At 41.6% G+C, this 71,190-nt stretch overlaps 4 protein-coding genes across 6 annotated transcripts; 2 read left to right on the top strand and 2 right to left on the bottom strand.

Moving 5' to 3' along the window:
* Positions 1–10,135: 10,135 nt before the first annotated feature.
* wdr43 (WD repeat domain 43) lies at positions 10,136–26,143 on the bottom strand. Its single transcript, XM_079370426.1, has 18 exons — positions 25,848–26,143; positions 24,860–24,994; positions 24,100–24,221; positions 22,031–22,151; positions 21,084–21,202; positions 20,877–20,979; positions 20,676–20,740; positions 20,417–20,576; positions 19,883–19,969; positions 19,604–19,729; positions 17,213–17,362; positions 16,877–16,963; positions 16,654–16,685; positions 16,438–16,501; positions 15,290–15,403; positions 13,613–13,682; positions 11,397–11,458; positions 10,136–11,225 (listed from the first exon to the last, which is right to left on the bottom strand). Exons 1-18 carry the CDS (start codon positions 26,052–26,054, stop codon positions 11,091–11,093), a joined length of 1,959 nt encoding a protein of 652 aa, XP_079226552.1. The 5' UTR covers positions 26,055–26,143; the 3' UTR covers positions 10,136–11,090.
* A 16,537-nt stretch (positions 26,144–42,680) lies between these two features.
* Positions 42,681–46,302, top strand: trmt61b (tRNA methyltransferase 61B). Of its 2 annotated transcripts, none has more exons than XM_079370211.1 (7): positions 42,681–43,731; positions 43,839–43,941; positions 44,382–44,572; positions 44,677–44,768; positions 45,601–45,806; positions 45,886–45,969; positions 46,095–46,302. In XM_079370211.1, the coding sequence occupies exons 1-7, from the start codon at positions 42,949–42,951 to the stop codon at positions 46,127–46,129; spliced, it is 1,494 nt and encodes a 497-aa protein (XP_079226337.1). In that variant the 5' UTR covers positions 42,681–42,948; the 3' UTR covers positions 46,130–46,302. The 2 variants fall into 2 exon arrangements, with proteins under 2 accessions (XP_079226337.1, XP_079226338.1); XM_079370212.1 differs by having other exon boundaries at positions 42,683–43,731; positions 45,604–45,806.
* Positions 46,303–46,326: 24 nt separating this feature from the next.
* Positions 46,327–50,417, bottom strand: spdya (speedy/RINGO cell cycle regulator family member A). Of its 2 annotated transcripts, none has more exons than XM_079370214.1 (7): positions 50,225–50,417; positions 48,882–49,151; positions 48,719–48,777; positions 48,556–48,641; positions 48,288–48,459; positions 47,808–48,145; positions 46,327–46,850 (listed from the first exon to the last, which is right to left on the bottom strand). In XM_079370214.1, exons 2-7 carry the CDS (start codon positions 49,132–49,134, stop codon positions 46,796–46,798), a joined length of 963 nt encoding a protein of 320 aa, XP_079226340.1. In that variant the 5' UTR covers positions 49,135–49,151; positions 50,225–50,417; the 3' UTR covers positions 46,327–46,795. The 2 variants fall into 2 exon arrangements, with proteins under 2 accessions (XP_079226340.1, XP_079226339.1); XM_079370213.1 differs by having other exon boundaries at positions 47,812–48,145; positions 50,225–50,414.
* Positions 50,418–62,134: 11,717 nt separating this feature from the next.
* pcare1 (photoreceptor cilium actin regulator 1) lies at positions 62,135–66,773 on the top strand. The gene is made up of 2 exons (XM_079369660.1): positions 62,135–66,047; positions 66,486–66,773. Exons 1-2 carry the CDS (start codon positions 62,710–62,712, stop codon positions 66,607–66,609), a joined length of 3,462 nt encoding a protein of 1,153 aa, XP_079225786.1. The 5' UTR covers positions 62,135–62,709; the 3' UTR covers positions 66,610–66,773.
* The last annotated feature ends 4,417 nt before the right edge of the window (positions 66,774–71,190 follow it).

Here is a 71,190-nt window from a genome sequence, read left to right as displayed (position 1 = left end):
ACAGGAGAGAGTGTGCAAAGAGGGGGCTGGAATGTAAAATCAGTGTTATTTTTGTGTCACCAAGTGCAAGTTAAAATGTCGAGGTAAAGAAACCTGCTGCGTGTGTGTGTGTGTGTGTGTGTTTCCATAAACTCTTTTCTTTTGAATGCTTCTAGGGAAGTTTCTAAAAATGCAAGAAATGGCTTTATGCATTTAAGCATAAAATAGCGAAATATTGTATTCACCGAACTGTGAAAGTTTATGTTGGGATTTCAGACTATAATGTAAAATGTTGAATTAAATCATATATATATATATATATATATAAAGCTCTGCTGATGCACTGTGCCATAAATACTCAGCTGGTGTGCAGCACGGAGACGGAAAGTAAATATTGTCAAACCTTCCCGATTTATGACTCTGGATGTTGGTAGTGCGTGCATTACCTGAGAAATGTGATGAAAAATGTAAGATACTCTTGTCAACGTGTCTCCAAGTGCCAGATGAGATAAATTTCCACAGAGCAGGGGGCTGATCTTTCTCATGTCATGCATAATTCTTGGGGGACAGGAGACTGAAGTAAGTTTGCCGCAGCCACCACCGCTTGTCAAGACCCTCAAGAGGCTATTTGTAATTCTGCGTCTGTGAGAGCGGCTGACATTTTCCATTGGCACTTGAAGCACATCTAGCCGTGCCCTCTGCCCCCTTCATCTCCTGTGGTTTGCTCAGCTGAAATGGGACAAAGCTCACGGGGGCTTACAGAAATTCAAGGGGGAGTTCCAGCAGAGGCACATCCAGGGGTTTTTCTGACAGATGTGCCATGGTATTGTGGGATCTGTTATCCCCTCTGGGGACTGCTGGAACACCTTATTGCATACATTTACACAGGAAATGGAAGCATGAAAATATCACCTGAAGCCAGAAGGCAAGCTAAAACTGTCCCGTATACGTCTTTTCCAAAGAGGACAAAAGCTTAAGAAATCATAGCCAGAACTGCTTGGAGAGGAGTGTATGGGTGTATTATGTACGCTTTATTATTTAAAGGATGAATGTTTTCTGACAACATGCTCTAGTTCCGATAATTCCCAAAGCGTTTATTGTTTTAATAAACAACATCCATTTACACACTCATGCTGAAATGTAGAAAACACTCCTCTCCTCTGTTTTACATGCACTCCTTAAGATCTGGAACATTTAGAGACAGCCTGCTTCAGGAGCAGGAACATGATGTAAAGAGGAAGCTGCGCTCGTAAGTAAGATCAAAGACAGTGTTTACCTTTAAATCAATGCTGTGTGTATTGTACTTCATTATAGAACAAAGGAGGGGAAAAGACAAGAGTTGAGTTTCAAGCACCTTTATTATATACACCACGATCTCAGCAGTTGATTCTTGGTTTCGTGGCATAAATATCATCACACCCTGGGGTACATTTGTTAGACGTTAGGACGCAGAGGATAAAGCCTAATTAAGAGAGTTACCACTGATTTACAGTAAACTCCTAATAAGTCATTTAATAAAATAAAAATAAAGTCCAGTCATTTGGTTTGACTCCAATACGGGAACATTAAATTAACCATCATTTACTGTTGTAATGTCCTGTCACAACCATGGTGCACTGGTAACAATTGTTATGACCCAGCTCAGACCACAACCTAAAGGGGAGAGAATCCCAAGTAAAAGTTTCAATAATTATTTGTTAAACCAGATAAGGCCACACAAAATATAAAACATAAAATATTTATTGACCCATAGACCAAATCAGTGAAACTCTTTATAGACCGAATTAGACCAAATTACACATTTACAATAGGAGGTGTGGAAATCAGTCAAGTCAGTAGTGTGTAATGTGCATGAGGGGAATGAATGTGTAGATGTTATCTCCATCGTTTCAAAAGGCATGACATGTTAAAATGCTCTCCCCAATTCTCTGCAATGAACATTTGATTTTACAAAGCTGTCCATTCAGGCGCTTCTTCCTGTCACCATAGTGGGAGCACTAGTTTGGTTACGTCTGCAGTCGCACAATGACGTCAAATGGAGGAGAAAGCGACACACAGTGCAACATTTTAAAACCAAAACTCTGTTACCCCGTCTTACACAGAAACACCTGAAACAGAGTTTCTGAAAATCTTCACCCTGGAAGGAGTTTTCCCAAATGTGCATTTTCAGTGAAGTGACCGAAAAACAGTGTCTGTGTGTGTAAGAAAGGTACCCACCTATTTGTGAACTAGGCATGAGTCTGTCATTCTCAAACTAAAATGCAGTATACAGTACCTGTGGAGAAGGTCAGAGCAGAGAGATAGAGAGTGTGTCTGTGTGTGTGTTTGTGGGACTGCTGAAGCTTCAGTAACCAGGTGTGCTGAGTTACTGAATGAGACCACAGGTTAAAGACACACAAAGTGTTGCTATAAATCACATCAGTGTAGGAAATATGCCTAAAGGTATTCTACTTTAGGCTGATTCCTCCTGTATATATTCTTACAAGTCAGAATGAGTATCTTGTTTAGACCCACACATTAAAGAGAAATGTTGCAGGATAGCATGTCCTTCAGTAACAGAAGGAGGACACTTCAGGGGACACTTCACTTTCACAATAAGTTACCCAGTAAAAGCAACACTCTTATGATGCAATCACTTCACTGTCAAGACCACACTCAAAGTAATACACTGATAGTGAGCAGACAATCATTCCTCTGCTTTTCTTACAGGTTTTGCATCAGCTAATAGGATCCAGTTTGATATCTTTTCAACTTGGATAACAATATTCCGTCTTTGTAAGGCAATGGACGCTTATTTATGGCAGACACAACGTTTGTCCACTCATTGTGTTCACTTTTCTTCTGAGTGTTTTTATTTTTGTTGGTTTTATCAATTTTCTTTGAATTTCAAACCCCTGTTAAAAGTGACTGTAGTCAAGAGATTAAACTCTCAGTGGTTGCTTTAGTGACTGAGAGAGGAGTGTTTGTTTACTCAACATGAATCAAACTGTTTTCATTTATATGGCGCCGAATTACAACAAAGAAATCAAGGCATTTGACATCAGAGTACTGTCTATTAATCTCTTTTTACTGAGAGCCGACTTTAAACTAACAATGAGCATTTGGAAACACGAAGGGAAAAACGTCCTTTTAATGGTTAGACACCTTGAGAAAAAGTGAACTCAAGGTTAACCATCATCTGTTGTGACCGATGAGTCGAGAAAGAAGGAAAGTGGAAGAGACCGAAAGAGTAAATGATACAACTACCTGTAAATATGGGATCATTAAAAACACTTAAATATATCCTTGTTCATAACATCCTCTGCATATGCCATTTTTGCTCTTGGTTACCTATTACAGTGGTTCCCAACATTTTTCATTGAAGACCCCTAATGTCCTCCAAGACCATCTCAAATCAGCGATACACTGCTGTCAAATACTAACAGAAGGTTTTATTGTTTGCATTGATAAAATCCCAACATAATAAGCCAACTCTATCTAGAAAGTGTTTTATCATGATTTTAGGAAACATTTTCTTGCTATCTTTGGCGCTAATATCCACAATTGTCAGTATAATTGCAAAACAATCAGGGAATTTACTAGATATCTAAGCTGCAATAGCTTGCAATGTTTAATTGGCCACCCACAGCGTCACATTGTGGATAGAGACAGAAAACCGGTTCAATGGCTGCAGAAGGTTTACGTACTTAATATTTACTCAGACACATAGACATACGCTTGAAAATGATTTAAGTTTTAATGTCCCATTCGGTAATCACAAGTCATATATCAACACTTGTAAAGGCCGAGACTATCAATCAAAAATGAAGAATGACTGTTTTCACCTGGACAGCCGGGAAAGAAAGCGTTGGTAAAAGCAGTTTCATTTTTAAACTAAGTAAGATTTTATTACATTTCAGTCCAGAGAGACTTCATTAAGACTGAACCGTTATTGGAAAAATGGAATATGCAAAGTCTTCATGATGCCTTTTTGATGTAGTCAAAGTTGAGTGAGAACAAAAGGAGAATCCCCCTGATGGAGTCCTGACACTGGAGGTGGTGCGTAATGAAGGATGTAATAAGTGCTGGACTTCTTAGAAGCTGAACCTGAACACTGATGAGGATTTGAGGTGTCTGGGGTGGAGGAGGGACACAACAGTCCACGCTGCAATGACAAACTGACAGCAGCAGTTAGGAGAACAGATTTAAAGTCTGACAGCAGCTGGTTGATTAAGGTCGAGGCTAAAATCTGGATGCTTCCTGGGGAAGTAGGAAGAGAGAGAGAGAGAGAGAGAGGGAAACAGACAGGTTGATGAATGATGTCTATTCTGATCATACTGGTATCTTCTGTGCAACACCTCCTCTGAACCATGGCAAAAATATTTAGCTGGCTAGCTGCAGAATAGCTCATAGAACCTTCCTCCTCCATGCTAATAGACGGTACCTGGGTCAAAGCTAGTTATTGTTGCATTGTTCAAGAGGTCTTTTTCGTTATTGAATGCTTTGATTGACAGCTTTGTTGACTATTTTTGCAAGTCAGCTAGAGATGCGCCACTTACATCTTTATTTTCAAAAAAATATTTCAGTTTTCTTTGTTGTGAATCGAGCAGTTGCAACACACAACACAGAGTTTTCAAATGTGCTGTACCAAATTTACTATTCACTATTACAAAGACTGGCTGTAAATGCACAATATGCCAGCCAAGTTACAGAAGTATTTTTGGCCTCGTCTTTTCACAGTGGGAGGCAGTTGAGCATTGTTGTCCATATGAATATACAGTTTATGGCCTCAATTTTTAAAAGGTTGAACAATTTCCCTTTAATATTCTCAAAATGTACATCCTTCTTTTGAGAGTTGTTATTTATATTAAAGTTTCCCTGTAATATAGTCAAATGGTCCATTTATATCTGCATGCAGTGTACCACTTGGAGTGTTTGACTGACCTCTCTGCCTTGTTAAAGCGTTGGCAGATGGAACTCATCCAGGTGCACTGCGGTAGGTGGATCTCTATGATTACATGGACTTTCTGCATAACGTCAACATCAGCTTAAGAGGCCTGACTCCAGGTCAGCTCACACAGTGTTACTAAAAGTGTCCGGAGATATTTTACAGGCAAATCCAAAATGTGACACTAAAACAAACTGTGATGACAAAATACAGAATGCTGTTTTTCTTTTTCTTTTTTTTAAAAATGTTTCACTGATAAAAAGTTTGAAACATTGTAGTTGTGCTCTGAATAATGTATGCCTTTTGTCATTCGTGCATTATTCAGTATACAAAAGTCTGGAGTTCATTTTTACAATTATGACTTCACTGGAACACTAACATTTAACAGTTCATGATTGGTTAGCCACCAACTGTGGTGGCTTTGGGTAACCAGTCATCACCAATCATTTGGAAAGCAACATGGTTTTCGGTTCCCTCGGTTGAACCCGTCTCTATTCAGTTCACCCATGAGCTTCAATAATGAGATAACATATCTTCTCTCTGTTATTTACAGTCTAACAGGCCGGGAAGTGGTGACACTAGCGTGAAAGGAGGACACCTCCCTGGGGGAGCTTAATCAATAAGCTCTGACAGCTCTCCCTCATCTGAGACATCCTCGGGGGCAGATCCAAGGTCAAAGGGAATGTCACTACTAGCCTGTAAATGTGACAACACATGTTTCCCAGGGTGATGTGCAGCAACATGAACCTAATTATTATCCTATACAACACTGTGTCATTGCAGGCTTGGCCAAAGTCAGTGAAGTATTTACAAACACAGAAAAGGGGATCAGGCTGAAAATGCCCAGTGGGTGTTTCATAAAGGAAGCTTAGGAAAGTCAGGTTTATGGCGTTTTCACACTGCTTGAGTGAACGCAAAGAGCCATATTTAACCCAGAATTCACTCTGATTTTTTTTTCTTGACAGACCCCTAGTTATATTTCCTCGTCGAGAAGCGGAGAGACCCATATGTGAAACAGGAAATATTCACGAAATGTTCGTATATCATGCAAAAGGTGTGATCGTCATGCACATTATGAAGATGATCCATACTCTTTTCTGCCCGTCATTTAGTTCTTTTTTAATCATTCCTTGATACTGTGAATACATCCAAATACTTGTCACATTGATATAAAGACAATAAACTGTCATTAGAGTCTCTGGATTTTTACAGCATCTTTTTGACTCTGAAGGGCCGCTCACATCACACCAAACAGAACATAAACTTCAAACTGTGAGGGACATGTATCGGTAAACACCTTGGGAAGATTTCAGGAGCAAACTGTCCTAATTGTTTTCCGAGATTGCAAAGAGATGCTTGGTTAAAAACAGCTTTGAAAGAGCCTAAAAAAAAGAACAAGGATTGATCTTTACCTTACAAAGTCATGAGATGCCATTACTGCAATGACAAAAGCAGAGGCTTGTTTTCAGCACTCACACTGGTTGCTTGGTTTGTTGCAATAATCTTCTTAAAATCATCCTAAGGCTCCATCTCCTCACATAAATAATGTGATGTCTGAAATTGTAAATCAGTAAACAAATAAGTGCTGAAATTGAATATACAAGATGCAGCCCACACTTTAAACTGCTAATATCAGAGGGGATCCCAGCCAGGTAATTTGTTGTCTTTTTCGCCTCCAGGAATGCGACAATCATCTGCTGCTTTATTGGAGAATCCCAGCATACGACAAAAAGAAAAGTGAGGACTCAGCGTTGGTCAATAACAGCCCGAAGCTGTTAAACACATCTCCTGTAGATATCAGGGCAGCCAGCTTGCTAAATACTTTTTTTTTTAAAAAGACGCCTAAAACTCTGCGATTGAACCTTTATTAAGCTAGGACTATTCTGATTTGTGGACTTTTACACTCATAGGTTTCTTAATTTTCTTCTAAAAGAACGTGTTGTTTTTATTAGATTTTATGAATTCTCTGTGCTCTCATCTTTACCTTTACTACTCTTTAATATCCAGTCAGGGTAGTTTTGAGTCTTATGTCATACGTTCTATTTGACATTGATTTTTGTGTCTTATTGAGCTTTCATGATCCCTTTGTGTCCGTATTGTATAGCACTTTAAGTTGTGTTTCCTGTATAACAGGTGTGAAACAAAAAGGCCAAAGGAGACACACATACTTGTGTTTTTACTTGTTATTGGTTTGTATGAGGTAACAAACAACCTACATTATGTTAAAAAAGGTAGAAATATGACTCATTTGTTGTCCTTTTGAGTAGCATTTACAGAAAGAAAACACATTGTGAATATGACTGCAGGAAAACAGCGTTGTGTGTCAAAACAGATGATGCATTTTTAAAATGACAGGTCTTCGATTTTGAGCCCACCATAGGTACATTACAGCGTAATGGCTCATCGTCACAGCTGAGTGGTAAAGACGAACTGTGAGGGAGGAAGTCAGGACAAAGCATCAGACTGACTGTAACACTGACAGGAGGAACAGGTCAGAATGGAGGGATAGGTTTCTATGGTAACTGAGGTTGCACTTAAACCTACTTTACAGCCTCTGGAAGTTTGACTTGAAATAGAAATATGCATCTAGGATACAGAAGTAAAAATAAGAATACTTGACACATTTAAGAGGAAGAACTTCTGCACACGCACACACACACACTATATGAATACAACATTTAATAATAGTTCAAATGATATTGTGGGAATACACAGGTTTAAAAAAAATAAAATAATCTGTCGTTCTGAGACACACCTATGTAATGAGTAATATGGCTTTTTGAAACACTTCTTTGGACCAGGCTTGACTGGAGGAAGGAGTTGTCATGGTAAATTCAGTGTATAGGCCTTCTTTATGACACAGAATTTTGCAGAAAACAAGTCTGATGTAACTGCAGTAACCTCGGCTTTGACTGCTGATCCAGCTCTGTGCTCTGCGGTAACTGATGCCGTTTGTCAGAAGTGAGGAGCTCATCATTAACTGGAAAACTTCTTCATCTTCTTTCTCGCAGCTGCCGAGCCCCACCAGGGAGCGAGAACTCATGCTCCATCAGCTCCATCATGGCCGACTCTCACTCAGCTGCTGCAGTGTGCAAAGAGGGTGCAGCAGGCTGAGATGCGGGCTGTGGAGGAAATTGTGGTTATCTTTGCTGATAATTTTCAAAGGAGCTGTTTGTTTTCTTTGCAGGTGCACTTGTGATGTGGGATGTTTGGTATGCAGCCGAGGGCTCTTCTGAGGCGAACAAAGATCACCAGGTGAATGCAAGATGGATGGTGGCCTTCAGAGTGTAAAATGACCCAGACAAGAGAGGCACTTTGCAGGACATTCAGAGCCTCCCACCTGTCCCGTCTGCCTAAATCACTAAGTGGTGCTACGGCTCGGGAGAGCCTCCTCTTCCCCTCTGTCATAAAATACACCCCATTTTCCAAATTAGATCCTGATATTTTATATGATCACTGTCAGGCAGGTACACTTACAAGAAATAATGAGGAACAATTCTGGAGCAAAACTGCAAAAACAATGCCAACAAAAACAACAACCACTGAAAGATGATTCCTGGGTGCACCTTGTGTTATTTCTCTGCGTCTTTAAATTCACCTTCAAACACTTCCGCCTCACTTTTTTAGCTCATTTTTTGACAAAAAAAACATAAGCAAAACAATCAAGAACATATATTTTTTTAGTCAGTCACAGTCACACAACTTTATATCCTGTGAAACCTTTGGATGTCACTGTGGATGCTCATGTGGACACCTCAGCTAATAGACTTTTCCCCACTTTCACTCTGTGCTAATAGCGCTAATGATGCCTCTGCAGAGTACCCGATACAATGCAGAACAGCAATTAGTGGCTTCCCTGGCTCTTGCATGTTAAAATGTGACCTGTGCAGAAAGTCTCTACCTTCCACAGAAGATATGAGCAACAGCTCATTCTCTCCTTTAGAAATGAGAACAAGTATTGTATTGTAGTAATCCTCAGATAATGTGACACATACGCAAGGGATTCAAAAGAACATTTGGTTCCTTACCAAACTCCAGAAACTTTAGGAACTCATTATACAACTGTTGCAAGTGATAGTTTAAAATCAGGCCATCATGTGTTTTCATCCGCTTTGCTTCAGAGTAATAACATCCTCGTCTGTAAAATCAGAGAGTTGTGTACCTCTGTTTGCTCTGACTCGCTGAGTCGTCTTTTTCGAAGGGGGACCCGGAGTGAATTTTCTCAGCAGGAAACAAATCTTTGTAAGTATTTGAGCGCCACATGAATTGGAGTCATCGATTGCATGGAAGACAGTCCCAAAGAGTTGACAAGATAAAAGGCACAAAGGATGACAACACTTTGCCTCAAGCAAGGAATAAGTCCACTTGTTGCATTTTTACAGCGAGACTCGTTTGCTCAGAGTTCTTTATCTTGATGGAGTGACGTGTGAACATTGTAGTGTATTCAAGCTCAAGAAATATGTTCTGCAGTCAACGCATGTCCCATTAGTGGATTCTCTATTATGTGCTTATTTACAGCAGGCCTTAGTGCTCGGTGCTGCTGGATGGTGACCGTATATCTAATGACTTCTACACTCATGTAGTTCACTTTATTTAGACTTTAGACAAAGCAGATATTCCTCTCTGATTTTTTTTCTACAGTGAATCTTGAATCTATTCAGCTGGGGCAGCTGTGGTTCAGCGGTATAGTTGGTCATCTCTTAACTGGAAGATTGGGGGTTCAAACCCCAGCTGCTGCAGCTACGTCAGTGTGCTTGACTGAGACCATTGAATTTTAACCGCGATAGTTGGCACACTCAGTCCTCCCTGTTGCTAACAGAAATATAAGACCCATCAGTTTATCAATCGCTGTTACTGCTTGCCTGGTACTACACATCCTTTTACCATTATTACTGACATTGTACTACAAATATATCTTGTTTCGGTTTCTATCCTTCATTCTGCCTATTTTTTCTTGCCACTTTACCTTTGTTAAAGGTTGCTTCACACTGCTTCCGAGTTAACATTTAGGACTCTGCACGATACAAATTAAAGAGATAACTAAAGAATTTGAGATAAATCATTACTCATGAACACCCAGATGTTTCTCCACAATTTGAACAGCAGGATCAACAGGTTTCTTGTCATTTACTGCTGAATCATGCTGAATGAAGCGGCTCCATCCTGTTCAGCTTCACTGTATTGGACACAAAGTGTCATAAGGACTTTACTTCCCCCAGCAGACACAAACCATTTTGAAAACCCATTTATTTACCTATTTGAGCAAAATTCACATTTCCTTTTTTTTTTTTTAAACTCAGTTGTCCCTGTGACCATGGGTTCAAGCAGCGGACATCAGGCCATGCCCAGAAACAAAACAGAAAAGATCAAGTTAAAACAAGAGATCTGCAACAAATCAGTAAAGAATAAAAAAAAAAAAAGAAAAACAGCATTCAGGAGACTTTACAGGAGTTCATTTAATCCAGAGGATTTCTGTAGAGGGAAGAGCTCATACAAACACTTCACTGTACACAGAGATTTACACAGTGAGGGGGCATGATGTCAGCCTGGTACGCTGACCTCTGGGTTGAGCAGTATCCTGTACAGCTAACGGCTGATGGAGGACTGGGTGGGCGGGGTTAATCCCAGCTCCATACCTGCTCTGTGTTTGCATCAGAGGGTTCCAGATTACCGAAGAGTAAGGTTAGAATAAAACTCAAAGACAGAGTGCTGCCTCATCTACTGTTAAACTGGTCGTATAATACTTAATACTATTTCTATTTATATAACAATGTGAAACTGGAATGCAGACTGCAGTGGAAGTAAACTGGAACCCCGTCACATGACCTTCTCTGTCACGTTTTGATGCCAACTCGTCAGATGATGGAGCTGGGATGCTCACACTCAAGTTTCTTTGATTTCAGTTTGCAGAATGTTTTGCATGACTCCCCAAAATGTTGCATCAGTTCCTCAGACGGGGGAAAGACGGGGCGTGACATGACCGACCATGTGGCTTGAAATGTGGCGAGGCGAGACAGGGGGTCTCAGCTGCCCGCGTTTCAACACGTGTCCCTTGATTTTTTTTTTTTTTGTAAAACCATACTTTGTTCTGGTAATAAAATCAAAAGCAGGAAAATAAAATGAAAGTATATATAACTCTCTCAAGTCCATCATATGTATGGTTTCAATTTCTCCTTGATCACTCTCATTCTTCTTCACTTTCATTTTCGTGATCCATGTCTTCCTCTCCGTTAGCTTTGGAATCTGTTCGGCTGTCTGGGTCTTCCTCGTCCTCTTCATCCATTTTCTCCTCCCTCGCTTCCTCCTCCTCTTCCCAGTTCTAAAAGGGCCAAAAATAATGTAAGTCTGTAAACATCAGCTCGAAAAAAAAGGACATGCCCGCAAGCCAAAACAGTTAGAGCTCCCCCTACTGGCTCGATGCAGCCACTTTGTCCAACTGTTGTGTTCCTACAGTCGCTAACTTTTCACAGTTCAGTTTGTCCTGACTTACATCTGAATCCTCTTCATCTGGAAGACCTTCGTCACCAGAGGCTTCATCTTCATCAGATGATTCTGTAAAGCGAGAGCAAAGAAACAATTCCATGAGCGAGATCACGTCGTCTCATATTTAACAGGAGGGATGACAGATGGGACTTTTTGAGGCCATTTGCCCCATCAGGTCAGACATTGGTATCAGGTATTACACGGCTGGATCTAAATATGATTATATCAGGAACAACAACAAAATGTTTCAGAGGTTATCATCAAGCACAGCAAACTAACAGACACGTTTTAAAACCAGAAGAGTGTGCGCTGTTCGGTCGCTGGGTACCCTTCACGGTCAGAGGGTTTAAAAAGGCCATTTGACAGCAATGCATGCTGGTCAACACGGTTTAGTGAACGCAAAGAAAAAGGTGAAAAAATGAACCGTGACGTCTTTATTGTCCCATCAATTCAATGAGTGAGACTCTCTGGGGTCAGAGGTAAGTAGGTGAAGTTGAATACAGCAGCTTTTAAAGAACAGGATGTTTTCTAAGCTGCAGCAGAATCGGTTTTTAATTAGAGTTTGGAGCTGACCGTCCTTCACAGTACAGATTTTTGAAGTTTCACAGATAAGAAAAGAAAAGGTTCAAGCTGAAGTGTCATGTGGGCTGATGGAGGACTGTCAAAGGGACAGGACGAGCTGCTCTATGAGAGTGCAAACTTAAGTCCATGTTTCTCACAAGCTTGTGTGCAGCAGAAACCAGGCGAGCTTCAGCGCTAACTGAGGCTGCATACTGAAGGCTGAATCCTCACCTTCAACACATTACTGGAGAAACTCAAAAGATACTGATGAACGTTTCAAAAACACAGATTGTGGGAAATAACTTGTTCTCATTAAAATAGTGCGATCAAAGTCCTGCACACTGAAAAATAGCACAAAGGTTTTTTTTTACAAAGCTTTAGTATTTTTTCTCTCTTCTTTCTTTCTATCTTTTTGATAATGAAAAACAAAAAAGGTTATTTTTGATGTGTTTCGAAATGATACAAAGTGTTGAACATTTCACTGACCAAACGCTCAACTTAAAAACAGAATCCGGAGCAAAAAAAAAAAAAAAAAGCAGGCAAAAAGCTGCAAGCTTACTGAAAGAAGAAAAAACACTGATCTCTTTTACTAAGGTTATTCTTTTAAAGAATGTCCAATAAATAAGCACAAATTATCTTTTGAAGGGGAATGAAAGAAGTGAACAGTCTGACAGACTGTCGTGTCCAGAGTGTTTTAACCTTTTAATTCATTAGCGTGAGCCTTATTGTTGATGCAACATCAAGCTTCAACCCTGCTCTACATTGTGACAGACATTTACACTGCAGCTGTAATTAAAGCAGCACGTGGTGCTAAAGTTTAATTAAAGCAGAATTTATGCTTCTCATACGAGCAATCAGGAACACCATAAAGAGCGCAATGATTATTAGTAACTCTAAGTTAAAAAAAATCACCCTGACAAAACAATGAAAGGCACAATGTCTAACATCTCTGACACTAACTGAGGCTTCTCGTCTCTGTCCGTCATCAAAGCCTGATGTGAAGCAGCCTCACTGGACTGGAACACCCTCCCGAGCATCAGCTGCTTTTATCAACGTTTCTTTTAATGAACCTTCACGTGACAGCTGCCGGAACGCAAAGTGCGGCATAATTATTTCATGAAAGCCAATTTTCTACGTGACTCGGTAAAGCGTTTTATACAGTACGGTGATGAGAAACGAGAGTGAACAGAGCGGGGCCTTGTGCCGCTCATACGGCAGGATCTGAACGCTGTGGGTCTGGTTGCCGGGCAACAGGAGTCATGTTTGCGTGCGGTGCATCGGCAAGAGCGGCTGAGTGATGGGCAACAATACCTCGAGAAATCTAAAGCCGGTTCAATGCGGTCGTGGTGAAGACTTGCTAATGACTTCAGGTGAATTGGCGAGAGAATAAGCATCAGTCAAAGTGACGAGACAAACTGACAAGCTGATCGGTGGTCGTAACAGGACACGAGCACGACCTGTTGCACTGCAGAAGGTCGCCAGCCAATTTCGAAGCAGCTATTGAGAGACTTAAATAAGATCATAATGTATTTGTATGTATCATTCCTCTCTTGATGCAGCTGGGTTATGGATGCACAGAGATGAGAGTCCTGCAGAAGAGAAACTAAAAGAGCTGGGGAATAAAGAAAGAGACACTGACTGTAAAAGAGGACAAACACTTACCCTCCTCATACACCAGCTTAGCTGTGTGGTCAACATCTGTGACTGTGTTGCTGCTGTCACCTGTCGCCACCTGGTGGTGAAAGGAAAGAAGTGCGTTAAAGCTCCGTTGAATTATGACTGTTATGTCATGAACATACGGCTTTAGTTTTTACAAAGTACTGCAGCTATGATATAAAAGCCTGGGTTTATTGAAGGTCTTACAGTTTTGTTTCAGTTTTTTTATCTGGACTTTTAATGCATTGGTGTCATTTATATCTGTTGTAACATCAGAATAAAATCAAAAAGACTTGTAGTAAAGAAACGCAGCTCATTCATCACTTCTGAGCCTCCGTACACGCGTCTGCAAAGAGACCGTCCTCTGCCTGGATTTACATGTTTTAGTCGACTCTGGAGGTTTCTCAGTGTCTATTGAATCTACGTACCAATGACAGGTGGGTTTGAAAGAGACACAGTTCAGCAAATTGGAATCGGCAAAGAGAGAATACAATCACAGTGAGGCGAAACACCAAACAGAGTAAAAAACATGGGGGAACCTTGAGTTGACTCTGCAACGAATACATCGACTGACTCTGAATAAAGAATATTCAATCCCCACTGCCTCCATGTTTGCATATTAAGCCACAGACTCTTTGGTTATGTTATCGCTCACGTAATCCATTTTTGAGGTTATGAATTTTCACAAAACGTTAATTTGACCTTGTTGAGAGAAGTGTAGCAGCTTCATTGTTGCACAGACCGGCCTGTTGTAATCACATCACAGTTTCCACCATACTGTCGCCTCATGAAGCATCTGAATGATTCTGAAATTGAGGTTGAATGTGACTGTTCACTTTGATAAACAAATCACAATCCACTCAAGAAATGTGACGTGCTTTTTTTTTTCCCTCGACAAGGTCACAAATATGAAGGGTACAATAAGCGTCCTTGTGGGACAGCTGTGCCCGAGGCTGAGGTGGAAAAGAAACGTCAAAACTCAAGGTGAGAAACAAAGCAAGCAGAAGACTGCTAATGTTTTGTTTTTGTTACACATTTCACTGAAAGGCAGACTTTGCATCTGTAGTTTGTTGAAACAGACTTTGATGGCTGGTCCTTTTAATTCTTTAGTAGAAAAGTCTCAGTATCTTTTCATTTCCTCTGTTGTAGATCTGCTTTTAACTTTCGGTCTTTCTGGTTTTAAAGCAAAGAGAAAGCAGCACGGGATGCTGTAAACCAGATAGGATAGCAATGCTTCACTGACAGGCCTCCAACCAGAGCTCACGGGAAGGCAAAGCTCTTAAAAAAGAGAAACTTGACACTGATGTAGGCTGATTTTAAAAAAAAAAAAAAAAAAAAAAAAAATTGATGAGGCGATGAACCAGAATAAGAAAATTATAAAGCCAAATGTGATCCAACCGAGTCAGTAAAGCCCTGCCTGAAGTTTTTGATCGGCCTCATACACATTAAGTTTTCTACAGCACAAGCTGTACAGGGGAAATACATGAACCTGTAATCTGCTACATGAGCCCCCAGTCGACGGTTTGAGAGACATGCTCTTTGCAAACAGCTCAGAGTTTAGCTTCAAACATTTTGCTCTTCCATGGGACCTTTGGACACACGTCATCATCAGGGAGGGGAATCATACCTCCACCCACAGTGAAAAGTAAATATAAGGATCGTTTTGAACAGGACGACACCGACCTGTGTCGTCAGGAGATGCAGCTTCCCGTGCAGCTTCGTCAGCTTGTGGAACATTTTCACTCGGCTCTCGATCATGTGATAGAGAACTCCCAGCTGGGTGACCAGGTCTGGCAGCTGTGGGATGAAAAGACGGATCAGTTAAAAAGGTTCAGCAGAAAACACACAAGGGTGCACTGGATGAGATCTCTCCTCCTCCATAAATAATACCCTCCTAATGTATGCTGTGAGGGCGGTCGGTTGTCTCATTTCAACAGTTCATGGAGAGGTTGAAGAGGCCCGCAGCAGTAAATGACTACAGCTGCAAGACGGGCTGCAAAGATCTTAATGCCATGTGTGTAAGAGGGATTTCTATGTCTGCGTATTTCAAACTGATCCTTGTTTTTAATAAACACAAAGCTTCTCACCTCCATTCATAAAACCAGTCGTTGAACCTGAGAGCACGGGACATACTGTTCTACCACCGACTGAACTCATCTGCAAATTTGTGCAATTTTGTCAAACCGTGGCGAGCTAATCCTTTATAATAGTATAAAGGAAACTCGGATCAGGGTACATTCCTGTTTTATAAAAGGGGCACTCTTTCGATGCAGTCTGGTGGATGTGATGAAAAGTCGGTTTGTGGTTATAGAAAAACAACTCATTTGCTACTTTATTTTAAATACTGTCAAACTTTTGAATTTTGAACTGTAGTTTGTGCATTAACTCAAATATTACAGACCATCTCATAGCTCCACTATAGAAATCCATAAACTAGCTACAAGGGTTAGGCCGAAGTCTGAATTCATCAAGTCTGACATCAAAGGATGCATCTATGGGCTTTCACATGGTAGCTAGTGAAGGTGAAAGGTGTAGCCAACAGAAAAACAGGTCTCCTCATATACAAGCGTCCACGTGTTAAAGAAATGGAAATGAAGTTGGCAGTGGAGTTGGTGACCGTGTAAATGTTGACAGAAGGTGGAAGCATGCGAGGTGTGTGTATGTCAGCTTCTGTTTGCACGGCCGCGTCTCCATGCTTTGGGGATCACTATCACATTATTGAGATCTTAAGAGTACATCTGTGCAGAAGGGATTACAGCAGAGGCCAACAAACATCAAAACGAGTCGAGTCTGGAGGCTTTCCATCAGCACAGGCAGAATCTGAGTCTCACCGATGCCAGGTATGATGTGTGGTGCATGAGCACAGCCTTGAGCCATCGAACCATTAACACGGCCCTGCAGGAACAAAGAAATAAGACTGTCTCAAACACATAAAGACAAAGTTGCACATACGTCAGTGTCCTGTAAAAGTAATATTGAATGTGCATGAACAAGTTTAACTCAAGAAAACGGAATCCTTCAAGAGAAGCGGCTGAGCTTCGACTTACGTGAAAGGGTGCCCTTGGAGCCTCTTTGTGATCTACACAAAAGGAAATGAAATGATAGTCAGAGGTTGTGAGGAGAGCACAGAACGCTAAACTGTCAGACAATATTTTTGCAGAGGTCAATGAAGCTCAAAGAAGACCGGCTGTCAAACAATAAGACACACAAACTTGACATTTATGGAGGAGTATGCGGTTTTTTTGTTCCTCTCACAGAAACTTGACTCACCTCTTCTACTAAAGGTAAGACAGCAGGGAGCGGTAACCGAGCAACCGTTTTCTTTATCACCATCTCCTTGCGAGTCTGAAAAACTTTCTGTAAGAGGGAATAAAAGCTGTTGTTAACATCTGCTGGTTTTTTAGGAAGACTTTCCCAGGGCGAGTTTAAAATTCACGACATCGTGATGGAAATATTCAGACTCAGTTTGAATGATGCTTTGGGAATTCAGTGCAAATGTGCATGCACAAGTCATTGAAAGTTTTGCCTGCTGGAACGTGTGCCGTTTCAACTTTGGGCGATGACACGAGAGTGAAGGTTTGATTCCAGCCGGGGAAAAACACTCACATTTAGGATGCTGGCGTCGCTGCTCTCCAGGCCCTGCACCAGCAGAACTGCAAAGTTGTCCGTCTGTAAAGAGGCCGTCCCTTTTGGAGCTCCCTTCACACCAGACACGGTGGACAGGTCGATCTCACCGAGACGCTCTGCTATCGACAACTGCAGAACACAGGGGGTTAGATTGGGAAGATGTCAGATCAGACTGTTCATTCCAGTTAGACCGATTTAAAAACGGTAAAACAAAAAGGGTTTAAGAAATCAACGCCAACATTAACCAAAGCTTATCTTAAACTAAAACATACTTCTAAATCTCAACTTTGACTCAAATTATCCAGTGAAAACTGTACCACATCGTTGTTGGAAAGTGAAGTCTGACCTTTTGTGCCATCAGATTGTCATGCTTTTATTTTGAAGTGTCAAAGGAACACTTAAAAAGCCTTTTACCCATGTCAGAGCTTGTTCATGTGAGACTATGCTGAAAACTTGATGACTGCTTCAGTTGCTGTAGGTTTGTAAAATAGATGTATATTACATAATTGGTTCTTGGGCAATTAATGTAAAGTCGGGACTAAAAGCAACATCTGTACGTAAGATGAGAAGACGCTGTCTGATATATTGTGTTCATGGAAGTCCACGACGAGCAGCTTGTGTCGCTCCTTTAGCACCTTCCGTTTTCACTTTGTGGAGTTTGCACTCTTATTAGCTACAGTACGGTAGTTGAGCTCTCTGACCGCGGGTCGTACTGTCTCATAGGGGTGTTTTAATCGAATTAATCGTTTCCAAGATGCATCGAGATGCGGACGTGGACGATTCTGCATTGATGCACTGACAGAGCATAATCGATTATAGCGTCCCCGCATTGTCCTTGATTTTCTGGTCGCGACTGGACAATAAAGTTCTAAAGTTCAAAAAACGTCTGAGTAGCAACATCGCATTGAACTGTGGGAGAACAGCGCTAGCCTAGTGCAATATGGCGGAAGCAGGACAACATCATCGAGAGCCAGTAATAAAAAACGCACCTTGTATTTTGAAAGCGGACATCTGGGATTTTACGAAATTACCAGGAAGCACGAACTGGACAAGACGCACGCTGTGTGTAAAGTCTGTCACACAAAAATCAAGTGCCTTGGAAATACGACTAAGTTGAGGAATCATGCTAGCCGTTTTCACTCCGAGAAGCTAACGCCTGCCACCATAAAGTAAACACTGGATCCAGCTCAGCCAAGAATCGATGAAAAACTGTCAATTTTGCTACTGAGTCCTATTTAACAGTAACGGTGCATTACGTTAACGAAGACTGTGTGGTTTAGTGAGGATGACCATTTTCACAAATAATATAGGTAGCCAGGCTAGGCCATGGCTATTTATTTTGGTTTACAACATTGATGTCCATACATTAACATTTAAATATATTGTATGATGAAGGAGTACACTGTGCTGCATTGATGCCATTTTAGTATTCACTGTTAGAAATACTCTGTTACTGTTGTCTGCTGTGTTCAGAGTCATATTTCTGATGCTTGCTTCATTCAGGGTCCTTTCTATGAGTAGAGGACAGTTGCTGGAAGCTGCAGCTAGACTGCAGAAGTATTTGTTTTAGTTATTTTAATTCATTTATTTTGGTTTACATTTTATTAACACATTGATGTTAATGAATTCTGAAGCACTTTCTAATTTATAAAGAAGGGAGTTCATATTTATCTGACCGCTTGTATTAATTAATTTTAAAAAGTAACCATGCGCAGTAATATAGAAAATTACGGATGCAATGCATCGTAGAATCGAAAAACAGGATAATCGTAATCAAATCGAAAGACCAGTAAAGATGCACAGCCCTACTGTCTCATCTCTGCCACTTTAATGTAGCGCTGGCTGTACAAGGTTGTCGCTGTTTTTCCCCAGTAATACCCAATGAATGCGGAGGAATTTTTAATTGTGTCAGGTGGTGTGTAACGCAATGACAGCGCCTGTTATATACTGTTATATTGATCGCACTAAGTATTAAAAGTGTGTCTCAGACACGGGATTCTACATCACCTACTTTTATTATGGATTAGGTTGACCCTTCTCTGGCAGCAGACTTCAGAGGTTGTAACCCGTAAATACTTTCTGTGCTGGCTGCAAGCTCCAAAACCATCAATAAGTCTCTGCTTGTGAGATCTACTAAGTTACTGCCCTCACTGTTCTCATTTTTCTACTGAAGGAAAAAAGGACCGGAGTGTAAGTCTTGTGTTTTGTATTTATCAAGAGCTGAAAACTACAACAGTCAAGTGTAATACTTCTGTATACTGAAATCATCTGCTGCCTTAAGCCCGAAGAGGCCATCTGAAGTCGGAGCCAAAGAAAACATCAGAGTGAGAAAGAGAACCGTAGTAAACAGCAGTGGAGAACTTTCTGTACCTCTTTGGTGTCCGTGTCTTTTTTCCTCTTCTCCGAGCCCTGTGAGCTTGCTTTGACTGGGGCTTGATGACCCGGGAGTCCGGGGACCAACACTTTGCTCTTGACGTTGACAATTGGAGTTTTCACCTGGAATGGGAAACAATCTCAGGTTGTCATCTTCAGGCCCGGAATTAATTATCTTAAGGGGAACATGACTGGAAACTTAAGGTTGAGAAGAACATGCCCAGAATACAGCGGCCCACTTGAATGATTAAAAAGAAGTCAAGACTTGATCGTTACCTTGGAAACAGTGGTTTCCATGGAAAGAGACAAGGTGGTCTGAATATCTCTGGTCAGACAGATGTGTCTCTCTGCGGTGTTGATCTCCTGGAGAGATGGGAGGAAAGACGGGTGAATCAAACGAGTCACCGCCCAGAACACAAAATGTTGACAGAACAACGAGGAGAGCTTTTTGTAAAGTGACAGTTACAGAAAATCTAAACTACACATATTCTGATTTAAATAAATCAGATGCTCTCAAGTGAATTATATTAAATACGGTTTCATTTACTAAACAGTATCACCATGAAGCTTAAATATAAAAAACATGAGAGAAAATCTGGGTGTGACCTTTGAACTCTTAAAATGTCAGATTTAGGTTTCCGATATTCTATTAAAAAAATTATATATATATAAAAAGACCTTTCATCTGATATGATAAAATAATAGTTACAAAAAGTCAATTAAAGTACCCAAATACACATTCTCAGAGAAAAGAAGAGTACATCCTCTGAACACTAAGCACGGTTTTTACAGCTTGATTGAAGCACTCACCACTCGCTCCACGACCGGCTGCAGGTGATTTCCGTACGTGAGCAACACGCTCCGTGTATCAGCTCCGAGAGCGGCAGCCAGAAGAGGGATCGGCATCGGGGAGTCTTTTGTGTCTGACATCTGCACCGTACAGGAGGGTGAAAGCGGCTTCTTACAGGGCCTGTGGGGACAGACACGTCATGAGCACGCTACGTGGTCATAAAGAAGAAAGTGTGTTCGATGAGACGGAACATTCAACTCGAGCGTTTCAAAGACTCACCCATTTAAAAAGTGCTCGAAGAAATGCAACTGTCCGTCCTTACACACCACGGCCATCCTCACAGCCTGAGTCAAGCAGGGCACACAAATTCAGAGAAGGAGATGTTCGTAAGCAAAATGATACGGAGAATAGAGACGACGCCCTGTAAATGTTTCACATCACTACAGTCTAAATTCACTCCAAGACATTTCCCCTTCTCACCTCCTCTTTGCTGTTGGACGCGACGAGGTCGACGTGTTGAGGCTCGTCCGTCAAGGTGAAGGAAACAACAGAGTTCTTGTCCTTCCCATCTTCTCGTACTTGCCTACAAAGAGATAACTTCCTGTGAATTCTATGGACTAAAGCACGCCATTCTCACCCTGCCAGGGGAGCCGTTCACTAACTGTGACTGACCAGCATAAAACCTACCAAACGCTAAGGAGTCGATCATGTGCAGCGCCCGACAGGAAATAGAGGCCGTTGCCGTCAGGAGGTCGCGTGGTGGCAAAGCAGAGGGTCGTCACAGCTGTGGAGTGGCCTGTGAACTTCTGCAGGAAGAACAAGCGGGAGTCGAGGTCAGTCATCGTTTCTCTTCATTGGACTTGAAAATTGGCACCGAGTCCAAACTTCAGACTACTTCACAGGGACTTTAAAGTTCCATACATCATGTTGTTCTTTACATACACAATGTTTTGAAGCCCCAAAGTTTAGTCTAAGAAGTCTACTGACCCAGGTAACAGTGACAGCTTTTGAATTTTATGTTAACACATAACAGTGATGCCGCAGAAAGCACTGAACTATCTTGGTCGGCGGCCATTTTAAACCGTTTTGAAGACCTGGACTTCGTCCTGCTTTCGTATTTAACTCACTGGAAGTACCCGAGGACAAAGAAACCCAAACACACTGGTTCTGGCTTCAGAGTGGAAAATAAATGATGCTGAGTAATCAAATCAAAGAAATGAAGTGTAGTCGTTTATTTGAAGGGCTGTATCAACGCATTTGATTAACATTGATCATTAAGGCATTGGCTTTTCATTTAACAATTATTTTGTTGTGTCATGTGATCATTACATCACATGCAGACTGTTGTCATTTAGATTTGATCTTCTGTTCTTTTCAATCTGATTCATCAAAACAAAAAGAAATAAAAAGCTCTGACTGCTGCCCCAGAGAACTTTTGAATGTGAAAGTCTTCTGAACTTCATTCAGGGACTCTTTTAGAGGATTTCAGTAAATCACCACCTCACTGCTCCAGAAAGGTCAAATGAGGACAAAGAGCAGAAATAAGTGTTGCCTGGAGCACACTGACGTGAAGACCCAGAACAGTTTGCTGAGGCTGAATAAATCAACAAACATGAATATAAGACGACACTCACCCTGTACACCTCCTTGGTGTCCAAGTCCCACATCTTGATAACCTGGCCAGCTGAAAGCAGCAGTTTGCCATCAGGGCTCACACACAGACTGCTCACTGCTGCACGGTCAGCCTTCCACTTACTGTGGAACAAATCAAACAGTTAGATCATAAGTGCAGACAGTTAGGTGAAGGTTTATCATACAGCAGAATTATAATCTCTCTTCCTTTTGACATCTTGGGAGTGTGTGATCGATATCAGATATCATGAAGGAGTGACGAGAGCTCCGAGTCGTCAGGAGAAAAATGTCATTGAAGTTCATCGATTTCATTTGTAGCCTGGATCTCCACAACGTATACTTGACGTTAACGACTGACGCAGCCAGTTTTAACAAGTTGATTTTTGATAATTAAAGTTTGATAATCATGGATATGAAAAAGTAGACAAAGCTTTACACCTTTGGGTGACTATGACTTTGTTTCAACCAGAAAGTCTGCGGATCAACGCCCCTCCTGCTGTATGTAGCTTTTGTCCTAGAGCAAAACTACGACCTGCTGCTTCACCAGTGATGTCTAGGAATGTGATAAGTTAATACTGAAGGGCATTTTACATATTCTCCTTTTTCTTCAGTGTGTGAGTGTTCTGTGAGTGTGACATTTGGTGTAAAAGCAGTTTTGATTAGCTGGCAGACATAGAAAGGGTCTCTTTGAGTCCACGTTTATTTCCTCTTAATAGCGTCTGCAAAGAGCTGACAACAGATGAAGGTTTTATCACTGCAGCACACATGAAGATGGTTTCTAATTTATTACTGGCTCTGACCAGAGTTTTCACCAAACACTCATCAAGAAAGCTGTCGCTAATTGAATCTGAAACAGCAGGAGGTGAACGGCTGATACAACGACACTGAAGTTAGCGTCAGTCCAGTAAAGTGCAGTTTTAATAACTTGTATGTGTGGGATAAGTCAAAGAAAAGTATTTGTCTAGAGCTGCAGCTATCAAATATTTTAGTAATCGAGTATTCGATCGAATAAATCATACTTTTGCTTAATTAAGGTTTAACTCATCTTGGATCGTCCCTACAAACCTGCTTCTTTTCAGCTACCATGGTAACGCCTGCTTGTTTCAACCAACCACCTCTGCTCTACAGCTGCTGACACTCACCATATTACTGACAGGGTCCCAAATAAACTTTTGGATTCACTGGTCAAGGCGGCAGGTAGATGAAAAATACAGGCCAAACATGTTTTAATGGCTGAAACAACAAATGGTGTTTTTGTGTAGCCTACACATCTGTTGTTGTACATTTAATTGAGAAAGCATTATGTTCTGTTGAATCAATCACAGATTCAATCATATCAGATCAGGAAATTGAGAAACTTTAAATATTTATTTGCTTTGTCTATGCTGCAAACACGGCGATAGTGAAAGGAGAAAATCCGACCATTTGACCGGATCAAGTGTTTCCGACTCAGTCGTATGGATCACGGATCATCTGTGTGCTGACTAAAAGTTAAAAGGGGCGCGCCGCACTCGTGCGTTAGCGCTGAAGTGTCCGTGTGTAAGAGTCAGAGTGCAGCGGAGAGAGGAGCAGGTAGCTGCAGCTACATTAAACGGTTTTATACTCATAGCATAGCTTTGATGGCACAAAAAAAAACTAAACGAGTCATCGTTTCAGCTCTACATTTGTCAGATAAAAACCAAAACATCCCAGCTGCTTCAGAAAAGGGTTCATTCAGCACGAGGACAATAACCAATCATCACTAGACCTTCACTTCTTCAATAGGGATCAAAAATCTACTTTCACTACAACGGGTTTTTTATCCAAGCTTTTGAACAACATAAGAGTTAGTCATGCCCTCTGCAGGAAACGGATCACAGATTATCTTTGACAGAACCAAAAGAGGGGAGACCTGCCATGAGGAAATAGTCAGTACAGTTTTCAAAGTTGATGATGGATTTGTGAACAAGGATGTCACTATAGGACATCTTCTGTCTTAGGGACACACTGGCCTCATTCGCAAACCACAAAGCGCATCTACGTCTGTATTTGTATATTCCCATTTTGTATTTCTGTGAAACGGATCACTGACCTTCTCGGTTTGCCTGTCTGCAGGTCCCACTCTATAATGTGTGTGTCATCTGAGCCGCTGTATAATAAACTGTCATCAGGGTGCCACTGGACACAATTCACTCCTCCACTGTGGCCTCCATCCTGACAGGGACAGAAGATGTCAGAGAGTGAGCAGCAGTTACAAAGGCAGCCTGGCACATTAAAATCAAACACCAATGCAACTGTTATACCCAACCATTTAAACATAAAGAGGTTCTCCACATGCAAAGAAATCACTTGAGTCCTTCACAGTGAGGGTCCTGGCCCCCCGGGTTTAACACGGTGGAGCCTGCATGATTGCGGAAAGTTGGTGGGACATTGTAATGTTATGTCCATTATGATGTCATTAATCACTGTATATCAAAATGTGTTCATTTATCTACACCATCCTTTTCATTTGGAAAAAAGAGAAAGAAGTATGTTCACTGTTACTAAGTGTTGATAATTGGGAAAGAAACTGTAGTCATGTTTTCCAACATTACATGAATGATAAGATTATTTGTTATTATAAATAAGCAAACATTAACAAGTTGTGTGTTTAATTTGTCATATTAGCTATCGCAATGTTTAAGGATTAAAGAAACGTTGCAAGAGCAGGAGTCGTGCTAAAGGCTAATATATGGGTTCCCATGGCATGACAAAGATTGGGGAACCCCTGATTACTAAAGCATTTCTCAGTGGGTGAAGTCATTATTGTTATGTAGGATACAGTGAATGAGCAAGGATGTGTTCAGACTCACCAGGGTACAGTGCAGTGCTCCCTTTGCTGTACTGTAAATGAGAACAGTACCCGCCGCTGTGCCCATCGCCAACAGGTCTGCCTTCTCCTCCACCTGTCCTGCCTCCGATTTCCTCTTCTTCCTCTGCGGTCCCTCCTGTAAGAACATCTTTAAAGTTCACTTCCTTTGACACCAGATACAATAACCAGATTAAGAGGTGTGTTTGTTACACTAACATAACTTTAGTCTTCGCTGATTAATTTCACTTCCTAAAGCTGCACTGTGACAGCAAATAAAGCCAAATGGTGTCTTTTAATGGTCTGTTACTAAATGTTACTTTATAAGCCAGAAAGTTTAAGGAACAGGCCAAAGGTGAACAGTATGGCAGTAAAATAAATCCTTAACACAACAGCCACATACTGACGGGTTAAAAAAGCAAACCTGTGGTTGTGGTTCAATTTTAAACTCTTTATTTGTCCTGTTACAGTTCCTTTTACCAAAGAAATGCCACAATGTGCACAGAGAAAAAACTTGGAACCTCTCTTTTTCAAAGTGTCATGGAGGCACGCGCTTCAGCAGCTTAGGTGGGCTCGTGCCAATTAATATAACCGCTTTACAAGCAGCGTTTCAAGTCTAAGCACAATAAAAAACATTTGGGATCATATAAATTTGCAAATGTTAACATTTTATCGAGCTTGTTAAAACTTCAGTACCTCATTAAGACATTTCCAATGTTTTCGGACTACCATGTGGGACCAACATGTGCGTCCTGCGCAGCTGTTGAAGCTAAAAGCTAACATGCTAAACAAGTATGTGTCATACACGAGAAAGCGTCTGCGTTGGCATATAGCAGTAGAATATGCGCTTCATTAGTAATATACTATATGAATAGTAATGTAATTTTATTGCAATATGTGCACCTCTATAGTCAAACTATCTCAGACAGTTTGCTAAGGCCTCGCTAGCCACTATGGCTAACAGCAGGGATACCCAAAGCATAGGTACGTACCTTGACTGTCCGGCATGGTCCCCAAGCTATGCAGATACAAGTGGCACTCAAATGGGCTGAAGGCACATATTCTTGATGAAGTGTTTTACTGTCTGTGTTCCATATGCGAAGTCTGCCATCCTGGGCACACAGCGCTAAGTACTGTCGTGATTTAGGTGAAAAGGCGCAGGGTAGCTGCAGTGAAGAGCTGCCTCCATCGGCCGCCATTTCTGAAGCACTGCTTGAGTCTGCGTGCGTGGTTTACACAAACCACGTGTGGACAACCGTGAACATGCGCATTAGAGACGTGAGCAGCTCCGCCCTCCCATTGGCTGCTGCTGCTGCTGCTGCTGCGAGACAACAAAGTAAGTTTGATGGCGATGCCTTCATGTCTCCTCGTAGTGAAGACTTGCTTTTTTTCTCGGTAATGAGGGAGCGATTGGGGATTGCTTTGCGTTGCACAAATGGCTTTTTTTCTGTACATTGTTGTATTCAGTGTGTGTTTTGCTGTTATTTGCGAACATTAAACAAAACAATAAAGTTCTGTCTCTCAAAGAGCTCCACACTGAAATAAACATGCCCTCCCTTTTCAATGATGATTTCAATGATAGCATGATCATCATCAGTGCCCCCCTAAAATGTTCTTAAGCCCCCCTGTTTTCATGAAGAAAAAAAAAATAAAATATATATATATATATATATACACTCAACAAAAATATAAACGCAACACTTTTGTTTTTGCTCCCATTTGTCATGAGATGGACTCAAAGATCTAAAATTCATTCCAGATACACAATATTACCATTTCTCTCAAACATTGTTCATAAATCTGTCTAAATGTGTGATAGTGAGCACTTTTGCTTTGCTGAGACAATCCATCCCACCTCACAGGTGTGCCACATCAAGATGCTCATCAGACACCATGATTAGTGCATAGGTGTACCTTAGACTGTCCACAATAAAAGGCCACTCTGAAATGTGCAGTTTTGTCTCACAGCAAAATGCCACAGATGGCGCAAGCATTGAGGGAGCGTGCAATTGGCATGCTGACAGCAGGAATGTCAACCAGATCTGTTGCTCGGGCATTGAATGTTCATTTCTCCACCATAAGCCGTCTCCAAAGGCGTTTCAGAGAATATGGCAGTACATCCAACCGGCCTCACAACCGCAGACCACGTGTAACCACACCAGCCCAGGACCTCCACATCCAGCAGGTTCACCTCCAAGATCGTCTGAGACCAGCTACTCAGACAGCTGCTGAAACAATTGGTTTGCATAACCAAAGAATTTCTGCACAAACTGTCAGAAACCGTCTCAGGGAAGCTCAACTGCATGCTCGTCGTCCTCATCGGGGTCTTAACCTGACTCCAGATCGTCGCCGTAACAGACTTGAGTGGGCAAATGCTCACATTCGATGGCGTCTGGCACGTTGGAGAGGTGTTCTCTTCACGGATGAATCTCGGTTTACATTGTTCAGGGCAGATGGCAGACAGCGTGTGTGGCGTCGTGTGGGTGAGCGCTTTGCTGATGTCAATGTTGTGGATCGAGTGGCCCATGGTGGTGGTGGGGTTATGGTATGGGCAGGCATCTGTTATGGACGAAGAACACAGGTGCATTTTATTGATGGCATTTTGAATGCACAGAGATACCGTGATGAGATCCTGAGGCCCATTGTTGTGCCATACATCCATGAACATCACCTCATGTTTCAGCAAGATAATGCACGGCCCCATGTTGCAAGGATCTGTACACAATTCTTGGAAGCTGAAAATGTCCCAGTTCTTGCATGGCCAGCATACTCACCGGACATGTCACCCATTGAGCATGTTTGGGATGTGCTTGACCGGCGTATACGACAGCGCGTACCAGTTCCCACTAATATCCAGCAACTTCGCACAGCCATTGAAGAGGAGTGGACCAACATTCCACAGGCCACAATTGACAATCTGATAAACTCTATGCGAAGAAGATGTGTTGCACTGCATGAGGCAAATGGTGGTCACACCAGATACTGACTGGTTCTGAGTCCCCAGACCCTCAATAAAGCAAAAACTGCACATTTCAGGGTGGCCTTTTATTGTGGACAGTCTAAGGTACACCTATGCACTAATCATGGTGTCTGATGAGCATCTTGATGTGGCACACCTGTGAGGTGGGATGGATTGTCTCAGCAAAGCAAAAGTGCTCACTATCACACATTTAGACAGATTTATGAACAATGTTTGAGAGAAATGGTAATATTGTGTATCTGGAATGAATTTTAGATCTTTGAGTCCATCTCATGACAAATGGGAGCAAAAACAAAAGTGTTGCGTTTATATTTTTGTTGAGTATATATATATATATATATATATATATATATATTATAAAACGTGCTGACAAATTCAATATAAAGTGGCCAGAATATGAGCTTAAATGAATTATCATATAACCTGTCATTATTTACTTAAATATGATCATGAATCTTTCAGTTTCCCTTCACTTCATCGCGTCATTCTCTTCAGTGCGTCCTTATCCAATCCATTCCACTTGTTCATATAGAGACCGCCCACGTGACTGAGAGTCCAGTCCGCGTTTTCCCTGCGACCTGGCTCACACTCCTGCAGCGTGTGTGTAAGATGAAGTACACACGACTACAACACAGACTCTAATAGAACAGCGCTAGGAGAAGGACGTGAATGCAGAATGGATATAAGATATACATATCTATAACATACTGTTACTGTGCACTGTCTTGTCCTGTATAAAAAAACAGACTGAAATGATGATTAATAATAATTAATTTCTCAGTCTTTGTTAGCTGTTTGTGAAATGTGTTGTGTACGTTTGCTCACATCCTGTGCATCTCTTGGGGGCTAAGCCTCCCCCGTGACAAAAAGGTTTAATTTTAGCATCATGTAACCCACCTAAAAATAGATTCATAAATATATTGGGGATTTCATATGTTTACAGATAAACACATATGCAGATAAAAACTAATATTTGATATGTGACAAAATAATATGAGTTCCTGTTTCAATGTGAAATCAGACACTAATGGTCAGCTTAAGTCATTTACTTATTTTTAATATGCAGTTGAAGCATTATTTTCGACACTTTGCAGCAGTTGACAAACGCTTAGTGGTAATGTTCCTTAGGATCACGTGATCGCCAAAGCCGCGGTTTTTGGCAGTGCTTCTCCGACTGACCCAGGAGCTGTTGTGTCAATTTACACATACGCCGTCTATTCTGCCGCTGCGTGTGGGTGATTCTCATAAAATCTTGATTTCATAAAGTTACAACATGACATTTTTAAAAGGCAAGAATAAACATGTTTCTTTTTTAGGCATTATAAACAAGGTTTTAAGTGTTCGTGGGCATTCATTTTAAAATATTTACTGACAGTTTACCAACTTTTAGAACACATTTTCCAAAACAAGTCCATAAAAATCTCATTACCGCAATGGTCTCAAAACATCAAGATCAAACAATGAAAAAGTGAATCTCAATAACACGGTCAGCGCCATCAGCTGCAGAGATTTAGAAGCTGAGGACGGATCGTCGTCTTTTAAATCGCAGGTGTGGAAGCGCTTTATTGTCTCCGAAAGCCTGGTTCACACGGCAGGATAATTACGCCGATTTTGGCCCCGATTCTCCCCTTCCGATAATCTTAAGGACGCCCCGATCATCATAAAATAATCTTATAAGATCATCCTGCCGTGTGTGGTGTGTTCAGACCGTTCTCGTGTGGTCGGAAGAATGTCGGGACCGCTGCAATCTCAAATCGGGGATATTCAACATGTTGGATTGTTTTGGCCCGATCTCTCATCATATGTGGTGGCTGACAATTTTAAAATCCTGCCGTGTGAACCAGCCTTAAGTGATTTCTGGCTTATCAAACAACATCAAACTCTGCTTCGTCACACAGAGTCAGAGCTTCCCTGGTTTAGTTTGAACAAAGTAGCGTGAAAAACTAACATGGAGAGTTACGGTTGCGGTTTGTGCAAGTTCATCTTGGTCTTAAACGGCTATTTGTTAAACTTGCTCTTTGGCCCCTACGTTTGCATCCCAGAGCTCAAACTGGACTCTCTCAGGTCGTCATGGAAACCTCACACAGTTGCTTTAACACACCCTGACCAATCACATCAGAGGGAAAATGGTTTGTTTGTTTGTTTTTAAAAACGAACAAAGAGTTTGGAGTCTTTTCTAGAACAGAATCCTCGATTGAGACATAAAAGGAACGCTGAAGTCACAAAGTGCTCAGAGTTCACTCCAAGCTTCATAACCACTTTGAGCAGCCTCTCGATCAGTCGTTATTTTCACAGCAAGTCGGAAATTTAACAAACCTTTAAAAAACTTTAACTTACTTGGTTCTCTACAAGCACAGTCAGTAGTTTTGACCTCTTTACGAACTTTAACTGCAGCGATGGATAAACGCTTTCACAACCAAGCTCAAAATCCAAGGAGGAGCAGAAATCTGGAGGATACCTGCAGCAGCATGCAAGACTTCCAATACCAGTTTGACTCAGAATTCGAGGAGGACAAAATGTCCCGGCTGATGGCAGAAAATACTCATTTAAAAGCACAACTCAAAGACGCTGAGTACCACCATAAAAACGTTTATTATAAATATGTAGCTGCAGACAAGAAAGTTACACAGCTCAAGACCAAGCTGAACAAGGCTCGCTCCGATCTGCTCCAAGCAGAGAATCAAGCTGCAGCTTTGGAGAGCCAACTTGAGATGGCCAAACAGAAAAAGGAGCAGGCAAGCGCCAACACCACTGCTGAGGTTTCTGCAGCCAATCAGTGCACCAAGACTGAGGACAAAGACACCTCAGAGCTGATCCTGCAGCTGCAGACAGCTCATGAAGATCTGGACAAATTCACCCTCAAACGTCAGTCCGGTGAAGACTTGCAGGAAGGGGATGAGCAAGAGCACCAGCAGAAGGTCCGTGCTGTGAAGACGGGCATCCTGAGCCTCAGTGAGAAGCTGCAGCAGGAACAGGCTGCTCTCATGAAGAAGGCCGCAAAAATGGATCCCTGCACCGGCCAGTCTGCTCAGGATGAGTCTTCTCAGGCAGAGAAGATTAACTTCCACATGCAGAAGCTCCAAACTTCTCTCCTGAACCAGGCCCTGAGTCTGAATACAGTCTGCAAGGAGAAGAAAGCTTCAAACAAATTCAAGTGGGTCAGAACCCACCGAGAGCAGGAGCAGCAGACTGACGAGCTGGACGAGACAGCAGCGAGTCAGACAGCTGCCGATGTCGAGAAAGACCTGCAGAGGATCAAAGAAGAGTCTCAGGCGGAGCTGGAAAGGTCCCGCTCCTCCTTCACGGCCGATCTGGAGAGCCTCAAACTGGTCAACGCTGAGCTCGCTGCGGCCCAAAAAAATGCCCAAGAGGAGCTGCAGCAGCGGCAGAAGGAGTGGCAGGAGGAGAGGAGCTCCCTCTTAGACGCCATTCAGCTCCTCCACAAAACTCTGAAGAAGAAGGAGGAGAAGTGGACGGAGAGGGAGAGCTGCATGGCTTACAGGATGGAAGAGCTGGAGAGCAAGATGGAGGAGATGTTGGAGAAAAAAGCAAAGAAGAAGAGAGGCTGGCTCAGACGAATGTTCACCTGCTCCAGCTCCAACTAACAGCGCTGGTCTCCTGCTGGCTGCACTGAAACATGTGCATGTGAAGAAATCAATAAAAAATAGAACTTAAGTAATTAATGAATTCATGTTTCATGTCTGTAGAGAATTGTAGGCAACATTTACAGTCAATGTTTAAGTGTGATGAAGGCTCTCATCCTGCAGCACTGTCACTGCTTCACATGCTTTACAGTTATTCCAAATCAGTAGGAAATATTTCTAATGGTCAAACTCGTAGAGCGCTGACTTTGAGGTGGAAATATAATGTTTGATGAGCTAAAAAGTTAGGATGTAAAGATGAATCCTGACAAAACGATTCAAAGGTGTCGAGGTTCACATCGATGCTCTGAAAAATGAATCTCAATAACGCGGTGAGCGCCAGCAGCTGCAGAGACAGATTTAGAAATTGAGGACACACCGTTGTCTTTTAAATCGGAGGTGTGGAAGCGTTTTGGCTTCAAGACAGAAAACGAAAGAGGTGAGAAGATAACAGACCAGACAAAAACTGTGTGCAAATGTTACAAGAACACACAAGACAAGACAACCGTCACTTTCCCTTGTTGAGATATTACAAATCTTAAAAGACCAAACCACACTGACGAGCAGGTTAGCAGCTGCTAAAGTAATCTGTTTCACTCATCATTTATCCCTTGTCTCATTTTGTCAAATAAATTGTCAAGAAAAACTTTAAAAAGGGGCATTTGTGTAATGGAGTTGTGGTTATAGCAATATCTCAGGGAGCAGGGCTGTGGTGGAGGGGCCTAATGTGATATATATTTAAATTTACACTTATGTGATTTCAACTGATTTCTATCATTACCGCAACACCTTCCACAATCTGCAACCTAAAATATTTGTTATTTTAATAAAACCTATATGTATTTTCAAAATGATTTGATATACCAGAAAGGCATAAAGTATATATTATGCACACATATTTTAAAGCTCCTACTAGATTTCTATTCATTAAATAAACACCTGTTGCAGTAATGATACATGGGTTTCGGAAATGAGGTTGAAAATTTCGGTGATGATAATTAAGTATAATATTTATATAGTAAATACTAAGACTGATGTATGGTTAAAAATATTTTATAGTTCAACAGATTGCATACAGGTATATAATCTATTACATGACATACATGGACAAAATACGTTACACACAAAAAACAGCATTAAAAGACATACTAAAAAAATAAATCTACGTCACCGAAAAATGACTGTCCATTGAACCTAAAGATTCTAAACAACATATTATTGACTAAAACTAATTTCTTTACTTCTTGTTACATGCTATACAACTTTTCATCCATTTTACATGTGATTTTTTTGCATACTTGGCCCAGACCAAAGACAACAAACCGAAGTGGCGAGCTGAGGAGGTGGCAGGTTGTGGCTCTGGGATGACAGCTTTAATGTCCTTAAAGTAATACCAGACCTTTTCCCCCTCAAATCTGATAGATGGAAAATGTGTTTGCTCCAGCACAGCTTATTGTGTAATTAGTTAGGCAGATAATAACAATTGTGCACTTTATGATAAAAGCATGAAATTTGGTACACTTTGTTAGTTAACAATTAGGACAGTTAGGAGAGGTGGCCATTTTGAAAAATGGCCACCATGTTGAAAATTAAAGATGGCTCATTATCCAATTATTTTCAGAATGCCTTTGGCTATAAGTGTACCAAATAGATAGATAGATAGATAGATAGATAGATAGATAGATAGATAGATAGATAGATAGATAGATAGATAGATAGATAGATAGATAGATAGATAGATAGATAGATAGATAGATAGATAGATAGATAGATAGATAGATAGATAGATAGATAGATAGATAGATAGATACTTTATTGATCCCGAAGGAAATGTCATGCTTTTATCACAAAGTACATATTTTTTAGCGAAGCCACACCACTACAACCTCATATTGATCGTCAACCATCTGGAAAGACACTAAAACAAAAAGTACTTTGGAATAGGATAATTTCATAAGTAAATGAAACATTGTCTTTCCGTTCTAAAACTAGATCTAGTCTATAGTCTATTAGTTAGGCGCAGAACTTTTTAATAGTCATGAATGAAAATGGCACGCCATTGTGTGTGTCTGTGTGTGCGCGCGCACTATAAGTTAATTACTTTTGCTGTGACCCCTACAACCCCTAACCTCTCCTTCTCTTTCCTTCTGTACTCTTCTTAGGTTGTTGTAAATCTTCTCTCTGAAGTTTTTCAGCGTAGTCTTCGCTAAAGCTGTCTTTCTGTCACTTGATGACTGTCTGCAATGAAACAGACCATTAGGGAAAATACCAAGTTAGTTTACAATAATAAAGATAATAGTTAGGCTAGTTAAAAATATAATTTGTATGGTTAAGTTCTCATTACCGAAACAAGTTCTCTCTACCGCAACTGGACTTAAATTGTAGCGGTAAGTGAGAATGATGTTTCGGAGGATGAGGAGCCATAGCATGTTTTGCTAACAACAGTAAAGCCATAATGACTAAGAAAACAACAATATCGGTAATGATAATCAATACTGTCGTGTTTGCAGTCTAATAACAGAATGTTTAACATTAACTTGAGAAATACATAAAGATCTCCTTACCTTGTAGCCATTTTGAACATACTGAAAATGTGTTGCTTCGCTCAAAATCAAACTGTATCAAAATTCTTTGTGTGTGTAAATGGTCCTTAAAAAATGTTGCGGAGGATGGTCAGGGACACTTCAATTTTCCATAATATTTAAGTTATTAGTATACATGAATATTCAGTTTATACTTTTTCTGCCATTTTATTTATTTTTTCCTGAATATTTTTTATTTTACTCCGTTTAAATTACATCATAACATACATTCAGTCAGAACTGGACTAGTTGCGGTAATGAGAATTTCAGCAGAAAATGCAATGAAATACTTAAACAATTCATTCTTATGTTGAAATTAATCTGTGTGCAAGGTAGAGAAGATTATTGTCTTCATTATAATACTTAATTATATAACTAAATGTCACAATTTACATTTAGAATCACTATGTACATGGTATTGTAATGGTTTCATGAGAATGACCCGTGTGTGTGCGCGACTTTAGCCTGATACACAGCTCGACAGATAGCTAACAGTTTTCCTCCAATAAAGAAGCTGAAGTTTCTTTGTCAGATCTTTAATAAAGGAAGCCCTGTAAAACTAAACGCATCAAAACATAAGTTATTAATCTCATAATATGCTAAACAACCGAAAAATCTGCTAGCTTGATGCTAACGTCTATGAGAATTTGAATGGGAATGCTAGCGGTTAGCATCGCGAATGTATCAATTGTTGTTATCTCACGTTGTAACCTTATTAAACATACTCAAACTCAAGAGAATCAGTGCAAGATCTGAACATGAAATGACGCTCACAGGCAAATGTTTCGGCCGTATGGCCTAGAAGAAAATATGGAGACATTGTTGGCTGCATAGATAGAACACTAGATGACTCTCTCGCGCTGTTCGGGAGCGACGTAGCAACGTGGCGGCCATCTTGGGACAGGCAGCTGGCTCCGCTCAGTACATTGATGTTAATGGTGCATGTACTAAAAATAACCATAACTGGATCAATTTTCAACCAATTTTCAAATGGATTGATTTGTTATAAACATTAGACAAATAGCTGTTAAATATGGCTGGGAAACGCCCTTTCCTTAATATACAAAACTTGACCGGTATGGTCAGAGACGTGTATTTCTGCATACTCAACGGATCATTTTAACCATGATCTTTAATAAATAATAAACAGATAGCTAAAGCAATGGCTACACATAAGGCATTTTTATTAAATCATTATTTCTAACATTTAATTATCCCAGGTATGTTACATTAGTAACCTCTAGTATAATTATAACTAAATACATAACAGTGAAAAGTAGCCTCTGTATTTATTTTAGATGTACACATTGGTATTATGTTACCGCTGGGTGGAGCAGAAAAGGAACAGTATTTGTTTCTATTAACTTTAATGAAATAAAAACTATTCACAGAGATATTGAATAATGTACAATCCATTGGCTGATTTTTTTTTTCAGTATCCAACCACGCCATGTCCATGTTCTCCTTTTGACTCCCTAAAGTAAACAAACAAACAAACAAATTATAATTCCAATAATAATAATGTAAATAACAGCTAACAATGCACACATACACCTGGAACTAATTATTTAGCCTGACACTAACTGCATTGTATTTTCTTCAGGACCAGCTGAAACATGTAGACAACAGATTAAAGATCTTAAATCAAAGTTAACTCAGCTGACCTCAGACTTACATCTATGTAAACTGAGTCAACTTTGTAATGTAACAAGGTGCAACCATGGGAGCCTCTAAGCCAAGTCAGGCAGCTAATAAATACAACAACATCCAAAGAGACATTCAGACAGACATCAATAAGGTTGTATACAGACGTTATTGGTTTCGTATTAGTCGATAAATTAAACTTGATTGTTGTCTCAGCCGTGATAACTTGCACAAATAGGCTGGAAAACAACTATGTTTCATAATTAGGGAGGAGCCCTGGCAACACCCCCCGCCCATTTAGCGTACTGCTGCAATGGCTTACGCAGCCCAGCTACGCCAAGAACTTGTTTTGTATATTGCTACTGGATGCCTTGAATTTCCCTCAGAATCAATCAATCAATCTATCTATCTATCTATCGATCTATCTATACATACTCTGTGGGTTATTTAACCCTTTATTTTTGGCAAAAAACGAAATAAACAATTTTAAGCTAAGTTAGCAACATAAGCTGTGTAGTGATCTAACATACAGTATGCTGGTGAAAATATGTTAGAAAGTAGTGGTAAAAGATGCACATAGTATTAAAGTCATATCTGCTATCACTAGTTACTTCAGTTGTATGTATATTTACATGAACATTTATGTAAATAATGTGTGAAAGTATATGTGTTTCTGTGCATTACTGTGGAGCTGGTAAGTGAATCTGTTTCATTAAGGTTTCTGTTTGTATGGACCTTTTCTCTGTTTCTTTTCCTTGTCAAAGATGTTGTGTATCTCATTGTAATTGTTTATTATCCTCATTTTAGACACAAGGAAGAAGAAAGACGGCTGATACAGATACTAGAGGTAAGTGTAGTAATCAGAGTTATGTCTAAAACGTTAATGAGATGCATGAGGTTAATTATAAAAAATGCTGAATGTTTCATACATCTTTCATGCTGTACCCCTGCCAGCTCACCTGATGGTCTCCCTTACTTTTTTCTCCTCTTGGTGAACACCTTTGGACTGTGGAAGGAAGAGAGCATGCAAACTCCTCACAGAGAGACTCCTGTCAGATGGGGATTCAAACCAATAACCTCCTCACTTTTATAGCTGAACCACCGTTCAGACTATGTGTTATAAATAAAATAAAGTATTCATTGATTTGAACCATTTCTCTCCTGTTTAAGCTGTAAAAAAAATTACTTCTTGTGTTCTTCTAGAGCAATGACAGAAGTCACAATCGGGCAACACATGGCTTTAAAAGTACTTAAACACTAACCTGCAATAAATGTTAAACACTCAAGTGTTAAAGACAGCATGCAGATGAAGAGAGTAGAGTGGTATGATACAGACATGACTGAGAAGGCAATTACATTTACATTTTATTCAATCACATATGAAATGTAACACTAGTCTTGTAGCTTCCTTTAAAAAATACAGATTGTGCTTAAAAACATAGTGTGGTATTTTAAGTTACTGTGTTCTTTTACTTGGTTGTTCAGTTAGATGGAGGTCGTATTTAAGGCCCCGTTTACACGGAGACGCTGTGACAGAAACGCATCGAAACGACCCCACTCCGGATTCAAAGTACAGACCGTCTACACGGCAGGTCTTGCCGGAGTGAAAACGTTGTAGTTCTCACGCCCGTCCAGTAGTGGGCATTGGAACTTTACAACGCAACACTCACCAGTACAACCACTTCCTCCACAACATCCTCTTTAGCGGCTAGGTCTCCCAGGTTTAAGCATCATGGTGCTCGGGTAATATTATATTACACCACCGCTGATTGTTGATGTTTGTGTTCACGTCTCTGTTAGTCTTTAAAAACAAACAGAAGTTATATTAAATCAGATCTTACTTTAGTTTTATCCTGATATCTAGAGAAATATTCAACCTCATTAACAGTTACGAAAACTTGGAAAAAGCGGGTTGCAAACAAACTGTACCGTGAGTGTAGCAATGGATGACACTTCGGATGGTGGCGGTGGTGGATGGACTTCAGAAATGGAGATTAGTCGACGGAAAGCTGCAAGGAAAAAATCATGGTCTGTAGCAAGTAGTGGAGAAGAAGGCTCAACAACACAAGTTTCAAAAAAACTGAAAGCTAGAACTAATGGGAACAATAAACCCCAAAGTGACAAGCAGGAAAGTTATCATTACATTCAGTAATGATAAAGGACACTTTCATCCAGTCAAGTTGACAAAAGCAATAGAGAAAGAAATAGGGAAGATCAAGTATGCAAAACTGTTGGGTAACAAAAGAATTCTCATATCAGCAGTGAACAAGAAACAACAAGAGAAGATCATGAAAATGAATCCTCTTGATGGAAGCCAGATAAAAGTACATTCACCAGGAATGGTTGAGAAAACAAGAGGAGTGATATCAAATGTACCTCTAGAGATGATAATGGAAGAAGTGAAGAAAGAGTTGCAAGGCAGTAAAGTACTAGAAGCTAAAAGACTCCAAACAAATAAAGGTGGTGTCAAGAATGATAGTTTGTCTGTGCTGCTTGTTTTATGAAAAGACAATATGCCTTTGGAAGTCAAAATAGGATGGTTCAACTATAAAGTGAGGGAATATATTCCTCAACCAATCAAGGTGTTTCAAATGCCAGAGAATAGGACACATAGCTCAACAATGTAAATGGAAACAGAGATGTGCAAAATGTGGAGAAGAACATGATTATGGTAAATGTAAAAAGGATGCTAAGTTAAAATGCTGTAACTGTGGGGGTGAGCATAGTGCTGCATATGCTGGATGTGTGGTCCAAACTCAAGCTAAAGAAGTACAGAGGTACAAAACTTTGAGTAAGGTGACATATGCTGAGGCATTAAGAAGTGTAAGTATTCATGAAAACAGACAAAATAGTCTAAATGAGTTTCATACAAACACAGATGGAAATTTGAGGAATGCAGGTCCCCAGCGGGCAGGTACAGAATCTACTCCCCCTGGAAGATACAGTACAGCAGCAATGCAATCATAAGTGCAAAGTTAAGGAGAACACCTTGATAGTATAGAAGGAAAGTTTTGTCGCTTTTATATGTAAAGTAGTAAAGGTTGCAACACGACAAGAAAGAGTGATTGAATTAAGACAGTAGTAGAAGCTGCAGAGGAGTTTCTAGATATCAAAGATTTATCGTATGTTGAGGGGTGCACATGAGGAGGGTTCTCAGAATACCACTTAATCTAGTGATAGTGTTCCTCCTTTTACAATGGAATGCTAGAAGCTTGATTGCAAATGGACAAGAATTTAAAAGGTTTGTAACAGAATCTGAAATGAGACCTGATGTTTGCATTCAAGAAACCTGGCTTAGGCCTCACCTTGATTTCATTTTACCTGGATATGAGTCTGTTTGGTTTGATCGAGAGGGAAATCAGGGAGGGGGTTGTGCAACATTTGTAAAAGATGGAATATAATTCAGAAGAATATCAACCTCAACCGATATAGAATGTGTGACATATTGAGACAAGGACATGGGAGAGAAATATGGTGTGGAGACTTCAATGCACATAATAATCTCTGGGGAAGTAAGCATAGACTAAGACGAAACTTTATTGATCCTTTGGGATGACTCCCTCAGGAAATTTAGGAAAAAAAATACAGACAGAAATTACAGACAGTAATGGCAGAGTAGTGGAAGAATTGATGGATATTAGGCAGTTAGTTTGTCTAAATAATGGAAATGGTACAAGAATTGATATATGCTCTAACTCAGTATCTTGTATTGATCTCACTTTAGTTTCTAATAACTTTGCAAACTCTTGTGAGTGGAATAGAAGTTTGCCAGTGTGCATAGTGGTCAACATTTAGATGATGATCACAGGAAAAATTCTAGATGGAAATAAGGATTTATATAATAAAAAAGACCATGAGGAAAGTTCTATGGATGTTGACATCAACATGAATGAAATGATAACAGTTTTAAATAGAATTAAGAACTCTGCTACAGGAGAAGATCGATTAAGTTATGTAATGTTTCAAAAACTTCCTGAGAAAATGTATGAGAGAATATTGGATGTCTTCAATAAGATTTGGAATGAAGGAAAGTTACCAAAAAATTGGAAGAGTGCATTAATATTGCCAATTAATAAACCTGGGAAAGATCCTAATAATTCAGGTAATTACAGACCCATAGCCTTAACATCCCATCTATGTAAATGGATGGAAAACATATTCGTCAGAAAGCTTAACTACTTCCTAGAACAAAGAGGATTATTTGCATCTTATCAAAGTGGTTTTAGGAAAGGACGATCAACTATGGATGCTATTGTAAAAGTAAACAATGAGAAAACATTTAAAATGAAAGAAATTATGAATATAGTATTTTTTGATATTGAAAAAGCATATGACTCTATGTGGAGGGAAGGGCTATTAAGTAAATTGAACAAAATAGGAATTAGAGGCAGGTTTTATAACTGGGTTGTCATGGTTTGGTTTTGTTCTGTATTTAGTCTTGTTTTAGTTCATTATTTCCCTCGTGTTCTGTGTATGTATGTTCCTAGTGTGGTTTACTTTAGTCATTAGTGTGTTTTCCTGTGTCCTTGTGTTCTTCTATGTTGCCTGTTAGTTTATTTCCTGTCTTGTGTTTTAAGTCTAGTCTTCAGTGTTTCCTGTTTTATTTTGTATATCTGGTTTTAGGTGGTGTCAGTGTTAGGTTTTACTTTGTACTTGTCCTCAGTGTTCTGGTCTTGTGTTCTTTGTTCCTTGTGTTTCCCGCCTTAGTGATTACCCTGATGTTCCTCACCTGTCTCGTTAGTCTCACCTGTGTCTGATTACCCCATGTCTATATAGTCTCTGTGTTTGCCTGAGTTTCTTGTTGGTTCATTGTATTGTCATGATTATCTCGTGTTCCTGGAATGTGTTGCTTCTCCCTGCTCCCTGTGTTTTCTCCTCGTGGCCTTTTTGGATTTCCTTTGTTTTTGCCTTTTGGAACGTTTTGGATTTTTCCTTGTAAGTTTTTGTTTTTGCCTTTTTTGTTAAAATAAATAATTAGTTATTCTGCACTTGGGTCCTCCTCTCCCTGTTTCCTACCCAAAACGTGAAATGGGTATTAGACTTTCTTTCAGAAAGAAGATTTAAAGTAAAAATAGGTTCAGAAGTATCAGAAATATATGATATTATAAATGTTATTGCTAATGTTATTAGTCCTGTGCTATTTAATGTTGTGATTAATGATATCTTTTCAAATCTAGATAGAAGAGTTGGATCAGCGCTATATGCGGATGATGGAGCCATATGGGTCAGAGGACGAGATCCCAAAAATGAAACGGATAAAATTGAAGAATCAATAAGAAAAGTTGTACAATGGTCTTATAAATGGAGCTTTAAGCTTTCAGCAAGTAAATCCTGTCATATGTTGTTCACCAGAAAAAAAGGGATTGACAAAAATATAGCTATACGGACAGGATATGGAAAGAGTAGATCAGTTTAAATATTTAGGTATGTGGCTCGATCAAAAGGGTACATGGAAAATTCATGTGGAAAAAGTAGAATCTAAATGTAAGAAAATGATACATTTAATGAGAGCAATAGCTGGACAAGAGTGGAGAGCTGATAAAAGATCGCTCATGTACATATATAGGGCTTTGATGAGGTCAACTAGACTATGGGTGCTTTGTGTACAGAGCAGCAGCCAAAACTCATTTCAATAGAGTCATTAATAAAGCACTGAGGATATGTGCTGGTGCAGTGAGATCAACTCCAATTCAGGCATTACAGGTTGAGTTAGGAGAAGCCCCCTGAGACCTGAGAAGTGATAAACTCATGCTAACATATTGTTATGTTACATACAGTGATGGTACAAACCCTGCCAAAAGTGTAATTGAAGATTGTTGGGAATATCATTCTTTTAAAGGTAATGGATTTGGTTGGGAAATAAAAGCAAAAGTAAAGGAATATAAGATCGAAAATATATGCATTACATCTCCTATTATACACACACACACACACACACACACACACACACACACACACACACACACACACATATATATATACATACAGACGGATCTAAAGACGAAGAGGATAGGGTAGGTAAAGGAATAAGCATACCATCAATAAAAATAAATATTGGGAAAAGATTACCTGATCAGTTGTCAGTAAATACGGCTGTTATGGCTATTATTATAGGACTTCAGTGGGTGGAGGAAGTGAAACCAGATAGAGTAGTATGTTGTGCTGATTCCTTATATGCCCTCTATAGTATCCAGAATATGAAATCTGATAGAGAAGATTTCATGTTAGAAATTCATCAAAGTTTGTTTAGACTACATAAACTTCTTATATATGTGAGATTCTGTTGGGTACCTGCACATGTAGGAGTTAAAATAAAATAAAATAGCTAAAATTTCTACTAAAATCTGAGAATTTATAGATGTACCTTTAGGTAAAGGTGAAATTAAGGCTTTAATCAAAAAAGAAATGACAAAGAAATGGCAAGTCAGATGGGACAGGAATAAAAATGGGAGGAAATATTACAATTTACAGAAATCTATAAATGCACATGGAGTAAATAGGAAAAATAGAAGAGAGGAGACAATTTTAAGTAAAATGAGGTTTGACCATACAGGGTTGAATAAAACAATGTTTTTCTTAGGTAAAAGATAAACAGATGAATGTGAGGAATGTGGAGTCACAGAAAACGTCGAACACATATTGTTCCATTGCAAAAAAATATAGAAGAATGAGGATAAGACTAAACCAAAAGATAAGAGAGGTAGGAAGGAAATGGAGTATTGAGGGATTACCGTACTTGGAACTACAGGAGAAGGAATCAAGAAAACACAGAAAGCTGTGATACAGTTCTTGAAAGATATAGAGATATATCATCGGATTTAGCTTATTACTTATTTATTTCATTTATTTTATATTAAATAGAAGTATAAACTCAAGCTACATACTCCGGTACAGTAGGTGGCGGTATACACCTCTTTAAGATATGTTTGCAACCTGCCATTAAAGTAAAAGAAGAAGAAGCATAATGTCGCCCTCTGCTGGTAGACCTGATGTACTACATCTGTCGCTCAGTTATGACGTAGTTCACGTGTGTTTTCCAGCATGGTGACCTCCAGGGACAGTAAATAGAGCCGGTACTGTTTTTCCACTCGTAATGCAGTAAGAGAGATATGAAAGTGTTTCGTATTTATATCAAGGATCTATTTTTGAAGTTGCAGCGACTCTCAGGACTTCAATCTCATTTCAATTCAACGGATGAGCTCACAGTTTTTATTTATTTTAATTTATATGGTCATAATCCGACGTAATGGCTGTGCAGACGCCGTTATCTGGACTTCTGTTTATGCACAGACTGTTGAGAATCAGCACGTCCTCTCATGTCAGTAACAGAGACATACTCGGAAAACTACATAAATATAAAAGGGTGATCAGAACTTTCTCAACTGCTTCCTTGAAATGCAAAGAGAGTGAGGGAGACAACACAGAGTCTTCAACCCTGGGCACCAAACTGACCCCCAGTCAAGCCCTGATGTTCAGAAAGAGGCGACCCCTGTCCCCCCTGGAGAGGATCAGTGGCATGCTGCCCCAGGACACCCTGAGTCCTGAGGTGCTGCAGCTCAGGGAGCAGAGCAAGCCGGACCATGAAGATGGCCCATTTATCCAGGAACCAGTTAAACAAGAGGACTCTGGACACGAGTTTATCTCTAAAAATGATGGCCCAGAATCCTATGATGCATCACATGAAGCTGAGGAGCCAAACATTTCTGAAGCTCATTCAACCCCAGCTTTTGATGGGGATGAAAGCTGTGTGCCATCCACTCTTCCAGGGGAGAACTTGATTGCATTTGGGGAGATGCTTGTGGCTGAGTATCGAAGGCAGGGGCAGGTGGAGTTCAGGAAGATGTTCCAGCTGCAGACAGGGACACGGCTGCAGAGCGGATGGGGGGTCATCATGCACAATGACATCGCCGGACAGCCTGCAGGCTGCTCCTTGAAAACAAACAGGGGTGTTTCACTCTTCATACGTCGAGCCAGTCTAGCAGATTACGTGCTGTTCATGAGGAGGGGACCAGCCATTACATACCCCAAGGTGCACTATTTGTTTGTGTATGTGTACTTCTTCTGGTACCAATCTTTTTTTTGTTCCTTTTTTTTTTTTTTTTCTAATTGTAGATATTGTGTGTTTTGTGTCGCTAGGATGCAGTTACTATGCTCATGATGATGGATGTGACTGAGGGAGACTATGTGCTGGAGTCGGGCTCAGGGTCCGGGGCCATGACTCTGTTCCTGTCCAGAGCAGGTTTGCATGTTCTGTGTTTAAAAGGGGTTTCAAAGTTAATCAACTCTACCTGGCAAGATACACAATTTAAGAATAACCCCAATGTTAAACAAGGTGGGAGGTTGTGTTTCATGCAAAACAAATGACATGTATGATGATTTGCAAAACATTGAGCTGCTTATGTCAATGAAAAAGACCAAAGACAGTGTATGAGGTTTGATGTGTTAATTTAGTTTGCATTGTACAGCAGAGTTAAAGAACTGTCCATACACCTGTAAACAAACATGTAAACACAACACTGTCCAGCAAAGTTTTTAAACTTAAATCCAGAAGAATGACATCATCAGTTATCTCCATGAGAAATGAGATGACAGAGGGGATTCTAACATTTGATTATTGTATTGTTAAATGTGTGTAACTGAATTTTTAATCCACGTTATCTCAATGGTTTTTTTTACCAGTTGGCTCCAAGGGGCGCGTGCTGAGTGTGGAGGTCAGAGAGGACCACCAAAAAAGAGCTGTGCAGAACTACAAGCGCTGGAGGACAGCGTGGAGTTTACGACGAGGGGAGGAGTGGCCTGACAACGTCCAGTTTCTTAGCGCTGACCTCAGCACGGCTTCCTCGCTCCTCGCTGGTCACGGGTTCCACTCGGTCAGCGTCTGGTTGTGTTTTAAAGATGGAGCGACACAGAGCAATTTTGAATCGGTATTGTATTAGTGGTTGCTCATCAATCTGATGCTTCACGTCTGTTGCAGGTTGCTCTTGACTTGACCAACCCTCAGCTGGTTTTACCCACCGTGATTCCACACCTGCACTCCGGAGCGGTTTGTGCTGTTTATCTCGCTAAGTACGTACTTCTTTTGTTTCCCTGCCATCTTTTAAATCTGACCTGAGACGAGGGGTTTGATACACTGAGACATACAAATATGATATCGCATCTAACTGTAGCTGTTTCACTCAGTGATCCCTGAAGGAATCTGTGGCATCAGACAAAGAAACAGAAACACTACCTTTTGAAATAAGCTAAATCAAAGGTAAAACAGTTTCTACAGGGGTCTTAAAATCAACACAAACAGGAAGTTCCTCACAGAAGCTTTCAAGTTTGATAACAATCAATTCAAATTGTCAAAATGTGAGCTTCAGCTGGCCAGTAATTCATGATTACAAACAAGAAAGGGGCAGAGGAAATCTGGTGGTAATGATGATCAAGCTTCCAGTCGTCTGGAACAAATTGGAGTAAGAATAGTCTTCGACTTTCTGCAGAAGGGGGAATGCACTCCATTTTAACTTCTGCAACTCAGAAAAATGGTTTAATCTGTTCAAGTTTTCACCTTGAAGATTATAGAACGCATTCAAAGTGCCAGTGTCATGTTATCAGGAGGTGTATGGGAAATCTTAGGGCAATAGAAAAAAAAGGGAGGTGAGGTAAGAAACCAAATAATCTGTCTCTTTCTGTGTTTGGTTGTAGTTTCAAATGTAGTCCCAGCCTTTCAACGTGACTCTTTCAATCTAAAATATAGCACGTTTCCTCCATTTGTTTTTATCTGCCTCATGCATGACTTTAAATGTGTCTATTAGGGGTTGGATTTTTTTTTTCATGAATCACTTTGATCAATTAAATAAGGGTTTGTAGGGAAACAGTTAAAACAAGTCTTAACGTCGCTTGTCTGTTCCTCCAACAGCTTGACACAGGTCACCGACCTGCTGGAAGGGATTCGATGTTTGAAGCTCCCGGTGCTGTGTGAATCTGTCATCGAGGTTCCAATCAGAGACTGGTTGGTGGCCCCGGCCCTTCAGAAAGACGGGAGCTATTGCACGAGGAAAGCCCCCATTCAGATTGAAAAGCACGTGAAGGAGGAGGAGACATCGCACGTCATGGACAGAGGTGACATTTGAAACCTTTGTACTTTATGTTCCTCGGTTGAGAGCTTCCCTCTTAAAGACGTTTTGCTTGGTTTTATCAGAGACGAGGAACACAGGGGAACCGCCCGCCTTCGGGAGTGTTCCCTACATCGCCAGACCTCATCCTTCACAGAAGAGCCACACAGGTCACATGATTACTTAATTGTTGTCCTCATGTAGCCTCGGACCAGACCGGTGAAATCCATTAACAGTTCATATTTGACGTTATGAATACAGTCTAATTATGTATTTCTCCTTTTTTTCCCCCCAGCTTTTCTAGTGAAACTGAGGAAATTCGTGCAGTAGCTGTTCTCTTTTAAGAACCACAGAGAAAAAGAAATTGATTTCAACAATATGTCCTGTCTGTAAATAACTGTCTAAAGCAATGATGTGACTCCGTGAGGAATCAAGATGGCTGACGTGTTTGTCGGGGGATCCATGTGATGATGGTTAATAAAGCTTGAGAGGATAAATCAGATGGTAATAAAACAACCTGAAAAAGACACATTTCAAGCCTTTATTTCAAAACACACAGAAGGTACAAGTGAACTTTTTAACTGGCACATTGGCAACATTAGAAACCCACCCAGAAGAATCCCAGCATCTGACAGACATCCAAACAATGGTGGCCGAATATTGATTCAGCAAAGATATGTTGTACATGTATTCATATGTGAAGTCGTGGTCTTCAAAACAAACCCAGAAGTGCTTCAGTCTATACAAAATAAATATATAAATAATTACAAAGAACAGTGAATGTAAAACATGTTTTTATGATGTGCCACATGGATCATACTGCATGTTTCAGTTTGTGATGAATGAAATGACATTAGCTCACTCCCACTAAAAAAATGTCACTTCTGACTGTGTGACGAGTTAAACACCAAGCGTAGACAGGAGATGTGCTGTTAAAAAAAGACAGTGACAAACAAGCTCTGGGTACGTCGAGCAGGCTGTGTGACGCTCTACTCTTCATTGATCCAGTCCATGGAGGTGTCGCACGAGGATCCACGCGAGGACTCCTCCCCTGACAAAGAGCGGAAGGTGTAAACAAGGAGTTCAGTACAAGATAGATTTGTTTCTGTGGAGTCCTCTGTCTTTGATAATCACTTTTATATGATTCATTTAAGATGAAAAAAGGCAAAAGGGTTGCAGTTCTTTTTTAGGTGTACAACAGATCGGCTCATTTATCCAAACATTCCCAGGGTAGATAATTTGTGGATTTGCATCATAAAGATGATTCTAAATGTTAAAGTCATCCTAATCTTTTTTAATGCTCGTAGAGATTATTCAGCTGGAGAGAAAAGGGATTACTGGGTCAGTGAAAACACTAAAGGGAGCAGGAGGACTATGGCCCGTCTTAAACAGAAATGTTACCAGGAGGCTGAAGTTAAAGTCAGGGTGAAGAAAAAGGCTGTTCAAGTTCACTGGACAAACTTTTGGGGAAATTCCAACAGTTTTGTTTATTTGATCACATGGTGAAACAGTGTTTCAGTGGTAGGTGTCGCTGTGCGGCTGGGCCTTTATGTGTGGAGTTTACACGCTCTCTGACCTCCTCCCACAGAGAGGTGATGGTAAGGTTAAAGGGAGAGGCTGGAATGACCCTTAAAGTACGAGTGCATTTGAATGGGCCATGATTTTTGTCTCTGTACTTCAGCCCTTTGATTGACAGGCGACCAGTCCAGAGTGTACTCCGCCTCTCGCCCAACAACATGTGGAACCAGCTCCACGCGACTCCAAACAGGATAAGCAGTAAAGATCAAGGAATTGTATAGAATATTGATAGACATATATATACACTACCCTAACACAAGAGCTTTGCTGCTCAAGGAGGGCGTCACTCCTCCAGTTATATTAATCCTTATATAAATACATTGACAGTAAGGACTTGATGAGCAGGCTCAGTCTGTTTTTCAACATCACTCTGGGGTCAAAGTTGAGCTACACACAGGTAAAGGAGTCCCGATTTTAAAGTTAGTGATACCTACGGGGAACCTCCTCCACACAGCAGCAGGTGGAACGCTGCTCCCTGTGTTTCATGTCCGGGCGGGCTGTAACTCTGGGCGGGGTGATTTCCACACACCGTGCGGAGATGAATGGCCGTGGAAAGGCAGGGCTTTGTGATTGTTCAGAAGAACCTCTGCAGGGAAGAGCCTGATCGAACCTGTTGCTTAGTTTACAGAGAGCGCAGAAAACCGGGGAAGCTGACGGGCCACGGGGAAAACGACCTTTGGAGTGGTAACCGTACTGTCGCTGGGCAAATCCGTGGTGTTCTGGGCGATCTCGCTGCCACACGAAATGAGAGGGCACAATGGCCATTACCTGAAGAAGAGAGACAGGAGGACAAAGACCAAGAACATAAACAAGAAAAATAACAGATGTAGAAATTCTGGCATTAGACTTGAGCAATACTTTCAGCCTGCAGAAAAAAAAGCATTTCAGCAGTCTGTTAAGTCTCTTGTACCTCTTCACAGCAGCGTCTGCTGACGGCCGCTCTGTAGTCAATACGAGCCCAGAGTTTGTCTCGCTGCTTGATAAAGCGAGGAAACTGTTTCCTCCAGTTCTTTCCCAGGGCCCAAGGAAAAATCTCATACTTATTCTCCTCCTCATCCTCCTCCATGGTGTTGGCCAGATACCTAGAACATGAGACGAATGAAAGCTGGAGGATAACTTTAAGTCAGGAAAAAAAGACGCAAAAGAAAAACACTTTTTTTTTTTTCTTTCAGACTTACAAAGCGATGAATAAATTTTTCCTGGTGTATTCATCAATAGTGAAGAGGGCCCTTTTGAAATACACAAATATCATGGCTAGGAGGTACTGTTGAAAAAGGAGAAACGTGAAGTCAGACAATGAGAGATGGAGAGATTTTCCCCTTCCACTAAAACATGATTTACCTTGTCGGTCATTTTGTAGCAACAGTCCATCGTCAAAAAGTCCTGGACCAGATCATCATCTGAAACAAACGTCACTCAAATTAAATAATTAATATTCTTCTTCTATTCATGTTTTAACTCAATTAACATGTTTAAAACATCACTCATGGGGCTTTTTATCTACCAAAAAGTCTGAAGAATGTTGTCATTTCCTGACGCTGGATGACAAGCGTTGGAGGCGCTGCGGTTTGTGGTTTGTACATCTCGAGCCTTTTCTGGCCCGGCTGGCTCTTCCCTGGTGGACCCTGATCTTCCTGTCCATTTGTTCTTTTCATCCGCAGGCCTCTTCTAACTTGGAGGGAGGGTAAAGCGCTTGGTTTGACCCGGACGGTCACTGATGGAGGAGTCAGGCGCCACTTGTGTGTGTGCTTCATCATGATTCAGTTTAGATCACCTGTAGTGGAGAGGTCCATGAAGAGGGTCAGATATTAACATTCAACTCATCATATTCAGCTCTAAAGATATTTTCTATTTGATTGCATTTCTGAAAAAACACAATACAAAGCAGTTGAAACCTGTTTTTTTACCCAGTTAAACTGAATGATGACCTGACCTTATCTTTTAAGATAATTAGCTGACAACCACCTAGCATAACAACAAATAGCACCCAGCTCATAGCATAAAGAGGAGACACTTTTTCTTATCCTAGATCTTATGTCCATTCATCCGTTTACTACCCATTATCCGTGGGCAGCAGTCTAAGCAGGGACACCCAGATTTCCCTTACCCCAGGCTCTCCCTCCAGCTCTTCCGGTGGGACCCTAAAGGGTTCCCAGGTCAGCCGAGAGACTCTAGTGTCTCCAGCGTGTCCTGGGTCTACCCCGAGGCCTCCTCTCGGACAGACATGCCCTCGGGGGGCGTCCAGAGGGCATCCGGAACAGATACCCGAGCCTCCTCTCTCCCTTGAACTGCTACCTTATCGTGGTCTGAGTACCCGGATGATCCTAGGAGCAATGTTGTCCGGGGTTTTTTGCCCCCAGAAGGATCTCCCAAGGCAAACATGTCCTTGGTGACAGGTCAGACTAAAAGCAGTTCAAAATACCCCTAATGAAAGAAGATATCAACAAGGCCCCACCCTAGAGCCAGGCTTGGGGTTGGGCCCCGTAAGAGAGCGTCTGGTGGCCGAGTCTGTGCCCGCGGGTCTCGGCCGGGCTTAGCCCAAACCGACAAGGTGGGCCCGTCCTCCTGTGGACCCACCACCCACAGAGGAGACCGTGGGGGTCCATGGCGGAGGTCTAAGCGACCCGACCAGCAGACACACCGCTTTTGGCTGTTGGGACATAGCTCTTAAGTGATCAAAAATATGTTTGCCGTTTAAATTTTGATTTAAAAACAGGGTTGAGCTTAAATTACATTTTATAATGTTTATGAACGTATCGGAAATTGACCAATTTCGTGTTGCTAACTTGTTTTGCGAGACAAAACAGCACTAAAAGTTAAAATGTGCTGTTTTAAAGAAATTCTTACCATAAGGAAGTCAGATAAAGCCTCTCATCTGTCGACACCATAGACTTGTCGACACAAGTTGGTGCACGCGCCTCCGGATTCCGCGCCAACCTGCAGGCGGGGACGCGCATATTCGCGGCTCTTCTTTTTCGTTTCCTTTCGTCTTTATTTTCTTCAGAAGGCAAAGCACTCACCAAACTTCTGAATAGTAACAAGACCTACAACTAGTCAAACTAATATTGAAGTGCAAAAATAGCTTCTCTAATCAATATTAAAAACAATCGTTATCTCTCCATTTCCATTTAGTTAAATGAATGGCGAAAAGGATAATGAAATTACACAGCAACCTACACTTTTTATTGGTCTACTTTATTGGCTATAGTATCTAGGCCGATTTTGGCTATTATTACAAGTAGCTGAGACTATTTATATTACGTTTATCACTTCATGTGACATTTGAGAATTGAGCCAAAGTAGAGAAAGAAAAGTCACTATGAAGCTAAATATTAATATGTAACTTGATTCCTGAGGTGAGACAACAGCCCAGCTGTTCAGGCCTCTGTTTACTGTCAAAATAGTCATTATTTGGACTATTTCTATAGTTTGAACGGAATGCAACACATCTCCCTGTGGAAGTTGAAAAAAAAGTATAAATAGCCTGCTATAGCACACATTTGTCCGGAATAAAGCCATAAGCACAACAATATACAGGCTTGCTTATCAGATTAATAAATTAAAAGTCGCAGACTTGAAGTCAAAAACTTCATGTCATAATTCATCATCACATCCAGAGTCTGGATTGTTGAAATGCTTCATGTCAGCCATTATCCTGAGCTCAGGAAGGAGCAGCATGCACACACCTGTGCTGACTGCAGTCCATCACACACAGGTGAAGCCGCTCTCAACTCAATCAGGACTCTTATAAAGAGGATGACAGCTCATTGCTCAGTTTGGGAAGAAGAGTTGGTTTTTGCCGGGTGTTAGGAGAGAGCGGTAGTGGGGAGACGAGCGCCGATCAAAACATAGAAAGTGGTTTTGGGAGGGGGTTTTTGTGTGACCGACGGCCTATACAGGTCCGGAACGGACTGATTGACTGAGGGGAAAAGTAGTTGGGTGAATTCCTTGTTAACATCTGACGGGATGTCAGGGAAAGGGAGTGTGATAGCATGGAGGCTAGTGGAGAGGAGGGGAGAGCTTTGGTTTGGAGAGTTTTGGAAGAGAAGAAACATTTTGTTGTAAGTTTTGAGGGAGAGGGAGGAATAAAGAAAGTCCACTAACACAAAAACAACAAACGAAAGAACCAACTTTGGAAAAATCTAAATTTCCAGAGTTGTGAAAGTTGGGGAACAGAGAGAAAAAGGAATGAAGGGAGTGATCAGTGTAGCATACTGGGGGTGTGAAGTTCTGGAAAGAGAAGTGGAGGTGCAGCAGATAAGGGTGACAGAAGATATATGCTATGATATATCCTGTATATAACAAAACAGGATAGATGAGCATAAAGAAGAGGGGTAGTACAGTAAAGAATAACAGGTGGCAAAAGAGAAATTAGATTAAAAGAGAGCGTGGAAAGATACAAATAAAGTGAAGACTTTCATAGCTGGTGTGATAAATGCCACTCAGGAAATGAAGTCTAAGACTGAAAGGATTCAGATTATTGTAAAAGCAGCAGAGCATCATGGGGAGGGTGGGGCTGAAATGGGAAGAAGTGAGAGAAGAGCTTATAGGATACAGTCAAGTCAGGATACAGCATGTGTAGGTTAATACTCATAGTAATGCTTATTCTCCAGTGGAATGCAAGGAATCTGATAGCAAATGGACAGGATTTCAAACAGTTTATAGGGTTGAGAAGCCAGATGTGATTTGTATACAAGAGTCCTGGTTAAAACCGTCGCTTAATTTTGTACTTTATGGTTATGTGGCAGTGAGGAGGGACAGGGTACAAGGAATATAGGAGGTGGATGTGTCACATTTTTCAAGGAAAACCTACCATATAGAACCCTTGACATTGGGTGGGAAGAAGAATGTGGTTGTGAAAGTGTGGACTGAAAGAAAAGACTTGGTCATTGTGAATTATTATAATCCTTGTAAAAGACTGGAGCTGAGCAAACTAGAAGAGATAAGTGGGCAGAATGATGGTGTTATTTGATGACTTCCTGTCAGGTTTTAGACAAAATCACAGCACTGAGACAGCTCTGGTCAAGGTGTTTAATGACATCCGTTTAAACACAGACAGTGGCAGAACCTCAGTCTTAGATTTACTTGATCTCAGTGCTGCGTTCAACACAGTTGACCACAATATATTACTCGATGCTCCTCAAATTACTTGTGGAGTTCCCCAAGGTTCAATCCTGGGGCCTCTTTTGTTTAAAGTCTACATGTTCCCACTAGCTCAGCTTATTAAAAAAAAGAAAAAAAAAGAAAAGAAGTTAAAACTACGCAGACGACATACAACTATATATTACAATGTCACCAGGAGATCATAGTCCTGTCAAAGCACTGGGTAAATGCATAGAACAAATCAATGAGTGGATGTGCAAAAACTTTCTCCAGCTGAACAAAGACAAAACTGAGGTTGTTGTTTTTGAAAACCACAGACCAGGCAAGAAATCTGGGCGTAGTGATGGACTTGGACCTCAATTTTACATCACATCAAGACAATTACAAAATCAGCCTACTATCACCTGAAGAACATTTCAAGAATTAGAGGACTTATGTCCCAGCATGACCTATAAAAACTTGTCCATGTTTTTATCTTCAGTCATCTTGATTAGTGTCTTTACAGGTCTGCCTAAAACATCAGTCAGACAACTGCAGCTGATCTAGAATGCTGCTGCTAGAGTCCTCACTGAAACCAAGAAAATGGATCACATCAGTCCAGTTCTGAGGTCTTTACACTGGCTGCCAGTCTGTCAGAGGATAGATTTTAAAATCCTGCTGCTGGTTTATAAAGCGCTTAATGGTTCAGGGCCAAAATACACAAGTGACCTGCTGATTAACTACGAACCGCCCAGACCGCTCAGGTCATCTGGTACAGGTCTGCTGTCTGTCCCCAGAGTCAGAACAAAACATGGAGAAGCAGCCTTCAGCTTCTATGCTCCTTATATCTGGAACAAACTCTCAGAAAACTGCAGGTCAGCTGAATCTCTCAGCTCATTTAAATCAAGGTTAAAGATCCACCTGTTTACTGCTGCCTTTAACTGAAATATTTTAATAAAAGGTATTTAATATTTTAATCTTTTACTCTGCACTGTAACTCTTAAATTCTTTTACATTCTTCCTTAAATTAATTTTATTTGAACTATTTTTACTTGAACAAATTTTGCGTTTTAATAATTTCAGTGATTTTTAACTTTTTATAGTGATTCTAAACCACTGATTTTTTTTAATGTATCTTTTCTTTTCAGGATGCTTTTGATGTCTTGCATAAAACACTTTGAATTGCCTTGTTGTTGAAATGTGCTATATAAATAAACTTGCCTTGCCTTTTGAGGAGGTGACAGAACAGATCATAATGATCAGATTAAATTAAATTGCAAAGAATTTGGTGTGCTTGAATGATGGCAGAAACACAAGAATTGAGGTGAATACTGGGAGGGAGTCGGTACGGGACTAGTGACAAATACAATTTCATCAAGATGTGATTAGTCAGTGCACCAAAGAGTTACCGTAATTAAATTAAGTTTAAGTTAAATTAATATAGCTTCTACGTAGGAATCAGATAGTGTAGGGAAGTGGATATTTGCAAAAGCAAATTGGGAAGTATTTATGGAGGAAGGAGATGAACTGTTAAAACAGGTCAGTGGAGAACTCAGTGTGGATATGCTTGATTACAAAATAAAAACATTATAGCAGCTGCAACAAAAGCTATACCAAAAAGTAAAGGTAAGGGAAGGATAAAGGTACCTTGGTGGAACAAAAGGTGTAAGGAGGCAGTGAAAAACAGAAATAAAGCATTCAGGTTAGTGAGAAGCATAATTGGCAACGCCTGATCCAGTACAAAAAAGCTCAGGCGGTATAGTGAGAAGGACGATAAGACAAGCAAAAGGAAATAACTGGAGACATTGTGATTCGATAAGGAGCTCAACGAAGGCAGGGGAAGTATGGGGAACAATTAAGAAAATGAGAGGGGATAGAAGAGAGTGGAGCTATCCTGTGTTGATAAATGGAAATGTCACGGCAGTTAAAAATAAAGAAAAGGCAGAAATGATGGTACATTCATCAAGGTACATAGCACAAATAACATTTCAGAAGAAGTGCAAAGAGGCAGAGAAAAAACTCAAGCAGTAAACAAACAGGCACTCTATAGAAAAGTTATATTTGAGATGGTAGAAAAGGTGCCTTTTACCATGAAGGAGTTGAAGAGGGCGCTTAATAAAACAAGGGAAACTGCAGCAGGGAAAGATGAAATAAGTTACTGCATGTTCAAGAATCTGAATGAGAAAGGTCCAGAGAAGATATTGGTGTTATATAACAAGGTGTGGAAAGAAGAGAGAATATACCAAAGAGGTGGAAGGAAGCGATCATCATTCCAATAAGGAAACTAGAGAAAGATGCAAGCAAGCCAGGGAATTATAGACCCATAGCTCATACGTCACATGTTTGTAAATTAATGGAAAGGATGGTAAATGAGCGGTAAAGGGTAATGGATTTCTTGAACGGAAGAACTATTCAGGTGAGGAAAGGGGCAGAATTATCCAATCACTATGAAGTTGAGAATGGTACACCGCAAGGTAGTGTAGTGAGTCCAACACTATTTTCAGTAATGATTAATGATATCTTTCAAAATGTTCCATGTGGAATGGGGAGATTTTTATTTATTTATTCTTTATTTGCAGATGATGGGGCAATGTGGAAATGGGGGAAGAATGTGGATCATGTAGTCAAGAAAGTTCAGGAGGGAAAAAAACAAAAGCTGTTTTCTTCACAAGAAAGAAACTAGCAAATTGCAAACTAAAAATGTATGGAAGTGAAATCGAAAGAGTGGAAAGCTTTAGATACTTAGGGGTAGAATTTGATCAGAGAATAACGTGGAGAAGTCGAGAGTAAAATAATTAATAAGTGCAAGCAAGTCTTGAATGTAATGAGATGTCTGGTAGGATTGAGGTGGGGTGACTTTGCATCACTGAAGCAAATGTATCTCCTTCATCTCCTGTATGTGCACGACAGGTTAAGGCACAAGAAATGCCGCTGTGTTTAACAAGGAAGCAGCTGATGGCTAATTACTGGGTGAACATTAAAGGGTAGGGTAGTGAGCATCCTACCAAAAATGTGCTGCAGAGATGCTGGGAAAAGGAAAGAATAGAAAAAGAAAGTTTTGGATGGAAAGGAAACACAATAGCAGAAGAGAAGGGAGTGCTGGAAAAAGAGATTGAAGAGACTGTAATGTGGCCTGAACAAGCTTTTTGGATGTATAAAAAAACGAACAGTTGACTTTGAGCTGCTGCGGATAAAACAAAGAAATAAAAACACAGATCTAGTAAATGAATCCTACCATCTTGTAGGCAGTAGATACAAGGACTGGGTGCAAGTGTATAGAGATGGGTCAAAAGAGCCTATTAAAGGAGCAACAGGTGCTGCAGTTGCAGTACCTGAACATGAATATGGATACAGTATGAGAACAACTGACCACATTAGTGTGTTTGCTGCTGAGATTGTTGCCTTGGGTATGGCTATAGACTGGGATGAGCAAAGTGGCTGCAGAAGAGCTTTCATTTGCTGTGACTCTGTGGCAGTCCTGGTCATTATTGGGGGGATTGGAGCAAAATCTCACCAATAGTCACTATTCAAAATGTTGACGGCGTTTGACAGAATAGGAAGGAAGAGTGATGTTGTGTTTCTGTGGGTCCCTGCGCATATGGGTATTGTTGGGAACGAGAGCGGATAAGTTGGCAAAGGAGGCAGTGGGAAGAACAGCTATTGAAAAAGAGGTCAAATTATCAAAAGACTTTAGACTGTAGACTTGATTGTCCCCGAGGGGAAATTCTTTTTCACAAAAAAAAAAAACAGGGAGTGACAAAGAAACATACATGGGGGACAACAGGACATACAGTGCATTTGGTTATGAGGGGACCGGGGAATGAGGTTGATCTGTGTCATGCATTTTATTGAGGGCTGAAATGACTGCAGGCACCAGGCTTTTGCCGTATCGCAGCCTCCTGCACAACAGGGACCTGTATCTGCGTCCGGAGGGCATGATGGTCAGGTGGCAGTTGAGATGGTGGGTGATGTCCAGTGCTATTGTGCGTGCAATGGCCTTTGAGTTTAGTTCTGACAGGGTGGGTGTGGGGAGACCAATTAGTTTGGCTGCAATGTTTGTGACACGTGTGAGTTTGACCCGGTTTTTTAAACAGATGATGAACATCAGTGAGTTTGTAAAGAGTCGATCTGTGATGAGCTGGGATTAAAAAGAGTCTGATGAAGAGGAGTCCGTTTTATATTCTCACTTATTTATCTTCTGAACGTTTCATCATTTAGATTCTAATCAATCATTTTCAGTATCCTGACACATAAATATCCGTTTATAAAATACAGAGTTCGTTGTCTAAATACAGGCTAGGTTCAGTCCAAACTGATTAATAATAATCAATAATTATAGACAATTCAAAATGAAATCTTTGAGTCAGTAGAAACTGTCCTTTTGGTTTGAAACAGACTGCAGGTTGTTCTTCAGGTGTTTTTTTTTAATCAGGTAAAGACACTAAACACTGTAACTGTGTGTGTTTGATTAGAAATAATACAGTGTGTGTGTTTGATTAGAAATAATACAGTGTGTGTGTTTGATTAGAAATAATACAGTGTGTGTGTTTGATGAGAAATAATACAGTGCGTGTTTGGGTGGACATAAACAGCTGTTCGGCTGATTGACAGCTGAACGTGATCAGCTGATGTCGCGTCATGTGACGCTGTCGAGGAAACGACGTCTCATGTGTCTTAAAGCCGATTTCCTCGGTCCTCTCTCCTCGGCTTCGTTTCCTCCGTGCATCTCTGGTGGGCGGGACTAAGACGCAAGTGGAGGAGACAACTCGGAGGACACTCGGTGCAAATAAGGGAACTGAGAAAGGCCCATAGAGTCCTTTGACTCTATGTCTCTTTTAAGACTCTTTTTCATCCCAGCTCATCACAGACCGACTCTTTACAAACTCACTGATGTTCATAATCTGTTTCAATGTCCGACGCTCTTCTTTTCTCCGGTATTAAACTCTGCTCATGTTGAGAAGTTTCACTGAAGTCTGATCCTGTGCAGCGTCCAATCAGTGAGTGATATACGAGAAGGGGGCGTGTCTGTCAGTGAAAAGACTTCCGTGAAGTCAGCTCTCGTGTCTCCTCGGTCATCGCTCCTCGGATCAGCCTCCTCTCTCCTCGATCCTCTCTCCTCCGTTATAAGAGCTTTGGGACGATCCTCAACATGGCGGCTTTGGAACTACTTTCGGTTCGACCGAGGACCGAGGAGACTGCAAATAAGGGACTTGGGATTGAGCCTCTGTCCTCTCTCCTCGGCTTCGTTTCCTCTGTGCATCTCTGGTGGGCGGGACTAAGACGCAAGTGGAGGAGACAACTCGGAGGACACTCGGTGCAAATAAGGGACTTGAGATCCAGCCCGTGTTTGCTCTGCCCCCAATAATGTTTTCATCTTTTACTGAATTATCAGATAGATGCATAAGCTGTTTTTACACAAAACTCTTTATGATAATTTTACTTGTTAAAAGAGAATCATTGAGCAGAATTATGCAATAAAAAAGTCAAGCTATCAAACATTCATGTTATACTTGATGTTAAATCTTTGTAGGCCAAAAACTAACACAGACATCACTGAGTGAGTTAAAAATTCAACCTTCCCTGAATAAAAATATCTTTGAGAGGAATCTTAATATCACAGCTCTTAATAGTGAATCCTCATGTTTCATGTTAATGTATGTAAGCTCCAGCCTTTATTTAAGTTTCGCCTTAAACAAAAGACCCAAGCTGCTCTGATGAAAAGAGAGGTTTGTTTAAAGGGCATATATTCACGAAGCCTCCTATAGTTCTCTCCTGGTGACAAAATTCTGAATTTGCAGACTCAGGACATTTTCTAAGAATTTCCCCTCAAAGTTCCAACTGACACAAAGTGTCATGTGAATAACCTCAGATCTCCTAACTTAGCTTAAAAGGAACATAGAGCAAGGAAGAGACAGAAACGTTTATGTTAGTGAGGAGGGAAGTTGACCTTCTTGCTATGTATGACACATTTTTTCTGTATTTCGTTAATAAAAAAAAAAATGGAGCTGAAAAGTGAATCATTGAATCTAGTCATTGTGCAATTATGAACACTTTGAAATTGGCATCTTTGTGATCATTAATGGGAAATACTTTTTAAGGAGTCTACAAGATATTTGAAATGACGCGCTTGTGCAGCTGCCTCCTCACCTGCTGATCGTTACATCAGCAGGTAAAGAGTCTTAATTAGTGATTGGATGCACCTGTGGAGGTAACCGCATGTACAGAAACTCTACATGCATGTCTCACTTTGTTCTGAAAAAAGTCATAATTGGAGTCATCAATCATTTGCGTTCTGCCCAACTTAGCTATTTCAAAAATACTCTTCATGTCGTGTTTGAAGAACATGTCTCTATTTTCTCCTCAGCTTGAGAAACTTGTCATCCTGTCAGAACTACTCCTCACAGTTTGACACCTTAGGAGCTCTGTTATGGGCTAACAAATTTTGTGAATAACTTTCATCTTTACAAGGATCTAGTCTGAACTTTGAGGGGAAATTCTTATAAAATGTTCTAATTCTGTCAACTTTCTATAGAATTTTGTCACAAGGAGCAACTCTTTAGGAGTATCTGGCACCCTCTTGTGGTCGTTATATTTATTATCCCTGTTTCTTTTTTTTTTTTGGTTTACCAGGTGACAATGATGGATGATGGATTACTCTAATTCTATTTTAGCAGGGTGCTATGGTAAATCTCTAAAGACCCTCCAACTCGTCCAAAACGCTGCAGCTCGTGTTCTGACTAGAACTAGGAAAAGGGACCACATTACTCCTGTATTGGCTTCTCTCCATTGGCTCCCTATAAAATCTAGAATAGAATTTAAAATCCTTCTGCTCACCTACAAAGCTCTAAACGGTCAGGCACCATCCTATCTTAAAGAGTTAATTGTACCGTACTATCCGACAAGAACATTACGTTCCCAGAATGCAGGCCTGCTCGTGGTGCCTATAGTCTCTAAAAGTACTATGGGAGGTAGAGCCTTTAGTTATCAGGCACCGCTCCTTTGGAATCGTCTACCAGTCGGGGTCCAGGAGGCAGACACTAGGTACTTTTAAGAATAGACTTAAAACTTTTCTTTTTGATAAATCTTATAGTTAGGGCTGGCTTAGGACCAGCTCATAGTTATGCTGCTATAGGTCTAGACTACCGGGGGAACTGGCACCAGGATCTCTTATCTCTCTCTCCCTCTTTCTCTCCCAGCTTTCATATCTTATTACTGCTTGTCATCTTTATATTCTAACCTCTCCTTTTTCTAGGGAGCTCCTGAGCTCTCTTAGGTTCCTTGGGACTGTTGGTGAGGATGGCCTGCCCAAACAACCCCCCCCCCCTCCCCCAAACCTATCCTATCCTATTCTTCTTTCTGCATCTTGTCCCATCTCCCCCATCCCATTTTCAAGCCCAGCACAGTTTAGCAGATGGCTGTTCCGTCATGAGCCCGGGTCTACTGAAGATTTCTGCCTGTTAAAAGGAAGTTTTTTCTTGCCACGCTATGACGGATTAAGCTGGGCTCTTGTAATATAGCCATAAGTAAGGTCCTTTACCTGCTTTTGTAAACATAACGATGAGCATGGTCTTGTTACCTGCTCTTTTGTTTATGTTAACAGACAAACAGTAAGGTCCTTTACCTGCTTTTGTAAAGTGTCTTGAGATAACACCTGTTATGAATTGACGCTATATAAATAAAGATTGATTGATTGAATGATTTTTTTTGCTGATTGCCTCACTTTAGAAAAAGTTTGTCTCATGCCACATGTGCCTGAGTTATATCTTATGGATGGAAATCTTTCCCTTTAATAAAGTTGTTCATTTGGAGCTGAGTGTGCAGACATTTCTCTTCATTCTTGTTAATTATTTAACCTAAAATTGATGATTGAACATGTAGTCTTTCACAATGTGACCGTTCCTCTGGAGACTTTTGCTATCCAAGATTTCTCTGTTTATGTGTCGTTGTAAACCACTCGTTTGTTTTTAGACTCCTCTAAATGAAAATGAAGCTGTTTTGCTCTAAACTGCTGCTTATGTGTCTGATGTGATTTCTGCCTGTTGAAACAGACTTCAGCGAGCCTGCAGTTTTCAAAGTGTCGACCTTTACTTTAAACAATTGCATTAATTCAAGGTTGACTTTTCATTGAAAATCGTATAAGATTAAAGAGATTTTAATGACCATAATTAAACATAACTTATGTGAGAGTCAAAGATGTTTTACCACCACAGTGCAGCCACAACCATCTGGCCTGCAGGTACTCCTCCGTCAAGGGTTTTTAAAGGTTTTAATTTTAAAATTAAATTTTTTTTTCCTCGAGTTTCTTTGAGTGGAATTCTCAAAATGTTCTTCAAAAAAGTATTTTTAGGTGATCAGATCTCCAAAAGTTCAGCTTCCATTAGAGAGACTTTGCATTGGGTCAACTAGTGTCAAGTCCAAAAGCAAAAGACTTTGTCAAAAGGCCTGAAGCTTTGAAATCACCTCGGTCACGTCACCGTTCCGTTTCCATGGCATTGACTGACATACGTCATGTGAGTAAGTGTTCGTCAGCTGGTTTAGTATAGGCTAAATGGATAATAATAATAACAATATATTACAGTAAATAGGCCAACTATGCGTTTGTTTCTTCATTGTCACCTGAGTGCACCTTTTATACCAATAAACACAATATTGCAATTTTATTAATTTAAGATAATGACTGAATGCAGATCTGCAGAGTTCTCTGTGCTATATTTCAAATGGGATTACAGTCTATAGTGCTGTGTTATAATTACTATGATGTTTTGTATACTCTCCCTCTTTACATCAGTAAACGCGGGTTCATTTCACAAATGGTTTTTTTTCTGTTTGCTCAGTGAGCATGGTGAGATAATCACAACAGTTTGGCACTGCAGTCAGGTGTGTGTGTGTGTGTGTGTGTGTGTGTTGATTGTCTGATTGGCTTTGATTAAGTCCAGGTGTGGGGAGCTTTTATATACTCTGAGTGTCCAGGGCTCTGCGCTAACTCATTACCTCACCTTCAGAGGTAGTGAGAGGTTCTCTCTGTGGTTTCTCTTGTGGTCTGTGTGTGTATATAAACACCAATGAAAAAACTTCCTTTAGAGTTCCACTGCCAGTCTACCAGACTATACTAGCGTTTTCTGGGTCTCCTGTACAATTTTGGTTTTGAGTCAGATGTGGTTGATTTAATCACTTTTTGGTGCATTATTTAGTTAAGTGAGCTTGTTCTGCCTCCATACATTTTTCCCCTCTCTCATCCATCACTTGCAATGTTTGACTGTTTTCCTCTGTGATAACTTTGAGACACCCCTGGCTCCACACCTGCGCGCCTACTCCCCACACTTCCTGACAGCGCTACTTTCAACAAGAAGTGTTTTGCCATCAGTACTCATTGGTTTTCGTTACACTTTTTTTTTACAGATTGAAAAGGTAAATTTAAAAGTAATCCTTTTATTTCAGTGACAATTACAGAGAGGGAGATTTAGTTCAAGTTATTTTAAGGCTTGCCTCACAGCTGCAGTCACAGGATGCTTAATATAGAAGCCTTGAAAAAGGATTTTCAAGGCATTTGAGCCATGATGAAGAAAAATGTCCACAGTAGTTACTTGTTGAATATTGATTCTTAATACAACACACATTATCACATTATTTATCTATATACTTGATAGTAAAAGAGAATGGTTGGTTGGTTGGTTGGTGCATGTTTGTTGGTGTGTAATTGCTTCAAATGAAAAAAACAAAACACTTTCACTTTTTAATTTCTTTTCACTTTGCAGTGGAAATAGCTCTCGGGTGATATTATTTTGCAGGCTATTTAGAGCCACCTGAAGCCAGCCCTCATTATCCAAATGAGATTATCGTCTTACAAGTGGGTGAGTTTTATATGCTTTAACGTGACATATGTGCACGCTGGGCTCTGAAAGCCTCACTAATCCTTTCAGCTGCTCGCCCTCTGTAAGATGGCGAGGGATGTTTCAAGGTACGCTATAAGGAAAATTTTACAAACATGATCATCAATCGGTGGATTTATTTTCCCTATCTTTAACCGGTAGGACAAAGTGGATTCAAATGGATTTATCATTATTTATTTTTGGTACCATCCTCTTGGAAAGGGATCTTCAACAAGTCAACAACCTCAGACATCTGAAAATGACTGATACAGCAGGTGGCTAAAGGTCTTTCACTATTCTTTGTTGGATTCACTGCTTCGTCTGCCGTGTGGTGTTGACATCTCCGAGAAGACCTACAAATCTGACTTTATTTTCTAAAAAATGGGTTGTTCACCATCGAAAGGTAACAATTTTGGAACTCTGGGTGCCTTGAGGAAAGGGAGAATGCTTCCCCCTGTACCTCAAGAAAGCCCTAGAGATTCCCACTTTGATGAAGAGGAGAATTGTCATGCAACTGGATGTAAAGATGGGAACACAAAGGAGAGAGAGGCAGCAGGACAAATCCAGGTAACGCATAAAAATGCTCCATTGACACCTCAAAAAAAGAAATCTGTGACTGAGCAAGCCTCTGAAACACCTAATATTGATAAACGCATAGACAACACAGTTTCACAGAGAAGAGAGAAAACTGTTGATAAGCAAGATTTGACTGAAAAGAAGCCAGTCAGAAAACTGAAGAAAAATACAAGAGGCACTAAAGGACAAAAAAAGAAGGACAAACAAGCAATAGAACAGAAGGTGGACTTCCCTGAACCACTGGTGAAAGCTCATCAAGCTGCATATGCCTTTTTGAATCCTAGCATAAACAAATATGATGATCTACTCAAACTTTTGGAACAAGCAACCCAAACACAGGTTTCTGTGCAGCCAATGGTTGCTTTTATGGCTCTACGGTATGAGGAAATAACCCAGGGACTGGAAGAGATGGCGGATGAGGGAGAAAAAGTTTTGAAAGAAAATGGAGAACATCTTGCCTGGCCACGTCAAATAAAAAACCTCTCATCTTCATCATCTCTGAAGTCTGGCTCTGCTAATATTGAATCCCCACCAGATTTGTTGCAGCAGCTGCTCCAGTACACCACACAGAGAATGCGAAATGTGAGCCAGACGGTTGGTGGAATTGGGGATTCTGCTTTGGTGGAGGCAGTAGAGTATTTTACGTCTGTCACAGAGCTTTTAGAGGAGAAACTGAAAGTCAAACGTGCAGTAGAGACCAGGCTCATGCTACTCTTATCTCGCATTGAAATGGCCTCTCTGCACAAGCCTCGGCCAGAGGATTCTGCTCTCTTCAGTGAGGACAGTGGCATTGGGGCTGAGAGTGAATCCCTTGCTGGATCTGAAAGGCGCTATCGACGAGAGAGTTGTGAATCCAGTGGGACAAATAGAACTACTCCTGTCAGTCCAATGGGACACACCTCCATGAACGTTAGTCAAGGAATATCAAGGCGAAAGCTTGCAAGACAAGTAAGTCAGAGTGTTTCTCTCACTTCACTCAATTCACTAGGTTCCACATGTACCATAATGGCCAATGACCAGAGAGACTCATTGCTAGGTTCTGTCTCTTTTGATGATGGTGAAGATGATGAGAACAATGAAGATGAGGAAACTGACAGAGATAGGGGAGGAGTGCAAGTTGGTTTTGTGAAGCGATCAAATTCCTCCCCTATAAACCGTGAACAACAACACCCACGTCGCCTTCCACCAAAGCGCATAGAGAATCCTCAAAATGTAGAAATGACACTCAAAATGAAAAATGCTATTAGTGGCAAGATACAGTTTGTCCCATCACAGAACTATGGCACGAAATCAAAGACAGCTGGAAGCCCTAAAACCAGTAGACGCCAGTGGACAGACGAGCAGGAAGGATCACCAAAAAGGCCTCAAACATCTGCACCTGTTCGCAAGGCAGTGGTAAAAAAGACCCCAGTGAATAGGGAGCAACGTTCCAGGTCAGCAGAATCCCTGAGAAGCAAAGGTGAAGATCCTACTTTGCTTGAGTTAGCCAGGACCCAGAAAGATTTAAACCAGCGGTTGCAGAGGAGTAACAAAATCAAGGTGAGTGGAAATGACAGAACCACTCCATCTAAACAAAATCAAGGAACCTCCCTGACTCAATCTCCAGCAATAAATCGCAAACACCCCCCATTAGAGGATAAAAAAAGCAATCCTCAATCTCTTAAAGGTAAAGAAGATCTTAAAAAGTGCAACAGCAAGGAACAATTGGTAACCAGTGATAAACAAGAAGATAAAATTAAGGATAACAAAACATCCCACGGTCCGATAAAAGCCACCCCACCTCCAAGTCCTCCCCCATCACCACGACCGTCTTCAGGCCTGCACAGAGGCAGAAACTCTGTCAAAAAACTGATCGACACCTTTAGTCAAGGGATAGAGGAAATTGACAGCCCTAAAGATCTGGGGCCTCTCAAAGGAGTAAGGAAGTGTGGTGTTCCTGTGATGCCTGGTTTAGGAAATGTTGAAGCCGTGCTTCTCACTGGGATAACTAGTTGTCGACCTGACACTAATTTATCAGAGAAAACGGATTACTTTGATTTGGATAGTCTTCCTCCACCCCCATTGGAAGTTTTAATGGACAATTCCTTCGAAAGTGCCCAAAGTCTTTCAGCTGGTGTTGTAGATGATGGGGCTTCAAAGTTCAGAAATTCACCTGTGCAAAAAAGGGCTTCAGTTTCACAAAGACTAAGGGCCTCAGTTCAGACGGGGACAGTGCTGCCAAGCAGAGGAGGAATGCCTAAAACTGCCAAGGTTAGTTTCTTTGATAGAGCTGATCAAAAAGGCACATCTCCTCCTTCAAAGGTCAGTCCATCTAATGTTCAACTGCAGGCAGAAAAGGAAAATGATTCATTCTACCAGCAAACCAGAAAGATCATGCACCAAAGACACTCTTCAGACTCAGAGAGTATGTCAACAAGTCATGTATCAGAAAATCAAGCTGACAGTAAAGAAGACATACAAGATGGTGGCATCCTTTCAGTGCCTGGACCTCATACTACAGTGCCTCCCTCTTCAGTAGTCAGAAGCCAACCAATTGCCACCCCACCTTTGTCTAGGTGCCGTATGTTACCATCTACACCTTCTACACCAAGCAGTCTTCATCGAAGACTTAACAGTCCGCACAGCATAAAAAGGCAACCTAATCCACCTACGTCAACTAGCCCCCCTGTGAACAGGAAACTCCCCACACCACCAGCAGTTCAGAGGAGGCTCCCAAGTCCACCTGCAGCAAAGCAAGATAATTCAAATGTAAATTCATCATATTCCTATCCATTCAAAGCGCCATCTCCCCCAGCCTCGCCAAAACTGCAACGATGGTCAGGGCAAAACAGCAGTGAAGACTTATCTAGTGCTCGGAAGTTCAGTAATGCTCGTTCAGTCTTCTGCCCTGCATCTTCATCTCTGTTTGAAGCCCCACCTTGTCCAGTTCCTCGACCCCCTCAGGCATGGACCTCCAATGGGGTTTCTTTTCTCTCTTATGCTTGGGAGAGACGTGGAAGGTTTCCTGTGTCTGCTCAAGGACCACAGCCATTTATCAGACGTAGCTATTCTGACCGAAGGCCGAGTCTGAGTCTGCCGCCAAGATCACCAAAGACCTCAGTGGCTGAGACTTGTGGGAGTGAACCAGCATTATATTCACCAGGGTGAGTGTTATTAATTTTTTTCTGCTACTTTCACTCATCAGCTCACCCAAATTTTGTGTGGACAATTTACTGGGGGGCTGGCAGGAGAAAGTCCTGGTAAAGTTAGAGTTAAGAAATTACCCAATCTGAAAATGTTAGTAGTTTTTTGCATGTGTGAAAACACTTTTTTAGAATCTAATTTCACATTTTCACAACATTTAATTAGACTGAGGATTAAATATATCATGTCTAAATAGATATCATTTTATTTATAGAAGACGGCTGCCATTTTGTCAAAACAGTTTCAATAAAAGCATAAAAAAAAAAAATCATACATCAAAGGTAAATGTAAAATTTTAGATGTGCACATCTAAAATTTTACATTCTGTCGAGCCATCACAACTCACTTGTCCCACTTCCCTAATTGCGAATGTAAACATTCTCCATTCATTCCTACAGGCTGGATTATGAACCAACCAGGGAGGATGAACTCTGGGGAAGCCAATCAGACCTCAGAGCCACACCACGCTCTGCGTCACACCCGGACTTGTGTGTTGTTGGACAGTCCTTGCACAGAGACTAACAGGGCCAGAGAAGGGCCAGTGGGATTATGGATTAGCAGGCCTTACTCAGGATTTAAGATGATGGTGTTTGTTCCCCTGAGAGCAGAGGAAGCACTAATTCCTTCCACTTTACTGTTGTAACACACCTCCACATTGTAATAATAAAATGTGAGTGAAAAACCAACTCAGTTCTTTCGACACATATTCTGTTTTTTTGGGGATTTTTTTCTATTCTGTGCGTGGACATGCCTGTTGAAGCATTACATGTATTTTAGAGCGAAATACAATACATATATTTACATATTTTATCTTGACAATGTAACTGATTATCTGGCTTCATAATAAAATTATTCAACCAACTCATATTTTTTTAACCAATGTTTTAAATATTTTAATGCTTCAAACTAAACCAAACACATGCATAAACAGGACCTGTGGACATGCATTTATAAAGAGAAGACAGAGTGGGGCTGCTACACATGGAGCGCCCCAGAGATGGGTTGGGTGTTCCATGCTTTGCTTAAGGGTACCTTGGCAGTACTCAGGAAAGTAACCTGACACCTCGTCAGTAACTAGACTAACTTTAGAAACTCTATATTAGACTGCAGCTATCGTATCTCTGTCTGACTTTAATGTGTCTCCATATTTTATTGCGTTGCCACTCACTGCAGTGTCTCATTCCCCTGGAGGTGATCTATACTGTGATCACAGTAAGTGGTGGAAATGGACACATTTTATAGAGGGAACCGTGTTTGAAGAAACACTCCTCAATGTCAAATCATGTCTTTAATGACAGAGATGAAGGAGCCCTACAATAATACAAACGATTGCAGGATAAGTGAATAGTAATAACTCCCAAATGTGACCATACAATATAACATAGGTCATAACATGTTACAACATTACACATAATATGCAACCGTTGTATTCATTCCGTTTTAAAACATTAAACATTGGACTTACATGAATTAGGCTGAACGGCACAACCAAACACCGTGTCATGAACGTGAGCATAACAACCAAAATGGCCGGTTCCTAACTGAGCCGATCATAGTAAAATCCTACATTGCCCCCTAGTGGCCAGTGATAAATCCTACATCCCCCCCCAGTCCGGAAAGCTATAGGACAGGTTAACAGACTCAGAATCATATCTAGTGGCCAGACTCAGGCTCGTAGTGCCTGGGGGGCTTCCTAGCCCTGCTCGGGCGTGAGAGCAGGGGTGAAGGAGGTGCGGGCAGTGACGCCTGCGATGGCACGGCCGGCGCAACATCCATAGAGGCGGGGTCACCCTGAGGCTCAAGGTCAGGGGGCGGGGCCACAACTGGGGCCATGCCCCGGGGTCCGTCCTCTGGTAGCACAGCCAACCCCTGAGGCGTCGCGGGGCCCAGATCGGCAGGTGAGGTCTCACGCACAGGCACTGAGGGCATCGGCGGCACAGGTGGCCGCTGTAGGGTGTAGGGGGAGGCCGGAGTATAGGCACGGAGGAAACGCCGATTGCGCAAAGTCAGACGACCTGACCCATCAACCCGACCCCGACCTGTCCCACTTACGTGGGCTCGGGCCCAGCTGATTCTGGATGAAGACTGTCTCACCAAGTTTCAACGGGCGGAGAGGCCTAGTGTGAGCCCTCAGAGACTCAGTGGTGCGTGACATCCGGGTCCGTAGGGCATCTTCCTTTGCCGCCCACGCCTGGCGCCAAAGCGGCCGGACATGCGGGTTTGAGAACTTCTCCAGTCTATTGATGAAAGAAAGTGAATCCCGGAGTGGACGGCCAAAAATAATCTGTGCTGGTGAGAGGTTGCAGTCAGGGTCAGGTGTGTTGCGCAGCTGCAACATAGCACGCAGGAAGCGGTCATGGTCAAGGCTGCCAGTTGGGCCAGTGTTGGACGCTAGAAGGCGCTTGGCAGACTTCACAGCAACTTCCGCCCTGCCGTTCGATTGTGGAAAGCCAACGGAGGACACGCGGTGCTTGACATGCCATAGCCGGAGAAAGTCCGCCGTACGACCGGCCATGAACTGCGGGCCGCCATCACTAGACAGTTCCTCTGGCACACCAAAGGTCGCAAAGAACGAATGGAGGTGGCGAACCAGACCAGCCGAGCCTCCAGTGTCGGTGCCTGCCGAGGAGCTCAGGACCTCAACCCAGCCCGAGAGTCGGTCTCCCATGACCAAGTAGTGGCGACCCCCATAGTCAAAAAAGTCGGCAAACACCGCCTCGAATGGGGTGGATGGAGGCGAGGATGGCAGGGGGGGCGTGGCTGCTTGCGACGGGGCATTGCGGTTGCAGTCGGCACAACCGGCCCTGGTGGCCAGAATGTCCCTCACCATCCCGGGCCAGTAAACTATGGCACGGGCACAGTGCTCCATCGCTGAGGTCCCTTGGTGGGCGGCGTGGAGATGCTCGAGAACTTTGCGACGGAGGGACGGCGGGACCACAACACGGTCGTTGTACAACAGGACCCCATCCTGCGCGTAGACAGACTCGCAGACCGATGACAGGCTAGCTAGAGCAGGGTCGGTCACGTCAATCTTGCCCTCATGCTCGATGAGGTAAAGGAGGTGGGCGAGGCACGCGTCCGCCGCTGTCTCTTGAGCAAGGAGGGGCCATGAGATGGCACCAAGGTCTTGAGCATCTTCACGGATGGAGGCCATGAGTGCTGACTCCGTGATATCAGCCACACTCTGTGAGTCCAGCAGGAGCCCGTTTGCTGCGCCTGAGGGAGAAGGATGTCTAGAGGTAGCGTCAGCAGCATGATTGCTCACACCAGGCAGGTGCACAATGTCGAAGAGAGTTCACGAGAGTTCGTAATCTCATCGAACGTGCGGTCGCCGAAAATCTTCACCAGAGGCTTGTGATCGGTGACCACAACGAGGTTGTCACATCCTTGGGTGAAGTATTTTGTCTGCTCAAGGCCCCAGGCGACCGCTAGGGCCTCCCCTTCGATGGCTGCGTAGCGTTGCTCTGCCGAAGACAGAAAACGCGACCCGGCGAGGGTGATCCTCCATCCACCCAGGCAGCAGTCCGGTATGCCAGAGGCGCAGGCACAGTGCTGTTGGAGAAGGAAGTAACCAATTCCGCGCCTCGACCAGTCGGGGCGCAGGCAGGTGCGTCTCTGCATGTCGTAGATCTCCACACCCTCACGGATGGCCTCAACTATGGCCTGCTTGGATGCCTGGAAGGCATCCTCCAGTTCAGAAGACCAGGAGAACTTGCACCGAGGGCTGAGGAAAGGCTTGAACGGCGCCATAGTGTCACGTAGCTGGGCGTAGTTGGCCACCTGGTTCACCAGGCCAAACCAGCTCCTGATATCTGTCGTGGAGTCCGGAGTGGGGAAATCCCGGATAGCGTCCAGGTATTTCGGGAGTGGCTCGATGGTGGTGTCCGAGACCCTAAAACCAGCAAAGTCAACATCCTTCTCTGCGAACTGGAACTTGTCTGGGTTCAGCACGATGCCTGACCGACCGACACGTGTGAGAAAGTCAATCGTCCTCCACCAGTGTTGTTCAAGGACAGTGTCATAGTGAATGGTGTCATCAACACACCGTTCCTTGCGTTCGTAGTCAGAGAGGATGGCATCAAAGCGTCGATTGTAGCCATTCCCTGAAGACAGGAAGCCCTGAGGTGCCCTGGTGTAACGCCAGCGGCCAAAGGGCGTGATGAAGGTGGTCAGGTGACGATCAGACTCACGCAGAGGCACACTATGGTAGCCATTCCAGGCATCAGTGACCGTTTTCCAAGTGTCCTTCGGAATGCGACGGGCGAGATGGAATGGGGATTCAGTGGCAAACGTCTCACGTTGACAGAACCTGTTGAGGGGCGAGAGGTCCACAGTCCTGCGGGGGGAGCCGTCATGTTTCCGAGTGACTACCATGCGATGGCACCATGTCACAGGTTCACCATAAGGCACGCGTTCAATAACACCAAGGGCCTCGTCACGGAGGAGGTCATCGTGGACCCTCTGCTGCCAGTGCAGGGGCACGTTGGCATGCTTTAGGCGTGGCCGCCGGGTCTACGTGAATTTCAATAGGCGGCCCTTCCATGCAAGGCAAGGCCCGATGGGGGCAGGTGTTGAACGTAAACGAGGCGTACCTGTCGAGCAGCCATTTCTTCATACAGCCGTTGTTCTCCGTTGTGCATGGAAATGGCAGTGCTGTGGGCCGCGGTGGCGGTGCCATACGCTGGGGACATGAGCATTGGACATCCACTGGACTAACAAGGCCCCTGCCGCAACTGCCAGCTGAGCGAGTATCGTTGACAGACAAGGGTGCAGGTGTGCTGAGGATGTCAGGGCAACCCCCATCTCCAGGCCCTCTCCTGCCATCTGTTGACGGAAAGTTTCGAGGCAAGAGGCCGAGGCTGAGTAGTGAGTCATAGGAGAGGTACATGGCACGGACTGAGCTACTCACATACACCATGGAGCGGCAGCATGGTGCCACGCCGCTGTCCGGGGCTGTCGACAGGATGGCGAAGAAGGCTCCCTCAATGGCTATGGGAGAGCGGTTGGCAGCCGACAGACTGAGGTTAACGGGGCGTAGTATATCGCGTGAAATTCCACACGACAGAAACTCTGCCAGGGACCAAGGGTCTGACTGTGCGCCAG

Source organism: Symphodus melops, assembly GCF_947650265.1.
Source record: "Symphodus melops genome assembly, chromosome: 19".
Classification (NCBI taxonomy): Eukaryota; Metazoa; Chordata; class Actinopteri; order Labriformes; family Labridae; genus Symphodus; species Symphodus melops.
Note: the sequence above shows the minus strand (reverse complement) of the source record. Positions and strands in the feature narration are given on the sequence as shown.

Bases quoted from the DNA above. Each gene is read 5' to 3' on its own strand.
- wdr43 (XM_079370426.1), bottom strand. From the start codon at position 26,054: ATGGCGGCCGATGGAGGCAGCTCTTCACTGCAGCTACCCTGCGCCTTT. The intron at 19,970-20,416 runs GTGAGTGCTTCA...CCATCTCTCCAG, and splicing joins AGCCGGTCGTGGAGCGAGTG to GAGATCAACACCGCAGAGAG. The intron at 16,686-16,876 runs GTGAGTCAAGTT...CCTTTTGTGTAG, and splicing joins TCTTACCTTTAGTAGAAGAG to ATCACAAAGAGGCTCCAAGG.
- trmt61b (XM_079370211.1), top strand. From the start codon at position 42,949: ATGGCTGTGCAGACGCCGTTATCTGGACTTCTGTTTATGCACAGACTG. The intron at 43,732-43,838 runs GTGCACTATTTG...TTGTGTCGCTAG, and splicing joins CAGCCATTACATACCCCAAG to GATGCAGTTACTATGCTCAT. The intron at 44,573-44,676 runs GTCAGCGTCTGG...CGTCTGTTGCAG, and splicing joins CTGGTCACGGGTTCCACTCG to GTTGCTCTTGACTTGACCAA.
- spdya (XM_079370213.1), bottom strand. From the start codon at position 49,134: ATGATGAAGCACACACACAAGTGGCGCCTGACTCCTCCATCAGTGACC. The intron at 48,778-48,881 runs GTAGATAAAAAG...CGTTTGTTTCAG, and splicing joins AACATTCTTCAGACTTTTTG to ATGATGATCTGGTCCAGGAC. The intron at 48,460-48,555 runs GTAAGTCTGAAA...CTCATGTTCTAG, and splicing joins AAAAATTTATTCATCGCTTT to GTATCTGGCCAACACCATGG.
- pcare1 (XM_079369660.1), top strand. From the start codon at position 62,710: ATGGGTTGTTCACCATCGAAAGGTAACAATTTTGGAACTCTGGGTGCC. The intron at 66,048-66,485 runs GTGAGTGTTATT...TCATTCCTACAG, and splicing joins CCAGCATTATATTCACCAGG to GCTGGATTATGAACCAACCA.